This window comes from Dipodomys merriami, unplaced genomic scaffold, assembly GCF_024711535.1.
Source record: "Dipodomys merriami isolate MVZ:Mamm:240054 unplaced genomic scaffold, mDipMer1.0.p SCAF_494, whole genome shotgun sequence".
NCBI classification, from domain to species: Eukaryota; Metazoa; Chordata; class Mammalia; order Rodentia; family Heteromyidae; genus Dipodomys; species Dipodomys merriami.
The window spans coordinates 381453-453541 of record NW_027206062.1 but is presented as its reverse complement, the minus strand read 5'-3'; the positions used below and the strand labels follow the sequence as shown (position 1 = coordinate 453541).

At 38.3% G+C, this 72089-nt stretch overlaps 2 pseudogenes; both read left to right on the top strand.

Annotated features, from left to right (window-relative positions):
* Positions 1-32228: 32228 nt before the first annotated feature.
* Positions 32229-32329, top strand: LOC138809361 (U6 spliceosomal RNA; annotated as a pseudogene).
* A 4759-nt stretch (positions 32330-37088) lies between these two features.
* LOC138809351 (protein lin-28 homolog A pseudogene) lies at positions 37089-37719 on the top strand (annotated as a pseudogene).
* The last annotated feature ends 34370 nt before the right edge of the window (positions 37720-72089 follow it).

The following is a 72089-nucleotide window of genomic DNA, read 5'->3' as shown; positions in this document are numbered from 1 at the left end:
TGATTTTTGAGGGCTAATTTTATACCCTGCTACTTTGCCAAAGTTTTGAATCACCTTGAGTAATTCGGGAGTGGAGTCTATGGGATTGTCTAACTACAAGATCATGACATCTGCAAAGAGGGAGAGTTTTACTTCATCTTTCCCTATTTGGATCCCCTTTAGGTTTGCATCTTGTCTTATTCCTGTAGCTAGGCATTTTAATACTAGATTGAAGAGAAGTAAAGAGCTTGGAAATTCATGTCTCATTCCTGAGTTAAGAGGAAATGGCTTTTGTTTTTCAATATTAAGTATAATGCTGGCTGTAGGTTTATCATATTCAGCCTTTATTGTATTGAGGAATGTTCCATGGATTCCTAATTTTTCCAGAACCTTCATCATAAAGGGGCGTTGTATCTTCTCACATGCCTTTTTGCCATCTATTGAGATAACCATGTGGTTCTTATCCTTGCTCCTGTTGATGTGCGTATATTGAATCAGCTTTGCATCCCTGAAATGTATCCTGTTAGATGATGAATTGTTTGAATGAATTGTTGAAGTCAATTGGCCAAAATTTTGTTGAGAAGTTTTGTATCAATGTTCATCAAAGAAATGGGTCTATAGTTCTCTTTCTGTGATGAGTCCATGTCTGGTTTGGGGATGAGGGTTATTATGGCTTCATAGAATGAATTCGGTAGTGAACTTTCTCTTTTAATTTAATTGAAGAGTTGAAGTAGTATTGGTGTGAGCTGTGTTTTGAAGGCCTTATAGAATTCTGCTGTAAAGCCTTCTGGTCCTCGGCTTTTCTTAGATGGGAGGTGTGTTATTGCTGTTTCTATTTCAATGCTTGATATGGGCCTGTTAAGATGGTTTAACTCATCCTGGTTTAGTTTCGTCATGTCAATATTTGCTTGGAAAAGGTACATTTCTGCCAAGTTCTCAAACTTATTAGCATAAAGTTTTGAGAAGTATTCCCTTATAATGTTTTGAATCTTGGATGTTTCTGTGGTGATGTTTCCATTCTCATCTCTCAGTTTATTTATTTGGGTTTGTTCTCTTCTTTTTCTGATAAGATTTGCTAAGATTGTCCATTTTGTTAATTTTTTCGAAGTAACAACTCTTTGTTTTGTTGATTCTTTCTATATATTTTTGGATTATAATTCTTTTAATTCTGATTTAATTTTAATTACTTCTTACCATCTACTGGATTGAGGATTATCTTGCTGCTCTTTTTCAATGAGGCTCAGATGTCTTATCAAATAGTTGGTTTCAGACCTCTCTAATTTGTAGAGGTGGGAACTCAGAGCTATAAACTTCCCCCTGAGTACTGGCTTTGCTGTTTCCCAGAGGAGCGGGTAATTCCTTTGTTCATTTTTGTTGAATATCATGAACCTTTGAATTTCCTCCATGAGTTACAGGACATTCTTTGATGGCTTTTGGTGTTGAGATCTAATTTTATTCCCTTGTGGTCTGAGTGAATGCAAGGTATAACTTCAATGTTTCTGAATTTGGACAAGTTTGCTATGTGACCAATAATGTGGTCTATTTCAGAAAACATTCCATGTGCTGCTGACAAGAACATGTATTTTGATGCTAATGGCTGAAATATTCGGTAGATGTCTGTGAAATCTTGATGAGCTATGCAGTTGTTTAGATCTGTGCTTTCTCTGTTGAGATTTTGTCTAGTTGATCTATCTAGTGGGAAAAATGGTGTGTTAATGCCCCAACAATTAATGTCTTTGAATCTCTGTGGGATTTGAGGGAAAGTAGTGTTTATTGGATTAATGTGGGTCCTCCCTTATTTGGCTAATAGATATTTAGAATTGTAATATCCTCCTGAATGAGAGATCCCTTAATTAGTATGGAGCGACCTTCTTTACCTCTTCTCAAGAATTTTAATTTGAAGTCTATTTTATCTGATATTAGGATTGCAATTCCCGCCTGTTTACAGGGGCACTTTGCTTGGTAGATTTTGTTCTAGCCTTTCACATTGAAAATGTTTGTTTTTATGGGCAAGATGTGACTCCTGAAGGCAACAGATAGAAGGATCTTGCTTTTTAATCCAACTAGATAGTCTATGTCGCTTAATTGTAGAGTTAAGTCCATTAATGTTGAGAGATAGGACTGAGAGGTATTTGGGAGTTCCTGCCATGTTATCCACCTTCTTGGGGGCTGAGGTAACTGGGTTCTTCCTGAGGTAATTGGATTCTCAGTTTGTGGGCAATTTCTTGGCCTTTATTGGGGTCTTGTTGGTTTTCTATGTGTAGGACGCCTTTAAGAATGTTTTGTAGGGCTGGTTTGGTGGAGATATAGTGTTTCAAGTTTTCTTTCCTATGGAGGTTTTTATTTGACCTTCAGTTATGGAGAGGTTATCTGGGTACAGAATTCTTGGTTGATCGTTGTTTGTCTTTAAGGCATGGCATACATCATTCTAGGCTCTTTTTGCTACGATTGTCTCCGCTGAGAAATCTGAGGTCATTCTCATTGGTTTCCCTTTATAGGCGATTGATCTTTTCTCCTTGACAGCTTTAAGGATCTTTTCCTTGGTCTGAATTTGTCCTGTGTGGATTTTAATGTGACAGTGGGATGTCCTATTCTGGTCCGGTCTACTTGGAGTTCAAATAGCTTCTTGTATCCGAATAGGCCTATCTTTTTACATGTTTGGGAAGTTCTCTGCTATGATCCTGTTAAACAAATTTCATAGACCATTAACTTCTGTCTCTGGGTTCTCCTCTACAGTCATTATCCTCAGATCAGCACTTCTGATGGTGTCTTCCAAGTGTTGAATAGATCTATCATATTTCTTGGATTTGTCTTGGATGGATGTATTTTCTTTCTCCATAATATCTAGGCTGTCTTCAATCCCTGAGATTCGATATTCTGCATGGTGTAACCTACTGTCAAGACTTTATACTTTGTTTTTATTTCTTTTTCTTCTAGTTGGTAGGCTTTCATGGCTTCAAATTCTTTGTTGGAGCATTGTTTTATATCTTGTATGAACTTCGTTAATTCCTTAATTTGTTTTTCAGTGTTTATTCTCAAATCACTTAGTTGATTGTTTATTCCCATTCCTTCTGTTGGGTTCCATCCAGGATTCCCTTTGTGGTCTCCCTGACTTCTTTCAGTTCTCTGTTTATGGATTCCATGAATGCCTTTAGTGATCTTTCTGCATTCTAATCCAGCTCTCTCAATTCCTGTATTACCCTTTTCTTAGCTTCTTGACATTCATGCAGTTCCTGTAGTTATCATTGATTGATCTCAGTCTTCTCACAACATTCCTTTATTTCTCTTTGAGTGTTCTCAAGCTGCTCATGCAATTCCTGTATCAATCGTTGAGTAGCTTCCTCACGCTCATGATATTCTTGTATTAACCTTTGTTTTGCCTCCTCTCTCTCCCTATCACTCTCATTCAGGGTCCTTTGCAGGTTTTCAATATTTTCATTTACCATGTTTACCAGTAGTGTTTGTAGAGCTTTTTGAGAACTCTCCTCTAGATTATTCATTATCTTTTCTGTCCCCTGATTATCATGAGTGGGATTTGAGATACCCGGAGTAGCTGTTTTTCTTGTGTTTTTCCCAGTTGCTCTGATCATTTGAGATGAAAGTAACACCAGTTTTGTGCTAGCACAGTATTTTAAGGCAAGCATCAACGAAAGTCTGTAGTTGCAAAGTCAAAAATCAGCAAAAATCTAGTTCAACAGATATACCTATTCAACACCGAACAACTATGTATTAATGGGCTACGAACTGCAAAGAAGAATTTGGCAAACTGAAATTATTAAGTTAAGGAGAGATATGGGTAAAAATATGCATATAGGGATGTGGAAAGGCTGTGGGAGAGTTAACTTAACTCAATCCTAATCTCAAAGCGGTAAATAAGTTGGATAGAATGATAGTAGAGAGACAGAAAATAAGAAGGAAGAGAAAGAAAAAAGACAAGAAAAAATAGAAAAACAAAAATTAAAAATTAAGAAAAGCAACACTTAAAAATTATGCAAATTTTAAAACGTAATATTCAGAAAAGAACATGGATAGAATAAGAGAAGCAGATGGATATAAAAGACATGTGAAAAACTTAAAAATAAAAATGCTTAAAATATTATATAGGTATAAAGAGGTAGTACTGCTATTAAGGAATTTAAGTCTAATAGTTTTTAAATTAAGTAATAAATTTCTGGATTAAGCATGTACACAATGGGGGTAAGGTCTAATAATCAACTGTTGGCATAACAAATTATGTCATGCAAAGAAGAATGAAAGAGAAGAAAAATTAAAAAGAATGAGAAGGAAAGGAAAAAGTATCAAAGAGTCAGTAGAGCTAAACAAAAAATTTTTTAAAAGAAAAAAAGTACACACATATATACCCCTAAAATAAAAATTATAATAGGAAGAAAAAAAGTTAATAGAAAACAAAAAAATTAAAAGTTAAAAATTAAAAATTAAAAAAAAAATTTAGAAAAAATTTTTTTATAAAAGCTACAAAAAAAGAGTTCTTAGATGTTTTTGGGTGGGGGGATGGGAAGATCCTGTATCTCCCTGTGTCCTTAACCTGTCTCTTTTTGGAGTCTCTGGTCTGCTTGAGGTTTTTGATTTTCCTGTGGCTTGAATGGTTTCTTAAGTCAGTTTGAGCAGGCAGAAAAATCACAGCAGATGATTCTTGACCACAGGGGAAGCTCTGGGTAGGGTCCCACCCATCGAACCTCATTCTCCTCACAGGACAGTTGTGAGGAAAAAAGGGATTTATACAGAGGGATCTTTGGATCATGGCTAGGCACAGAGGGAGCAGCTTTCAGAGAAGGTTCTCGCAATTCTGTGAGCAAATGACAGGAAGATACCCGGAAAGGGCTCAGGTTGGCCCTGTTATTAATCGTGCAACAGATGTGGGATTATCAAACAAAACATGGCTCTCTTTCATCATTACCCTATCCCCATGAGGAAGAGGATTCTTCACTGTGTTGAGTTTTGCAGCTGGCGAAACCAAGGCACAGAGAAGCCAGGTGACCTACTTATGACTTCAGTTTCACAGGAAGCTCTGCCTGACTTCGCTACCATGCTCCCTAGGACAATGGGTGCTATTCAGTCCACTTCTTCTGTTAGGAAGTTCACTTGTTGTCAGTCTTGGGGCTGGAACTCTAGGCCTGGGCGCTGTTGCCGAGAGCCTCAGCAAAAGGCTAGTGCTCTACCACTTGAGTCCACAGCACTACTTCTGATTTTCTGGTGGTTCTTTGGAGATAAGAGTCTCACAGACGTTCCTGCCTGGGCTGGTTATGAACCGTGATCCTCATATCTCAGCCTCCTGTGTAGTTAGGATTAGAATTCTGAGTTACCACACCCAACTTAATTGTAATTCTGACTTTTTTTCTCTCTCTTTCCCAAGACCTGGTTGAATAGAAGCTAGAAGGGGCGGCCCAGCATCCCCATGTGGTTGGAACCCAAGGTGGCCCTCTCATTCTGGAGATGGGTTGTGGGTCTGTAGCTGTCTCGCTAGCTTGTTGAAACAGATTCATGAGATAAGCCCTTCTGTTCCCTGTCTAGACCTTGACAGTTATTCATTGTCCATCCAGCCTTAGTAGAATTATTGTATCGTATTGCTTTCTACATCATTTTCTAAAACCTTGTCAAAATTATGATATATAGCCAGGTGCTGGTGGCTCACGCCTGTAATCCTAGCTACTCAGGAGGCTGAGATCTGAGGATTGCGGTTCAAAGCCAGCCCGGGCAGGAGAGACTGTGAGACTCCTATCTCCAATAAACCACCAGAAAACTGGAAGTGGCGCTGTAGCTCAAGTGGTAGAGCACTCGCCTTGAGCTGAAGAGCTGAGGGACAGCGCCCAGGCCCAGAGTTCAAGCCCCACGACCAACCAAAAAAAAAAATTATGATATATAGTTACGGAATGAAAATGTAATGCCATCTTAAGAAAGTTATTTAGGGCTCTAGGAATTTGGCTTCATGGTACGGTGATTGCCTAGCAGCCATGAAACTGTGGGTTCATTCCTTCGTAACACATTAAAAAAGAAAAAACTGGAAGTGGTGCTGTGCCTCAAGCGGTAGAGTGCTAGCCTTGAGCTAGAAAAAAAGCTCAGGAAAATTCCCTATCCCTGAGTTTAAGCCCTTCGACTGGCAAAAAGAACAAAAACAAAACGAAACAAAAAACATTTAGTTAGTAAATGCAAAGTAAAGACCCCATACTTGGAATATATAATTGCTTCTTCCATACTGACACCTGACAACAGTCCCTAATTTATGTACTTTAGTTATGTTAGGATACAGTGTTAAAAAAGTTTTGTTCAATAAGTCACAGTTATTAATGCCAGGAATGTGCTTAGATGTCAGGTAAAGTTTAATTCTGGAAATTCAATGATTCCAGGATATGTGTCGTCACTGCTAATCACAAAGAGAAGGGTACGATAAGTGTGGTTTTGAAATCTTTTTGGTGAGTTATGGCACCAAAAAGGCAGAGGCTAATTAATAGTTATGAAAGAAAATAAAGAATAAATCCAGATAGAAGGAATAAATGATATTAATTAAGGCATACCAGAAACTGTTCTAGAAAACCATTTTTGGTTATTGTAGAACTTGTTGCCAACTAGGCTTTTCCTCTTTGCCTTTAGCATGCTAAATCTCTTAGGCTAGCTCTTAGTCTCTGTGTGATAAATGTGTGGCGAACGCCTTCTCGGCCAGTGAGAAAAAACGACCACCACACCAGGAGTCTTCTCAGATCACGCTTTATTGGAGAGCCTTTTAGTTGATGGGAGAGCTTGAGCGCGAGAGAGCGTGCACCCAAAACATGGCCGCTTATATAGGGAATAGGAACACGGGTCTTTCTATCATTGGTCTTCTGCCTTTCACCGTCACCAGGTGCCATGGGATTGGCTGGGGACTCTACGTGGCTCGCGCATGCGCAAAGCCCAGGACCTACCGTCCCGCCAAGCACCACCTGAAATGGAGTGGTTACCTCAAAGCTGCAAAGGAGTGGGCGCCATCTTGTAATGGCGTTTACCCTGGCTCTCTACAGTTCCCCCTATTTTGTTTTTTGGCAACAGGTAAGAGTAGAGGTTGGGCCTCTGTCTAAAACATTAGGACCTTGCACTGGCCTTCGCCTGAGGGGCGCCTTCCCCAGTGATGACCAGGCCCGTCCGATGCCTTTTTTGCAGAGGTGGGATCTTGGGCATCAACCCACTTGCAACCCAGCATGCTCTTCTTGAGGAGATGGTCCTCCTCAAGTGCAGTGCACTTGCCTTGAACCCTGTCCCAAATTGCAAGTTGCATACCTGTCCCGATGCAATGGGATACCCTAATCCCTCGGGGTGCTAAGGCTATGCAGGATGGTAAGGCTTAATTGCCTCTCAGGGCAGACAGCCAGATCTGGGGTGAGGATCCACTCTCCAAAGCGGCTAATGCTTGCAAGATAACAACCTTGTCCCTTCTGGTTTGGGCTCGAAGGCGACAGACCAACCATAGGCAGACCACGCATCTTCCCAGGCAGCAGGCTAAAAACATTCCGACTCCCACCCACTCTTTGAAAAAGGACACCGCAGAGGCCCAGTCAGTAAATTGTAACAGCCCACAGCATCATCAGTTTAGCTATCACAGGGATTGCTATTAGCACTGTTGCTAACAGCAGGAAGATCAGCAGCATCAGGAGACGAGTGGATGGCATCTTCAAGAGGGGTTTCTTCTGCATTCTCCACCAGCCTGGTCAGTCTCGTTGGCACCCAGTGAGTTACTTCTTGACTCTGTGGAAAAACACAAACAGCTCCCCTGGATCTCGTTATTACCGGATCCGGTCCATACCATTTATTATTAATAACATCCTTCCACATAACCATGTCTTTAGTATCCATGGGGTCTCTTGTCATATGCTGATCTGCGGCAGACTGATCGTTGTCATTTAGAATTAAAAAATTAAGGGTAAAGATCGCAAGAGAAAGTCTTTCCCTGGGGGATGCTGACTCAGCAATTCCCCCTTTTTGTTTTTGAAACATTTCTTTTATGCTTCTATTAGCTCTTTCCACTATACCTTGTCCTTGAGGATTGTAGGGCAGTCCGGTGGTGTGGGCAACCTGCATTTGTGTGCAAAAGGCGCGAAAACCATGGGAAGTATAAGCAGGGCCATTATCCGTCTTGAGTCTAAGGGGCTTTCCCCAAGCTGCCCAAGCTTTTAAGCAGTGTATTTTGATGTGAGACACCTTTTCTCCTGCCAAAGGTGTGGCATGAATGACACCAGAAAAGGTGTCCACAGACACATGTAAATATTTTAACTTACCAAATTCTGTCAGATGAGTAACATCCATTTCCCATAGGGCGTTTGGTCTCAACCCCCTGGGGTTTACCCCCACATGGGGAGGATGAAGAAAGGTAACACATGATTTACAGGCTTTAACAATATCTCTTGCCACATGCCTGGACAAATTATATCTTTTCCTAAGGGTATTAGCAGGTACATGATACAATCTATGAAAGTCTTTTGCCAATTCTACAGGATCAGCAGCGACCAGAGCCACAGCCTGAGTTGCCTGGTCCACCAAATCATTACACCTTGCCATCGGGCCCGGCAACATAGAGTGGGCGCGAATATGTCCAATATAGAAAGAGTGTTTTCTGTTTAAGATAAGGGACTGAATCTGTAACAAAACATTAGAAATTGTACTGGCCTGCTTAATTGAAGCAGCAACTTCAAGGGAAGCAACGGCATTTACAACATATAATGAATCAGAAAATAAATTAAAAGGTTGATCAAATCTTTTAAAAACTTCAAGCACAATTAAACATTCAACAGCCTGTGGGATATTCGGCCGAAAATTAAAGACTACCGGCTGTTTGTGTCCTTGAACAAAAAAGGCACCTTGTCCAGATTTTGATCCATCCGTAAAGATGGTCAGAGCATCAACCAAGGGCTCCTTTGAAGTGACAACAGGAAAATACACTAAATTTTTGTTAACTATGGCAAGCAGAGGATGCTTAGGATAATGATTATCAATTACATTTGGAAATGAGCAAACAAGAATTGCCCACATATCCACTGTGGCTGCTAAAATTTCAACTTGCTCACGGGTGTATGGAATAATTAATTTATCTGGAATTTTTGCAAAGTGCATCAAACAATACTTTATACCCAAAATTGCCTGCTTAGCCACTAATTCAGGAAAATATTGAACAGTTTTTGCTCCCACAGAATTGCCGTGGAGCCACCATAAGGGGCCATTTTGCCAAAGAACCCCCGTGGGATAATTTTTTGTTTTTAATATACATAAATCGATAGGTAATTTTAAATCAACCCGTGAAAGTTGAGCCCTAGACAAAGCTGCCTCAACCTTTTGTAGGGAATTTAGTGCTAAAGGTGTCAGGGATCTAGAGGAGGTGACTTCAGGGTCGCCCTCCAAAATGGCAAATAAAGGTAACAACTCTGACCGAGGGAGATTAAGAAACCCCCTTATCCAATTAATATCTCCTGCCAATTGCTGAAAATCATTAAGTGTTTTGAGATGACCAGTTCGAATGGAAAGTTTTTGTGGTTTAATCTCAGTAGGAGAAACAAAGGTTCCCAGAAATTGAACAACACTAGTCTGTTGCACTTTCTCAGGGGCAATAATCAGTCCGTTACCAGCTAAGGTCTCCCAAACACTTTATGAAGAGCCTCTACCGAGGGAGCAGCCAACAAGATATCATCCATATAATGGACAATCCGTACTTTTGGAAATTTTTTCCTAACAGGGAGTAATGCAGCCCCTATGAACAATTGACAAATTGTCGGGCTATTAGCCATCCCTTGGGGGAGAACTTTCCACTGATAGCGAACATCCGGGGTTTCATGATTAACAGAGGGCAAAGTAAAGGCAAAGCGCTCCCTATCCTTTTCATAAAGAGGTATGGAAAAAAAGCAATCCTTAATATCTAAAGCTAAAATAGGCCACTCTCGAGGTAACGCAGAGAGCCATGAAAGTCCCCTTTGGATGGGTCCCATAATTTGCATCTGGGCATTTACTGCTCTAAGATCATGTAATAATCTCCATTTTCTGGAGGCCTTTTTAATCACAAATTTGGGGTATTCCAAGATGACACTGAAAGCTCAACATGCCCCAGCTGCAGCTGTTCCTGGACAAGAGTTTGAGCTGCTTCCAATTTTTCTCGAGATAGGGGCCACTGAGGAACCCACACCGCCTTTTGTGTTAACCAAGGTATGGGTACCGCACCTTCAGTGGAAGCTTTGTTTTCAGAGGCCCCTAAGAAAAACCCAAACCCTTCCTGTCCTGTTTAGGAAGTGGCTCTATCGGTTCCTTGCATGCTTGGAGACGCCGACCAAGCCCCAAGGCTGGCACAAATCCTTGCTGTTTCATCATATTCTGACTGGCCTCAGAATAATCATTAGTTAAAGTTAGCTTTAGCTGTTGCTGCACATCTCTTCCCCAAAGATTGACAGGGACGTCTACCACAAATGGCTGCATTTTTCCAACTTGGCCTTCGTCTGTTCTCCAAGTCAATTCTTTTGCACTTAACTGTGGGGCATCGGCATAGCCCCGCCCTTGTAAGGTCTGGGAGGATTTCTGAGTTGGCCATTGCTTTGGCCACTCCCCTCTTTGGATGATGCTTCGATCTGCCCCTGTATCCACCAGTCCCTCAAATCTTTTCCCTTCCACTTGGAGAGTTAGCATGGGTCTTTGGTCTAAAGTTATGGACAGGCATGTAAGTTCGACTCCAGTGGAGCCTAGCCCTTTGTCTCCTCTCTCTTTCTCCTTAGCAGGGAAGTTGCCATGAAGAGAAGGCAAAAACAGGAGCTGTGCAATTCTATCCCCGGGAGAAATGGACACCACTCCATGGGGGACATGGCAGAGGACCTTGATAGTCCCCGTATAGTCAGGGTCAATCACTCCCGGGAAAATTATTAATCCTTTCATTGTGGAGGAGGAGCGTCCTAAAACTATTCCTACAGTGCCTTCATCTAGGGGTCCTGTCATGTCTGTCTCCACAATCTGGACACCCATCTGCTGTGTTAATACCCGTCCGGAGGTGGCACAGAGGTCCAACCCTACGGAGCCTGAGGTTGCTCTTTTTGGCTGGGGGGTTGTTGCGGGTGCTGTCCGGGAGCCAGAGTCTGAAATGCCCCGTAAATTTTCGGGCCCTGGGGACGAGGACCCTCCTTCCCGGTTTTTGGCTCTGGTTCTGAATCAGCGTTTGGAGTATTTTGGGGGATAAAATGTCCATTGATGTCTCTAACTGACCTGCACTCGTTGACCCAATGCTTTCCCTTTTTACAACGAGGACACACTCCTGGAGTCCTTGGCGGCCTGGGTACGTTTTGCGCAGGACCACCATTTTGTGGGCACTGTTGTCTAAAATGTCCCAACTGACCACACCGGAAACACCCTTTCCCTTTGCTATCTTTTGCGGGCCCGGCAGCCGACAAGACAGCAGCTGCCAGCCCCACATTGGTCAGGGGGCCACCTACTTCTCTGCAGGCTTTTAACCAAGCTTCTAGGCTTTGAGTTCTTACTGGGGTAATTGCCCTCTGACATTCCTTGGTGCTTTGTTCAAAAATGATTTGCTGTACAAATGGCATTGCTGTTTCCAGATTTCCTAACACCCGCTCGGCTGTCTCTAGCATACGGGCAACAAAATCAGAAAATGGCTCATTAGGGGCCTGCATGATTTTTGTTAGTTTGCCAGCCATCTCTCCCTTGTTTGGGAGGGCCCACCAGGACTTGTAAAAGATCTCGTTTACCTGGCAGTATACTTCAAAAGGATATCCTGTCTGGTCTACCGTGTAGGGTCCCTGCCCGAGAAGCATATCTACGGTCCAGTCCGGGTGCCCGTCACGGACATTTTGTCTGTATTGGGCTTGAGCCTTGTCTTGAACAATAGACCGGAAATCGAGGAACTGCCCATGATTGAGACAGGTACGGGCTACCTCAAACCAGTCCGTGGGCGTCATAGCATTGACAGTCAGTCTTTGGAGCAGGGCAGTGGTATAATTAGCCGTCACTCCATAAGTCTGGACTGCCTCAACTAAATCCTTAAGCTAGAAGTAGGAAACAGGCTCAAAATTTCTTTCATTATTAATTGGATTTTCAAAAACTGGAAAGGCGGCCACCAGCCATGACCAGGTGCTTCCTTTTATAAAGTGACTCCACCCCGCCGGCGGGCACGCCCGGGGGGCCGACGGGTGAGGGCCAGCTCCGTTTCCTCTTCCTGGCTGCTTCAGTACTCCCACCCCTAGGGGGCGCCACCCCCCCCCATATCTGTCTGCCTCATACTCTGCCGCAGCCTCTTCTAAGTCTTCACAATCAGCTGGATCGAGCTGCTCTCCCTCCTCCTCTAACATTTCTTCCTCTGAGTCACTCACAAGTTCACTGCATTCTTGGTCCCACCCTTCCACATGTAGGGCTGAGAGCCGGTTTGCTTTTAAAGAAGGGCATGGGGGTCTCCTTGAGACCCCCTCCTCCCTAAGACCCTTCTCCTTTTGTGAAGGCTGCAGTCCCTCCTGCTTTAATTCTTTAGGATCCTTTTATCTTTTTTCCCTTTTCCTTTTAGGCCTATTTTCCTCCCCATTACTGGATGCTGACTCTGATAGACTATCCTGATGCCGTGTTAGTACTTTGCATCCTTCCTGGATTAAATCAAACCCTCCCTCCTCGACGCAAGTGCGCACTATCAAAAAGACAAGCCACAAGGGAAGAAGCAATGCAAGCAACCAATAAATATCTAAATCTACAGTGAACAGCATACCTCTCCGCGTGTTGAGTTCTGGCTCCGGTTCGGCCTCTCGCATGGGTCCCGGGTTTCGGCACCACTTTGCGGCGAATGCCTTCTCGGCCAGCGAGAAAAAACGACCACCACACCAGGAGTCTTCTCAGATCACGCTTTATTGGAGAGCCTTTTAGTTGATGGGAGAGCTTGAGCGTGAGAGAGCGTGCACCCAAAACATGGCCGCTTATATAGGGAATAGGAACATGGGTCTTTCTATCATTGGTCTTCTGCCTTTCACCGTCACCAGGTGCCATGGGATTGGCTGGGGACTCTACGTGGCTCGTGCAGGTGCAAAGCCCAGGACCCACCGTCCCGCCAAGCACCGCCTGAAATGGAGTGGTTACTTCAAAGCTGCAAGGGAGTCGGTGCCATCTTGTAATGGCGTTTACCCTGGCTCCCTACATAAATGTATCTCCTTCTATGCTATTTTTCATACCTTATCTCTTTTGATTTCTAAAAATCTCATTCTTTCTCTATTTCTCTATGAACATTTCCTGATACTAAATACATCTATACAGATGGCAGAGGATGCTAATGTAAGGGTCCCAGAGCTCATCAGTCATTAATGTAACAAAATGGAAAAGGAGGATATATTTCTTGCTACTTCAATTTTTCTGAAATGCTGCAATGTCATCATTTGGTTAAAATTTCCATTCTTTTTCTACACAGTGTCATTCAGTGCACATAAATGCAAATATGAGCCAGGTGCTGGTGGTCTACACCTGTAATCCTAGCTACTAAGGAGGTTGTGACCAGAAGATTGTGGTTCAAAGCCAGCTTTGTCAGGAAAGTCCATGAGACCCTAACCTTCAATTAATCACCAGAAACCAGGAGTGGTGTTGTAGCTAATCACCCAGGATAAGAGTTCAAGCCCCACAAGAAAAAAAGTGGTGAAATATGACTTTCAGTTTCCCCCAAAGGAACGGCAAGATCAATAATCTTCCCAACCAAAAAAAAATAATTCCAAAATGATTCAGTGCACCTACTTTTGCTGAGTTATGTTATGGATTCTTTGCTGGATATATTCTCTAAAACAAATCGTTTAACTAGGGATACAGGTGGACCCATTGTAACAATGAGATGTACAAATCGTTATGTCGAAAAATGAACTTTACAACTTTGGTGGGGGGGGGGAGGACCAGATGGGGTAGGGGGGTATATGGGAAAGGATGGGAAGGGGAAACAAAAAGGAGGCAACAATGATTGATAAGAATTGTACTCATTATCTTGCCTATGTAATTGTAACTCCTCTGTACGGTATGCTCACAAAAAAAAGAAAGAAAATATGGTCAAATATTAGCTTTACAATAAGCTTCATCTAATATTTCTCATTTGAAAAGAGAAGACTGTACAGTTGATGACACTTGGCTTTCTTACTATCTTAGTTCAAAGCCAACCCAGGCAGCAGAGTCTGTCAAACTCCTATCTGTAATTACACAGCAAAAAATCAAGAAGTGGAGTGTTGGTTCAAGCAGTAGAGTACTAGATTTGGGGGCTGGTGGGCAGGAACAAAAACTGTTCAGGGACAGGGTCCAGCCTCAGGGTTCAAGCCCCAGAACCAACATAAACAACAAAAATGCAAACAAAGAAAAACAGGTATTTCATTGGGACCCTCCTTTAAGGACTACTGGTGTGAGAAATGGCTCCTTTTGCTGATCATACGCACTGGATGCTCTTTTGAAATCCTTATTGCTCTGGAGAACTCAGGACCAAAATAAAGGAATTGATAACTGACTCCTACAATAAGAGAATCATGTCAGGAGTGAAATATCCATGCATAAAACACTTTAAAACCTCCATGTCTTTGTTTCTTTGCAGTAGAATTTTTTTTGGGGGGTCCAGGCGTGGGCCTGAACTCTGGGCCTCGGCGCTTTACCTCAGGTCTTCAACTCAAGGCTAGTGCTCTACCACTTGAGCCACAGCACCACTTCTGGCTTATTTTTGCTTATGTGGTGCTGAGGAATCGAACCTAGGGCCTCAGGCATGCAAAGTAAGTTCTCTACCACTGAGCCACCTTCCCAGCCCCTGCAGTAGAACATATTTAAAACAACGTTATTTCCTTTTGTTCTATGCTGGCCATCAAATGGCACATTAGTTCTTTTTGTAATTCTCTCAACTAGAAGTTTACAGAAAAATTATATATGAGTAAAAACACACTAGACAAAGTCAAGGACAGAGTTTTCTTCAAGACCTCGGATTCTCTTCTTTTACAGTAAAAAGGAAAGCACAAGTTAACTTGAACTTTGTAAATCCTCTATGGTCAATACCTCTCCTTGGATCAGTTTCCACATCCAGTAACGGTTACTTCCGGGAACAATCTATGGTGCTGTTTGAGGTATAGTGAATAATTTCTGACTTCAACGAAATAACACAAGGACACCTTTGGACCTGAAGTAATACGAGTTTCAGAGACAACTTAGTAAAGAGAAAATATGAAATTTATATTGCTTATAAATACATTATCCATGAGTATATTGAGTTCAAACTTTGTAAATTGTCTGTAAATTAAGGCGAATTTTAAAGGGGAAGAAGTTTCTCAGATCATTTTTTTTGTGAGTGTATGTTCTGCGCATTATTTCCCAAGTGTACATGAATTTGTTAACTCATGTTAACTATAGCAATAATAAGAGAAAGAGAAATTCTGTGTTTAAGTATAAGGGTTCAATACACTATAGAAGACTCTACAAATAAGACAACGTTGAAACAATAAAGCCAAGTCCAGTATGTAGATTTATGAGAATGATATATAGAAAGCATTACTCCTACATGGAACAGGAAGTATGAGGCCACTCCCTTTCTAAATCATGCTTGCTAATGATACAACTTTGTAGAAAGTAGAATGGAAGAATAATTCGGTTTTCAATGCAAGTGAGATATAACAGTATAGACTTAATTGGGAAAAGAAAGTCCATCTTGTGAGAGCAGGGATTATACTAGCTATGAACTGGTGGATAAGATCACATTTTTTCTTTCCTTTACTTATATATTGTTTGTTGGTGGTGGTCTTGGAACTTGAACTCAGAGGCTGGGCACTGACCCTCTGCTATTCAGCTCAAGGCTAGCGCTCTACCACTTGAGCCTCAGTGCCGCTTCCAGTTTTCTTGCAGTAAATTGGAGAAAAGAGTCTCCGGGACTTTGCTACCTGGGCTGGATTTGAACTCCAATCCTCAGATCTCACCACCACCCAGCTTAGGATCACATTTTTGACAGTGTACACTCAGCATATGTAATGTGTATGTTCATCTATCTTTATATGAATTCTTGAGTTGAAAATCTGGGCTACAGCTTTGACTTTACACTCACAAAAATCTTTGTAGTTTAAAAGTAGATTCCACTGGATAAATGAAACCTAAGAATGTAAAGGAGTCTGGGAAGTTCAGGTTGCATCCAGCCTGGGCAGAACAGTCTTTGAGAAGCTATAATTAACCAGCCAAAAGATGGATTGGAAGTATGGCTCAAGTATTAGAATACCAGTCATGAACAAGATTGCTGAATTAGATTTTGACGCTTTTGCATACATACATACAATCATACACATATATACAGAGACACTTATATGTGCACACACAAATACAAATATGAAGCAACTCTCAGAATATGTAGAAAAGTTAGAAAACAATAGAAAATATGTCCTGAGTAAGACTAGAATCAAGTGATAATTTGTAAAATTAAAAAATCCTCAAGCGAACATTCTTCAAAAAAGTGTGAGAAAATTACATAGATAGGGATCGGGATAGTAAGAGATTCAAGTAATCAGTATTAAAGGGATTAGATCCATGGAATGAATCAGAGACCCCGCAGGTGCATTTGAAAATGTTCATATCCTGCGTCAAATGTTAGAACATCTTCGAAAAGAGGACATGAACATTCTGAGAAGTTTAGTGGATAATATAACTGGAGAAGTTCAGAATTGCTAGTCTGGGCCTGGGAAGGTGGCTCAGTGGTAGAGTGCTTGCGTTGCATACATGAAGCCCTGGGTTCCATTCCTCAGCACTACATAAGCCAAAAGAAAAAAGCCGGAAGTGGCTCTGTGGTTCAAGTGGTAGAGACCTAGACTTGAGCTGAAGAGCTGAGGGACAGCACCCAGTCCCAGAGTTCAGGCCCCATGACCGGTTCCAAAAATGAATAAATAAATAAATAAACAAATAAGTAAATAAATAAATATATATACATATAAATAAACCAAGAAACTACGGTGGGGCAATGTGATACAAACCTTCAATTCTAGCACTCAGACTGACAGGAGATTAGAGACTGGAATTACATAGTGATACCTTCCCTGGACCAGGTAGTATAATTTTCTATTATTAAAAGATACCAAACCAGAAAGGAATACGCAGTTGGAAGTTTGGGCTAATTTTGTCATTATGTTTTGAGAAGTCGTTTCCTATTGAAATGCAACTCATATATAATCCTCACTTCTGCTTTTAAATGCTCTCTTCATTACAGAACATTCCTAGATGCAAAATGGCTCATAATTCCCATGCAAAATTAGAAAAAGTAAGTAATCATCATTCTGTTAGATTCCAAGGAAAGGATGAAGGATTACAAAAGCTTAAGCCTTGAGGAATAGCAAAGTTCATATAATGTAGGAATTGATAGATCTTTCTAAATTAGAGTTCAGACTTCAAATAAATAATTTGGTGTTGTTTGTAATTTCATATTCTATAAGATACTACAAAATTCTTTTTAAATAGTGTGTTTAATTGACAAATTTACAAATGTTTCTTGCATTCAATTTGCCTAGCATATTATTTCAAGAGAGTTATAATTAGAACTCAGTTAATAGATAATTCCAACAGTTCCTGTATAAAATGATAATGTAAATAATGTAGACCGAGTTGCCAAGAAATGGATATTAATTTATAAATTTAGAAAAACAGCAATTTTTGAGGCTTTGGTATAACATGTTATGAAGAGAATAATTGTGTGACTTCTTTCTTCTACCTGTATGTAACACAGGAAGCAATTTCCTTAATTAAATGCCTCTGTATAAAATAAGAAAAATGCTGGGTTTGGAGTTTGTTTTTATTTTTGTTTTTGTTGTATTGGTTTGTCCTAGGGGTTGAACTCTGGGCCTGGACACTGTCTCTGAGCCTGTTAAGCTCAAGGCTTGTGCCCTACCACTTCAAGCTCAGTACCACTTGTGTCTGGCTTTTGCTGAGAAGTTTATTGGAGATAAGAATCTAGGGATCTTTCCTGCTGGGTGGGCTTTGAACTGTAATCTTCCGATCTTAGCATCCTGATTATCTATGATAGTTAAAAAGTATAAATATATATAATATTTTCAAGAATGCCAGTGGAGGAAAAATGATGCAACCCAGTTTATTGTGGTGTTCTTTCCAGAACACAGAGGGCATCCCATTAGCATAGGTGTAGTATTTTTTCCAATAGAAATAAGTTATTTGTGATGGGAATTAAGGGAATTTTGAGGTGCACCCTACAAGTTGGAAACTGTTGGTCTAGGATGACTTTATGGCATAAATTTTGGGATTGATGGTCATAGAAATAATAGCTTAATCTGATAAACAATTGCTTAATCTTGAAGAATTAATTATAACAAGCTTCATAGTTTTATCCTATACCAGAATGTGGCTATTTTTCTGTTCACTTCTCAATGTGTAACACCCCATTGCAAAATGCAACTATTGCAGAATTACATAACGTGCAAATAGGTACTATTTTGAATCTCTCAGGTATGGAGTGTTCAGAATTTGAAAGTGAGTAGTTATTAGTAGTTATTATTTTGAGGAACACACATATTCTGTCCTCTTACACAACTTATTTACTTTTAAAAGTTATGGGTTTCTATAGAATTAATCAGTTTTCAGTTTTAGTATGAGAAAGTACAAATTTATTATTTTATGAAAATATTGGCAATTATATTGTAAAAAAATTGTCAAGTTATATAACATTCAAGTTGATGGTCCTCTGATAAAGAAGGGGTAATTAATTCAAATTAGATGCCAAATAGTACGGATTTTTTAAAATGTTACTACATGAAGAATAATATTTACTATACCAAATACAGTGAAATTTTATTTCATGCAGCTTATTTTTAAAATTTAATTTTAATGTGAAAGTGATATGCAGTGGGTTAGCAATTATAAGGCAGTGAATACATAACTGTTCAAACTTGTTATCCCCTCTCTCATTTTTCTCACAGTTTTCCTTCAGCCCCAAACCCCTCACAAGTTGTAATGTACATTTCCAACATAATGTCTTATGAGTATTGCTATTGCATTGGTTTGTCTTTGTCCTTTGTCTCGCCAATTTGTTGTTCCTCTTCCCTTTACTAATTACGGTAAATGTATAAACAAGACACAGGGTACCAAAATCAAACACAATAGGAGATAACTCATAGGGGAAAAACCCAAGGAAAATAGAAATCACATAGTACATTAAAAACAACAACTGCAGAGAGTTCCGGGAAGATGGCGGAGGAGAAGCTGGAATCTGAACAAGCTCTCGCATAGAAAGGAGTTTTAGAGTTCCAGTGAACAGTCCTAAGCCAGAGAATCACACCAAGTGAGTCATCACAGTACAGAGAGTTAGACAAGAGAGGGGAAGCCAAGGAAACGCAGCAGCTGCCGCTCCGGCGGCGGGGCCGCGGCGGCGGCGACCACCGCCGTGGAGACATACCTGAGACACAGAGAGTCGGGGACGAAGGAGCCAGACGCAGTGGACGAGCGGATTCTACTCAACACCAACAAGAACCGACAAGGAGCGAACATCTTCATCCTGCTGTTTGCAGACCAGAGACGACCCAGGATCCAAGACTCGGCGTGAGTACAAGCCCAACATCCTCACTCCTCAGGGAGCAGAGGAGGGAAGGCCACCCCTCCCCCCCCAGCACCGGTGATCTCCATCTTGGATACCGACAAAGTTCGGAGGAGCTGCTAGCTCCAGCTCAGGCCTTGGAATAAAATGAGTCATTTAGCAGGTCACAAGAACTTAATGGCGAAGTGACCTGCCAGACTCAGCTCCATCCAGGGAAAAGTCACCCAGCTCAGGCGCCAGCCACCGGAGTGCCTTGCTTCACTGGGTAACCAGAACCAGAGGCTGCCCCTCCCTCTAGCAGCCTCGACAATCAATTGAAAAACAGAAACCCTGAGAATGGCTCCAGGCTGGGCGCTGTGAGCTTTATCACAAAATAGCCCCAGGGAAAAGCTACTGTTTATTGAAAGGTCTCAACTCTACCCAGAACCTAGCCTCATCACCACATCCCCCTCTTTTGTGACTCTCAAAGCAGACCAACCTCCCAGAAAACTAACCTGGGAGGGGGATCTCAAAATCTTGGGTAAAGCAGAGCATTTTTCTACCTCTTCCAACCAACCGACTTAAGAAACCAATCAAGCCACAGGACCTCAAGCTGACCAGAGACTCCAACAAGAGACTGGTTGCAGACAAAAGGGAGATACAGGATTCTTCCCACTCCTCCCCCCCCAAAAAAAAAAATCAAAAGACTTTTTTTCTTTTTTTTTCTTTTTTTCTTTTTCTTTTTTTTTCTTTTTTTCTTCTTCTTCTTCTTTTTTTTTTTTTTGCTTGTTTTTTGTTTTTTGTTACCTTATATATAAATATGTATATATAAATTTTTTTCCCTTCTAAAACTTTTATTAATCTTTAATTTTTGCCTCTTCTGAAAAAATAATTGTTTTCCAGTAACCTTTTTTTTTTCTCATCTTATAATTTTTATTTTAGGAATACGTAAATAAGAGTTTTCCTTTCTTTTCTTGTCTTCTTTCTCTTTTTCTTTCTTTCTTAATTATCTTTTTGTTTTTTATCTAGCTCTACTGAACTTCTGATCTTTTCTTCTCCCGTTCCCATCCTTAAAGCTTTTCACATCTCCTCTATGTCCCTCCCCTTCTCTGAACATATTCACATTCCTCTCTAAATAGACGGTCTTTTAACCTCTATAATAACATTAATTTTTACGTTTCTATTCTTTTTCTGGTCTCTATTTATTCCCCTTTCCGTCTCTTCTTTTTCTCTCTCTCTCTACTTGCATCCTACCCAACTCATTTCCTGCACTGTGATTAGGACATAGTTAACTCTCCCTGTGCCTCCCCACACCAATCTATTCCTATTTTTTACCCACATCTCTCCCTAATCCTAATAATTTCTGGTTTTCCAAATTCTTTTCTGCGGTTCGAAATCCTTTAACATATAGTCGTTTGATGTTGAATAGATGTATCTGTTGAACTAGATTGTATCTGTAGACTATTGACTGTACAAATGCAAACTTTGGTTGATGATTGCCTTAAGATAGTGTTCTAGCACAAAACTGGTGCAATCTTTATCTCAAATGGGCCGAGTAAGCCGGAAAAACACCAGAAAAATGGCAAATTCGGGTATCTCAATTCCCAACCTTGATAATCAGGGATTAGAACAGATAAAGAATAATCCAGAGGAGAGTTCCCAAATAGCTCTACAAACACTAATAGCAAACATGATGAATGAGAAGTTTGACAATGTACAAAGGACTCTGTATGAGCGTGATAGGGAGAGAGAGGAGGCATCCCAGAAGTTTATACAGGAATATCATAAGCGTGAGGAAGCTTCTCAAAAACTGATACAGGATTTGCGTGAACAACTTGAGAATACTCAAAGAGAAAGGGAGGAATGGCGTGAGCAGGCAGAGAACACTCAAAGAGAACTGCAGGAATCCCACAGAAGGGAGGAAACTAATCAAAGAGTAATTCACGAATTAAGAGACCAGGTAGAGAATACACAAAGATCACTAAAGACATTCATGGAATCCATTAACAAAGAGCTGAAGGAAGTCAGGGAGACCACAAAGGGAATGCTGAATGGAACCCAACAGAAGGAATGGGAGTCCAAAGAAACCATAACCAATCAACTAAGTGATTTGAGAACAAACACTGAACACCAAATTAAGGAAGTAAAGAAAATCATACAAGACCTAAAACAGAGCTTCAACAAAGAACTTGAAGCCATCAAAGCTGACCAATTAGAAGGAAAAGAGATAAAAAACAAAGTAGAGAGTCTTGACAAAAGGTTAGACCATGCAGAAGATCGAATCTCAGGGATTGAAGACAGCCTAGATATTATAGAGAAAGAACATACAACCATCCAAGACAAGTCCAAGAAATATGATAGGTCTATCCAACACCTGGAAGACACCATCAGAAGGCCCAATCTAAGGATAATGGGTGTAGAGGAGCACCTAGAAACAGAAGTTAATGGTCTAGGAAATTTGTTTAACAGGATCCTAGCAGAGAACTTCCCAAACATACAAAAAGATAGGCCTATTCAGATACAACAAGCTTTTAGAACCCCAAATAGACCAGACCAGAATAGGACATCCCACCGTCACATTATAATCCACCCAGGATCAACCCAGACCAAGGAAAAGATCCTTAAAGCTGTCAAGGAGAAAAGGTTAATCACCTATAAAGGGAAACCAATTAGAATTACCTCAGATTTCTCAGCAGAGACAATCAAAGCAAGAAGAGCCTGGAATGACGTATGCCATGCCCTAAAAACAAACAACTATCAACCAAGAATACTGTACCCAGCTAAACTCTCCTTCATAACTGAAGGCCAAATAAAAACCTTCCATAGCAAAGAAAAATTGAAACAATACATCTCCACCAAACCAGCCCTGCAAAAGATTCTTAAAGATGTCCTACACATAGAAAACCAACAAGAACGCAACAAAGGCCAAGAAACTGCACCCAAACTGAGAATCCAAGAACCTTAGGAAGAACCCAGTTTTCACAGCCCCCAAGAAGGTGGATAACATGGCAGGAACCCCCAAATACCTCTCAGTCTTATCTCTTAACGTTAACGGACTGAACTCTCCAATTAAGCGACATAGACTGTCTAGTTGGATTAAAAAACAAGACCCCTCTATCTGCTGCCTGCAGGAGTCACATCTTGCCCGTAAAAACAAACATATTTTCAAAGTTAAAGGCTGGAACAAAATCTACCAAGCAAACGGCCCTCATAAACAGGCGGGAGTTGCAATTCTAATATCAGATAAAATAGACTTCATACTAAAATTCGTGAGAAGAGATAAAGAAGGTCGCTACATACTAATTAAAGGATCTCTCCTTCAGGAGGATATTACAATTCTAAATATCTATTCGCCAAACAATGGAGCACCCAAATTTATCAAAGAAACACTACTTTCCCTCAAATCCCATATAGATCCAAAGACATTAATTGTTGGGGATTTTAACACACCACTCTCCCCACTAGATAGATCAACTCGGCAAAAAATCAACAGAGAAACCGCAGATCTAAACAGCTGCATAGATCAACTAGACTTAACAGACATTTACCGAACATTTCACCCAGCAGCAACAGAATACACGTTCTTCTCAGCAGCACATGGAACGTTTTCTAAAATAGACCACATTTTAGGCCACAAAGCAAACTTGTCTAAATTCAGAAACATTGAAGTTATACCTTGCATTCTCTCTGACCACAAGGGAATAAAATTAGATCTCAACACCAAAAGCCACCAAAGAAAGTCCGGTATCACATGGAGGATGAACAACACACTGCTGAATCATGAGTGGGTCATGGAAGAGATTAGAAAGGAAATTCAAGTGTTCATGCTATTCAACAAAAATGAACACACAAATTACCAGCTCCTCTGGGACACAGCAAAGGCAGTACTCAGAGGCAAGTTTATAGCTCTGAGCTCCTACATCAACAAATTGGAGAGATCGGAAACTAACAATTTAATGACACATCTAAACCTCCTTGAAAAAGAGCAGCAAGATAAACCCCAATCCAGTAGATGGAAAGAAATAATCAAAATTAAATCAGAATTAAATGAATTAGAATCCAAAAAAACTATAGAAAGAATCAACAAAACAAAGAGTTGGTTCTTCGAAAAACTTAACAAAATTGACAGACCCTTAGCAAACCTTATCAGAAAAAGGAGAGAACACACCCAAATTAATAAACTCAGAGATGAGAATGGAAACATCACCACGGAAACAACCAAGATTCAGAACATTATTAGGGGATACTTGTCAAAACTTTATGCTAATAAGTTTGAGAACTTGACAGAAATGGACCTTTTCCTAGCAAATATTGACATGCCAAAACTAAACCAAGATGAGTTAAACCAGCTTAACAGGCCCATATCAAGCATTGAAATAGAAACAGCAATAAGAGAACTCCCAGCTAAGAAAAGTCCAGGACCAGATGGTTTTAAAGCAGAATTTTACAAGGCCTTCAAAGCAGAGCTCACCACAATACTCCTCCAACTCTTCAATGAAATTGAAAGAGAAAGCTCACTACCAAACACATTCTATGAATCCATCATAACCCTCATCCCAAAACCAGGCAGGGACTCATCAAAGAAAGAGAACTATAGACCCATTTCTTTGATGAACATTGATGCAAAACTTCTCAACAAAATTTTGGCCAATCGACTTCAACAATTCATCCAAAAAATCATACACCATGATCAAACAGGATTCATTTCAGGGATGCAAAGCTGGTTCAATATACGCAAATCAATTAATATTATTCATCACATCAACAGGAGCAAGAATAAGAACCACATGGTTATCTCAATAGATGCAGAAAAAGCATTTGACAAGATCCAACACCCCTTTATGATGAAGGTTCTGGAAAAATTAGGAATCCATGGAACATTCCTCAATACAATAAAGGCTGTATATGACAAACCTACAGCCAGCATTATACTCAATGGTGAAAAACTAAAGCCATTTCCTCTTAACTCAAGAACAAGACAAGGATGCCCACTCTCTCCACTTCTCTTCAATCTAGTATTAGAATGCCTAGCTACAGCAATAAGACAAGATGCAGACATAAAGGGGATCCAAATAGGGAAAGAAGAAATAAAACTCTCCCTCTTTGCAGATGACATGATCTTGTATTTAAAGAATCCCATAGACTCCACTCCCAAATTACTCAAGCTGATTCAAAACTTTGGCAAAGTAGCAGGTTATAAAACTAACCCCCCAAAATCAATGGCTTTTCTATATGCCAACAATGAGAAAAGTGTGGCTGAAATTAGGAAAGCAACTCCATTTGTAATAGCCCCACAAAAAATAAAATACCTAGGAATTAACTTAACCAACGACGTGAAGGACCTCTATGATGAAAACTTTAAAATCTTGAAAAAGGAAATCAACACCCAACTTAAAAAATGGCAAAACCTCCCATGCTCCTGGATTGGCAAGATTAACATCGTGAAAATGGCAATACTTCCCAAGGCTATCTACAAATTCAACGCGATATCTATCAAAATTCCACCCTCATTCTTCAAGGAAATAGAGGAGGCAATCCAAAAATTCATATGGAACAATAAAAGACCCCGAATAGCAAAAACGCTCCTCAATGGAAAGAACACTGCTGGAGGAATATCAATACCAAATTTCAAACTCTACTATAAAGCCATAGTAATCAAAACAGCTTGGTATTGGCATAAGAACAGACCTCAGGACCAATGGAATAGAATTGAAAACCCAGAAATGAACCTACAGACCTATAGCCATCTAATCTTCGATAAGGAAGCTAAAACAATAGAATGGAAGAAAGACAGCCTCTTCAGTAAATGGTGCTGGCAAAATTGGTTAACTACATGTAGAAAACTAAAGCTAGATCCTTATATATCACCCTGTACCACAATCAACTCCAAATGGATCAAAGACCTTGAACTCAAAGCAGACACTCTGAAAACATTACAGGATGGAATAGGAGAAACCCTAGGTCTCCTTGGCTCAGGTCGAAATTTTCTGAATAAAGACCAGGAAGCACAACAAATCAAAGAAAGTTTGGACAAATGGGATTGCATAAGATTGCAGAGCTTCTGCAGGGCAAATGACATAGCTGGCAAGATCAATAGAAAGCCCACCGATTGGGAGAAGATCTTTACTAGCCATACAACGGACAAGGGTCTCATATCTAAAATATACTTGGAACTCAAAAAATTAAACTACCCAACAACAAATCCTCAAAGAATCAACTGCTCAATAAATAAGTGGGCGAAAGACTTAAAGAGAAGCTTCTCTGAAGAAGAAACAAGGATGACCAATAGACACATGAAGAAATGTTCAACATCCCTAGCCATAAAAGAAATGTAAATCAAAACAACATTGAGATATCACCTCACTCCAGTTAGAACAGCAAAAATCAAGAACTCTAACAACAACAGATGCTGGAGGGGATGTGGACAGAAAGGAACCTTACTTCATTGTTGGTGGGAATGTAAACTTGTTCAACCACTTTGGAAAGCATTCCAAAGTGGTTGAACAAGTTTACATTCCCACCAACAAGTATGGAGGTTCCTCAGAAGACTTCACATAGATCTCCCCTATGATCCAGCAATCCCACTTTTGGGCATTTACCCAAATGTTTACAAACAAGACCCCACTAAAGCTACCAGCACAACTATGTTTATTGCAGCATTATTTACCATAGCTAAGATATGGAACCAACCCAGATGCCCCTCAGTAGATGAATGGATCAAGAAAATGTGGTATATATACACAATGGAATTCTATGCCTCCATCAGAAAGAATGACATTTCCCCATTTGTTAGGAAATGGAAAGGTTTGGAAAAAATTATATTAAGTGAAGTAAGCCAGGCCCAAAGAAGCATAGGTCCCATGGTTTCCCTTATTTGCAATATCTAGTATAGGTATGAGTCAAGCGGAAAAGGTCAGATAATGTGATGCTAGGAAAATGAACCCTTAAATATGTATTTTAATGTTTTCGTTTCTTTCATGCATGTATTTCTAATGCATTTATAAGATTATTTCTTTGTTGCTTTGTATGTCCCTCCCCCACAGTGTAACCCCCGTTTTCACTATATTTGATGTCAGTATAACATGTGGAGTAGATGGGGACAAACAAGTCGTTTAAGGATTCAGGTGGACCTGTTGCAACAATGAGAAGTACAAAATGTCATGTCAAAACCAGCTTTACAATGCCGGTGTGGGGGGAGGAGGGGGGTATAATTGGGTGGGGGGAGGGGGGTAAAATTGGGTGGGGGGAGGGGGGAGGCGGGGAAGGGAAGTGAAGGGTAAACAAAGGAGGAGGCTGCAATGCTTGGTAAGAAATGTATCCATTATCCTGCCCATGTAATTGTAGCCCCTTTGTACAGTATGTTCTCAAATAAAATAAAATACAATTAAAAAAAAAAAAAAAAAAAAAAAAAGATTATTTCTTTGTTGCTTTGTATGTCCCTCCCCCACAGTGTAACCCCCGCTTTCACTATATTTGATGTCAGTATAACATGTGGAGGAGATGGGGACAAACAAGTCGTTTAAGGATTCAGGTGGACCTGTTGCAACAATGAGAAGTACAAAATGTCATGTCAAAACCAGCTTTACAATGTCGGTGTGTGTGTGGGGGGTTAATTGGGTGGGGGGAGGGGAGTAAAATTGGGTGGGGGGAGGGGGGAGGCGGGGAAGGGAAGTGAAGGGTAAACAAAGGAGGAGGCTGCAATGCTTGGTAAGAAATGTATGCATTATCCTGCCCATGTAATTGTAGCCCCCCTGTACAGTATGTTCTCAAATAAAATAAAATACAATTAAAAAAAAAAAAGAAAAGAAATGCAAATCAAAAAAAAAAAAAAAACCTTCAAAACAACAACTGCAAATAAATATCTCTGTCCATATCTTGGAGTTTATTTTGCTCAGCATCAGTTTATATGCTCATATATATGCATAATAAAGAAACTGGAAAATAATAGTTTCATGGATAATATATCATGAAAATAACATGTTAACTGTTTTTGATGGTAAAGGTGGAATTAGGATTGGTAAATTCGCGATTCTGATAAAGGAATTTCAAAAGAGTTTTAAAATTATGACAGGTAAATTTTAATTGTTCAAACTTTTTAACTTAGCCTATTAAAATTTAAAATTGCCTGGGAAAATAGTCTTTCATGCAAAAAAATCCATGGAGACTTAGCTGAGAGGGAGCAATGTGGGTAAGATGACTCATTTTTACACTAAACAAACAAGCCTCACAAACTGTGCTGTAAATCCTGTAGGTTAACATGCGAATTGTCCTTACCCAGGAAATACAGTCTTACTGTGAGAAACAAGGTTGTTGTGTAATTTAAACTAAACAGTAATTTTCTTAAAAAGATAATTTTGGTCAAAATATTTACGGAGAAAGTGCCCTTCAAAATGAAAGAACGTATTGAGTTTACACAGTGTCTTTGCACTTGAAGCACTGAAACACAGAACAAAAATCTGATTGGATACTTCACATTTCTAAGTAGCTCAAAAATATAATATCCTCATTAACATGAGATAGTGAAGACATCTCTTATTACATAAGCCAAAAAGTTTCGGGATCAGAAAAGAATTGAGCAAATTGCAAAGGTAAGAAAATGCGTTCTTAGAAGCCCTAGCTAAGGGTCCTGGCTTCAGCCGTGGAGGGGGCCAAAACTTTTTGATATAGATTGTCTTAATGTTTTTGCTACCTAAAGTGATTTTACAGAGCCTATTTGGCTCAGTATAATGCAGAAAAAAATGAATGAAGACATGAAAATAAATTCCACCTCCAAATAAAAGAGTTTTAAAAGAGAAACCTGAAGATGTAGCAGTGGCAGATGCAGTATAGTCCTTCACCTTCACTAGACTTGAAGCCAAGAAACTGATTAATTGGAAATCAGGCAAGAGCTAAGAAGGGACATATAAGTAGGACATAGAAGTATTGTCCTTTGTAACAGACAATGTAATCCAAGGAATGGGTGATTTAACTCTATTCTTCTCCATACATCTTGTTGAGCAAAAGCAAGACCAAGAGAAAAATAATCTATTGAAATGATTTTGCAAAGAATTATTTCACTGTTCATAATATGGTATCTAAGGAAAGTCTTAAGAGAGAAGATAAAAGTTGTAAGAGAGAAGATAAAAATGGATTATTCTTCAGTTTCCTCTAAGCATTTTGTTAGCAAAATATATCTTTGAGGTTAAAAGTGACTGAACCAAAAAGGGGTGGAGTACTTATTTTTGTGGGCACATTAGACACAAGAAGATTTCAAGGTAAAAGAAAAAAGAAAAAAAATATAGCTAAATATTTGTGATTACAGGTTCTTGGACTGGTTTTTTGGAGACAAAGATTTGCATTAGTGTTGGTCTTCATAAACATAGTTGTGACAACAAAGAAGGAAAGAAAAAATTCCAAATCTCTTGACTTTATTAAAAGTATGAAAATAGAGTAGTGAAGAGATTGAGAGAAAACAAAGAGAACTGCTTTCTCTCCAGTGGAGTAATAGGTTCTTGTTCTTGTTTCTTCCATTCTGTCTTCACAAGCTATCAAATGTGCCTCAGGACTGGAGTATCCAGTTCAGACAAAGAACATTCACAGAAGAAAATATTTGCAGTAGATATAGGTGATTTATAACCTCAGACAATCTATTTAAATCTGTTTAAAATTCTCCCCACACCCCAAACTGCCCTCTTTGCACAGCTTTGTTTGCTTTTCCAAAGACTGACCTTCATTAACTATTTAAAATTTTGAGAGGTCATATTCATACTGTCTAGAGATTGCTGTTTGGTTGTAATTTTTGTATGTTTTTGTTTGTTGTTGTGTGTTTTAACTGAATTTCAAAAGGTTGTGCAAGTGTGTTACAATTAAATATGTCCATCTAATTGTCTAATGCTCCTGGATCAGAGTCACTCCTTCTATCAATCTGAACCAACCCTTTCTCCAAGATTTATTTCAGATTTACCACTTCCTTTATTACATGTGTACATTGAGTATTCTAGCTGTACTTGTCCCTTGTTGTATTTTTCATTCATTCTATTTCTTTACTATTGTTCCTCTCTGTTCTCAATTTCCTGATAGTCATTCTGTTAAACTGCCTGTTAATACTTTGAAAGGTTTATATACATTCCATGGAGTTTCAATCCCACATATACATGAACTGATGTCAGTTTATATTTCCATAATTCATTCATCTGCAATAACAATTTGCAAGACTGAAGATGTGAATCACTTAGACATGATTTTATTCTCATTCATTTGGAAGATTAATCTTTAGGCAGCAAGAAAGTTTAAAAATTACTTAGAATGTATTCCTAACTACCAGTTTTTATAAATGGCTTTGTACAATGGTGTGTGATTATTTAATTTTACCTAGGATAATATTTTCTACTACCTATAAGTTTTGGAAAAAGAAGAAAACTAAAATTTACGAGTGTAGAGGAATATGATAGAAATAGAAGACATATTTTATATTTGTCACATCTCTGATCAGTACCCAAATGCAAGACTTAAAGTCATATTTCTTACTATATTAGACAGATAGGGAAAACATAAAACAACACTTGATAAAGCAACTATTAGTGACTTTTTAAAATGTACGTTCTTATGTGATGAAATTTACTTTATTAGCTAATACTTGGGTTTGGAATATGGGAGGCTGATCTATTTAACACATTTATGGAAGGCACCTACTAAACAACACAAATGGTGGGGGTACTATTTCTACACTTTAATGAATGAATTTGGTTGATATTAATGTTGAGTAAGTAAATCAACTCTATTTTAACTTGCTCCCTACACTTGAAAGCCTTTTAATGTCACTATCATCTACTTGTCAAGTGTTATTTTGGCAAATGTGATTTTAAATAGTTTATTTGAAAATGAATATACTTTCAGGAGATTAAGGGTAGGTTATCATTAGTTTGAGAATAACAACATTTTTATACTATACAACCTAGTTTTCTGAAGTACCGGTGTTTTGAAGCACTAAGGATCTTCTTAGTTAATGTTTTTCTAAATTATATTTGACCTCTAAATCAAGTATTCCTTGCCTTGGTAGACCAATTATGGATCTATCGTTCCAGAAACTATTTTTGGCCAACTTATGCTGCACTGAAATCTTTCATTAATCATTATGAGAGGGGTATTAAAAATAATCTTGTTCATTTGTGATTTTGTTCACTCATATGGGCTGGTCATTTGTAAATTGAAAATTTGAACTACAGTACTTTCTCTCATATTTTGTGATCTCATCTTTCATTTCATGTTGCCTTGCATTTCACAGTTGATTACTGCTAATTCCTGTAAGGAATTGGGGACCTGAAATATTATAGGACATGAGAAATTGAGATTAGTCTTCAATTACTTTCTGTTGGCATGTTGCATGAGCCTAAGTGAGAAGTCTTGCCCTTGTTATCTGATGTTGCAGATAACTTGAACCTGGTATCCTAGGGCCCGTGGGTCCTGCAGAAGAATAATAGCTTTTAGACATCATATCAGCAAAATTTGGGTATAATCAGTAAGAATGCTTCAGAAATATGGAGAAAAACACTTTGGGACCAGCAAGTTAAAACAATAAACAGAGTATCAGAGTAAAATCCCTTATACATTAGTGGAAAACAATACTGTTATTTTACCATATGAATTCAGAAGACCAAGAACACATGGAAGGTATCACAAGTTTATACCGAAGACATTGAATTGATACTTTTTATATTCTAATATATATTCTAAACCTAATTATTTATATTCCAATCTATTTATGAGTATAAATGTCAATATATTTGTCAAACTATCAATTCTAGTAAGATTCACTGTGTGAAATTTAAAATCAGCACATATAAATATAAAATATATAAGTATATATAATATAAAAAAGGCAACTCTGTTTTAAAGTATTATTCCATTATCTCTACCTCAGTTTTTGGTAGAGTTAGATTTAAAGCTTTACCATTTGTTGATTTACAGCCTAGAGGCAAGAGGAAACACTGTGATTAAAACATTACCAATTTAAGGCCTAATATCGAGGAGAAACTTATGGACTTCTCCAGGAGCTATAGAAATATTTGGTGATAGAAAGTCAGTAGTGTAAGTTCCTGCCTGGTTGGATGATAGACAGGCAAGGACAGTAAGTAATCATGCATATGAACAATTTTTTCACCTTCTTGGCTTTAGCTACTTTTGAAATGATAAGTATAATAAACAATTATATTTTGATAAAATGCCTTCCATTCTAAACAATTCTGTCTGAACTGTTCATCTCTCTATGATCTCTTGTAACTAAGGTTAGTTTTGTTCCAGTGGACAATCTTTGCTGTCACGGTAAGATATTCTGATTGGTCTGTTCCTACATGGAAGAAAGGTAAAGGGTCAGCTAGACATTTGTCCCAGCAAGACCTCATTTTGGAAATTTTAATTTGCACAAGTTAAGAAGTAGCTCTTAAGCAAGGCTTTCTTTGAATCCATTAGCTCCACAAAGCTAACTCAGTTGATAAATACTTGAAAAGCAATCACCTTTGGACATAGCTGTAAAGGCTTCAAAGTATGATAAAATTTAAAATGAAAAAGACAAAATAGTCATTGACAAAAAATTGCAAATATGAGCAATCGACCAAGAAATATGTTTTTTTCCATTATACACAGAATTTTAGAGAAATAAGATCAATAGAATTTTTAGGAACAATAAGGGTTCCTTGTTATAAATAGTCAACCATGGATATATGCCTGTATAAAGAGTGCATCATTAAGTACTTAAATTTAGATGATACTACATCTTTCAGCAGCAGGCCTACCCAAATTACAACAATACAGAGATTAACATGGCACTTGCCGAAGGATGATATGAAAATTTGTGAAGTATTCCATATTTTTCATTCTTCTGATGCAAGAAATGAAAAACAGTTAAAAACAGTTATTAAAAAGTTCATTACAAAAATAGAAGTGTAACAATACGTGTAATTCATAGAATTAAAGGTTAGTTTGACATCAGTATATTAAATCTTCACCTGAGAAAGGCCTTTACATAGCATAACCTTTACAAAACTTGAAATTAGTTAACATTGTCATTTTATCCCAAAGAAATAAAATAATACAAGGACCTAGGAAAAAAAGAATCTTAAACTTTTTCTATATGTAATGCAATCTGAAAGGACACATTTATTAATGAACATATACATTATATAACAATGTAGAATTCAAAGTATTATATCTAGGAGCGAATTAAATAGATTGTGGACATTATACAAACAGATATACTTTTTTCAGAAAAGCACCATGAACATCTTTAGTTTCTATACTATTTATTTCAAAAGATAAGTTAAAATTATTTCTGATTTGAAAAAATCACAAACTCTGCAGAAAACATTATAGATGTACACAAACAACTCTTGAATATATTTTGACATCAAAGTCAGGCAATTCACTTGGATGAATACATGGAATCCATGAATTTTTAAAGTAAGATATTGCTGTTGCTTTGTATTTTGAAAATAAAAATTGTAGGGAAACAAAGGATGGACTGGCATTTTTGAAATTTAAGAAACTCAACCAAACCATTACAACTTAGGAGAACAATTTGTACAGTCTTCCACAACTTCAAAGAGGTAGTAATACTTACTTATCCTTTTGGAAATATCAAATGCAGTTTTCGAGATCCAAAAGAAGAAATTTGCTTGGATCTTCCTCAATTGTTTTCTTGCAAATGATACCATTCCTCATTTTTTCATCTTACTTCCTGTCTTCGTCAGAATTGCTTAACCGGAGACTTTGAGTGCCTGTGGGAATGAGATGTCCATGTTTTTCTCCAATAGTTCACATTGATTGAACTGGTCAGAAAAATCTGGTGAATTTTCTGCATATATTTATTCACCATGATTTATTTTATCTTTTTTCCATTTTTACTACTCTAAATTATTCTAACTGGAGAGTAGGGAATTTATAGAGAGCAGAGGAATGATTTTCCTCAATATTCAAAGGTACAGACTGAAAATTAGTAACAGTGGTGTCTTCATGTGCAGCTTATTCTAGGAATGAGAAAATAGGAAACAATGGCTTCTATGTAAATGATTTGGGAAATACCATGTTATAGTGTAAGAGAACTCACTATTCAACTTATGGGCTTAAAGAACTTTCTAATAGCTTTCTAATGTTGGTATTCAACATTAGAAAAAATGTATAATGCAGTAGTAAAATAGAAGTCCTTTGTATGACTACCTAAATTCTTGTTTTATTAAAGACATTTGTTTTCATCTAAAAAATAGGCCTGTCTATTGTCTTCAGGTGATTTTGATGATTGAAGATGCTTAATGAGAAGTCAAAATGTATTAGTAGTCCTTTTCTATCAAATAAATTTCACTTTTTCTTCTTGGAGGATATAATGATCAAAGCAATAATTCAGAATCAGCAAGCAATCGTTCAGAATCATGCTTGCAGTGCAAGTGAATAACCAGTAAGTAATCCTCGATACCATTATCCACAAAGATTTGTCACAGATACAATCTGCCTGCCTTCTCTAGCTGCTTTCCTAGCCTGAACCTATTCCTTCATTGTACAGGAAAAGTGTGATTCAACTGATTTTAGTCAGATCTGTTAGTAGAATTATCAAGTATTTAGATTCTTTTTTTAAAAATTAGTTGTGGGGCCTGAACTCTGGGCCAGGGAACTGTCTTGAGCTCTTCAAATCAAGGCAAGCACTCTACCAATTGAGGCACAGCACCACTTCTGGATGGTTCTGTTTATGTGGTGCTGATTTGGGAAATGGCAGAGCAGAAAGTGAAATGATGCAACCAAAAATATAAAAACAAAATAAATTAGGATAATTATGGAGCAATCATATTGTCTATGAGAACCATGAAAGAGAGAGAGGAAAATAGATAGAGTTGTGCAATGACCTAGCTAGCCACAAAATCCATGCTTCTATTTTTTAAAAGATATGGAATTAGAATATATGTATTTACTTGAAATTAGTAAATACATTTTTAGTAGCCTACATAAAGAGTCAGAGCTTTGACCAAATTACAAACAAGAATCTTAAAACTTGTGCTGGGATGGTGGATCAGTGGTAGAGTGCTTGCCTTGCAGCTTACTACAGCAGAGACTATTTCCAAAAAGGCCACACATATGAATAATAGGGATGAGGATGAGTAAACCCCTCTTCATTGGGAAGCCTAGAGTGGAAAACTAGAAATTGTCCATGAGTTGGTAGCTCAAGGCAGATATTCATGCAATTACTGTGAATGGCTGGACACCCCTGTACAGTGCTTATATGTGGAACATATTGCAACAGCACACACACACACACACACACACACACACACACACACACACACACATCATCATCATCATCATCATCATCATCAGATTTCTTCTTATTTTTTGCGTATGGTCTTAAGAATAAATTTACATTACTAACATGAATTTCTGACAGGAAAATATCATCACTGTACATCTTGGTTGTATGCTCTCAGGTTTAAATTACTATCTAAGTATGTGCATTTGATAAGTATAGGAAAAAGTAGGAGCCACATCGGTGGCTCAGGTCTTTAATCCTACCTAATCAGAAAGATGAAATCGGATGATTGTGCTTTGAAACCAGACCAAGAAAAAAAAGTCCATTAGATTCTGATTTGAAAGTAACCACAAAAGCTTGAAATGGAGCTGTAGTATAAGCATTAAAATGCTAGCCTTGAGAAAACTAAAACGAAAAAATAACAAATTCTGGAACAGAGTCAGGCCCTGAGTTCAAGCTCTAGTATTAGCACAAAACGAATGAATGAATGAATGAATTAACTAAAAATAAATTAAGTGGTCACATGTGGAGAGGCAGATAAAATATAACAATCGTGGAGACTGGATTATGTATTATTTTGTAAAAATGCAAATTATCATTTTTCTTAATCATTAATATTTTATTTGAACTTTATTGTACAATAAACCCTGAGTTTGGCATGCATGTATGTGTGTGTGTACATGTGCGCACATGTGTGTGTATGTGTGTGTGTGTGCGGTTGCAATGTTGCTTGCCAATGTGGATAGAGTGAGGCTGAAAAGAGCTGTGTTGAAATGTTGTTATTTATCATGGTTCCATCCTGTCATTTCAGTGGAACCACCCTTCTGTACATTTTATTTGTCAAATAATAACATCCTCATAATCAAAGCATTTACACCATTAAGTTAGATAAAAGAGATCACTTTCGGTTCTTAGTATATGTTAGGCAAGAAGATACACATATAATTAGGTAGTGAGTTATTGCTGTAAGATGACTGTCAGTACAAAATATGTATTTGACATCCTAAATTGGATATACTTTTAAGATATACTCATAGAGTGATTTTGACCAACTCAACCAAACAGGTATTACTCTGGTTATTCCTGTGAAACTCAAGGTGGATAAACACTTTCCAGATTTCTGTTGAAAATAACTTTGTTTGTAAGATCATATCTATTCACACTAAGATAATAAACCCCATATTTTTTAGGTTTGAATATCCCATCATATTTACTGAAAATCAGTATTGTGGATATGTTTGTTAGATATACATTGCAAAAACAAACAAAAAGCATGTGTCACCTCCAGATTGTGGATGCATTTGAAGTTGTTTTGTACATACAAATGTTTCTTAATTAATTGTTCTTTTGTGGGAGTAACTATCACAACTTTAACAAATAAGGATTTTTGAATATCTTTTCCAATATAAATAAGATCCCAAAGAAAGTCTTGCAATTTCTGAAAACCCTTTGAATATTTTATGATCCTAACTACTCAGGAGACTGAGATCGGAGGATCACAGTTCAAAGCCAGGCCGTGAGACTCTTATCTCCAATTAACCACCAGGAAACCAGAAGTGGCACTCTGGCTCAAAGTAACAACACACTAGCCTTGAGCTGAAGAGCTTGGGGACAAAGCTAAGGCCCAGAGTTCAAGCCCCACAACCGAAAATGAATAAATAAATAAATAAATAAATAAATAAATAAATAAATAAATAAATAAATAAATAAAGCAGCCGGGTGCTGGTGGCTCACACCTGTAATCCTAGCTATTGAGGCTGAGATCTGAGGATCATGGTTTTCAGTTCATTGACTATACAGCTAAAAACATTTCTGAAATAAACATTGTTAAAATCTGAAAATGTAAATGGGTATATAGGCTTTTTATGCATCATTTTATGAAAAGCCAGTTTTTATGAAACTAAAAGATATAGAATAAAAGAATGGAAGTGAATTGGGTGAGCTAATTATTAGTATAACTTTGTTTTCTATTAGCATAGTCTTTTGAATTACATGATGAAGTTAAATTATGTCCTTTGTGACACTATGCTTGTTATTTTTAGAATCTTTGTAGTTATAAGAGTGAATTTGAAAAAAAAAAGAGTGAATTTGTAGTATAAATAGTCTTTGAAAATGATTAGGATTAATCTTGTGTTTTGTGTCCTATTCCCCTAAAAATGAGTTATTTTCAAGTGTTAATAGTTTATAATTGAATCTTCAGTATCATAAGAAATTTTGAAAAAATGGATTGTGCGGGGTAAGATGTAGCTGCCTCTTCTCCGAACCTCCCCTTTGCCTCCGCACTTCTCAGGGGCCAGCAGCAGCCCGACCAGGGGCACGGGAACGAGGGCTCAGCAAATGACCATGGGCTTGGTGTCCAACTAGCAGTTTGCAGGTGGCTGTGCCAAGGCAGTGGAGAAGGCGCCCGAGTAGGCGCCAGGGGATTCGGCTCAGGCGGCCGAGGAGCTGCAGCTGTTGCACAGGGCCGGCATCTGTAAGTGGTTCAACGTGATCATGGGGTTCGGCTTCCTATCCATGACCGCCTGCACCATGGTCGCGCTGGACCCCCTGGTGGACGTCTTTGTGCACCAGAGTAAGCTGCACATGGAGGGCTTCTGGAGCCTGAGGGTGGGAGAGGCTGTGGAGTTTACCTATAAGAAGTCTGCCAAAGGCGTAGAATCCATTGGATTCACTGGGCCCAGTGCGGTGTTCTCTTTGGTAGTGAGAGGCGGCCAAAGTTGAAGAACATGCAGAAGCGCAGATGCAAAGGAGACAGGTGCTACAGCTGTGGTGGTCTAGACCATCATGCCAAGGAATGCAAGCTGCCACCACAGCCCAAGAAGTGCCACTTCTGCCAAAGCATCAACCACATGGTGTCCTCCTGTCCACTGAAGGCTCAGCAGGTCCCCAGTTCCCAGGGAAAGCCTGCCTCCTTTAGGGAAGAAGAACAAGAAGAGATCACAGCCCTGCCCTGCTCCCCGAGGCCCAATATTGAGCCACCAGAGTAAGGGGGGCTACTCTTGCCAGCAGGAAGTTTCAAGGAGAAGGCATGAAACGGCAAAGTGGAGAAAATGGGGATATGGGATGGGTTGGTGAGTAGCTGGCACTGCCATATGTCTCAGGCCGGAATGTCCCAGCATCACCCCATCTTGTCTTTTGATGAGGGGAAGGGGTTATGCATAGGAACCCCATCATGATCTATCCCAATTCAAGTGAGGGGCTTTGGGGGAACCATTTTGAAACCTGCATACTTTATATGATAAGCTTCACCTGTCCTACATGCTTCCCCTCCCTCCGCCCCACCCCCCCCAGCCTCCAGCTTCTAAAAATGACCCAGATTGGCAAGTTGTTCCTTTAAAGAAGGATGTGTCTTATTTCTCTTGCCAGGGTGTGAAACAAATAAGCATCAGACCAGCAGATCCATGGGCCCAAATCCCCAAGGTGTAATACCTCGGGTAGGAGGGCCCGTCAGGAGCAAGGTAGGGTTGTTTTGTTTTGTTTTGTTTTTTGTCTCTCCACCACCTCCTCTCCTAAACATCTTGTTTCCTCATCACCCTATCTTGAGCCGTAGTGCTGGGAGAGCTTGTCCAGGCATTTGGTTGTGATGACAGGCAACATGGGTTACTAGGGAATGGCTGTAAACCTGCTGCTCTGTGCTTCTCCCCGCCCCGCCCCAATTCTGGGCCAATGTGATTGTAATTTATTTGTTCCCTTGGATAACTGCACCTTGGGTCCCCGCTTTCTTCAGGATGCCAAAACTGCACTATATGTGAGAATGATATATCTTGTGCATTTTAACTTTTTTTCTTATTATAAATATTCTGGTATTGTATTTTTATATATTTTAATCTTAAGGCCCTCCTTCCTGCACTGTGTTCTCAGGTACATGAGCAATCTCAGGGATAAGTAGGCAACAACTCCAGGTCAGCACAGCAGGAAGAATTTGTTGTTTTTATCACCATGGAGAACAACCATTTGTAGTGCCTAGCCTATTGAACTACTTCATTTTTGCCAATTAGAGCTGGTTTTTCTGCCATAAGGTCGTCTTGAAACCCCATCAACCCTTGGAAATGTTTCATGGGAGACTAAGTTTTTAATTGGGTTGCCCCATGACTTGTTCTCCTTCTGCTGGAAGAATGGAAATTAGTCTAAACAGGAAATGGTGGTGCAGACAAGGTAGAAGAGGCCCAAAGAGGAAGCCAAGGTTAGTAATGATTGTCTAATCCTATGGCTCTGGGACTTGTTTTCTTTCCATATACCACATCTATCCTTTACTAGGTTAGCCTGGGATTACTGTGCAAGTAACTGTATATGTATTTTTTTTCCTAAAAGGAATGGGAATTGATATGTTTGGATTTTAAGACCACAGATATGTGTCCACCTTGTACTAGCCATGCAGGGATGGCTCTATAAAAAGCAAGGACCAAAATCCTCAGTCTCGGCTTCCAGGGAAATCCATAAGTGAAGGTCTCTCTCTGGAGCCCGTGTCCTGCCCTGCTGCATAATTGTTCATAGTGTTGTGTTAGCTAAAGGAGAAAAAGGGAGTTTCGTTTACATTCTGTGAGATCACCGCAAACCTACCTCACTGTGTTGAAACAGGACAAATGCAATAGAATGCATTGGGTGATGTGTGTCTGATCCTAGTTTCTTGTCTCCCCACAAATGCTGGCCCCTCTAGTTAATTGTATTTGTCTAGGCTCTGTAGGACTTTACTGAGTTTCTGAGTTGATCATTTGCTAGGTGGCCTAGTTTGCGTAAATAATAATGTGTGGGTTTTTTCTCCATGTTATTTTTGAGGTTTTATTGTTTACAAACTTCTTTTAGAATTGAGAAAAATAGCCAAACCATCTTTGACAGAAGGTTATGCACTAGACAAAAGGATCTGAAGCTAAGTTGGGGGACCTTCTAAAGTGAGGATCTTGAACTAGTTTTTCTTTTGTTCCCTCTCTTCCTCTATTTCCCATTTTGGACTAGATCTTCGTTGGTAAAAATAATAATAATAAGTCCCTATCTTCTACCCTTTTCTCCCTCAAAAGAAAACCTACATGCCCATACACAGATGACTCTTGGAATGTCTCTTCAACTTTTATGTGACTTATGCAAAGATTCTGAAGATGCTAGGGCTCCAACCTCTCCACACCCCACACACACACCTTGTTCCCAACCTGAGTCCATGTTTTTTAAACATAATTCTCATCAAATATGACATTTGTGACCAAACTTGTTTGTTCTGTAATACTAGAGAAAATCAAGTGTGGCTTTCCTTGTAGAAAGTGGGGTCAGGAGACCAGGAAAGGGAATATTAATGTGTGTTCCAGTCACTCAGGAACTTGTACACAGGTGCAAGAAAAGTCATGTCAAAGTGGCCACAAGATTGTTTAATGGGAGACGGACAAATGTAACTCCATGTTTACTGCGAGAAACCAAAGTTTTGTGAGAAATCTTGAATTTATGGGGAGGGAGGGTGGGAAAGTGTGTACCTGTCTGTCCTTCCTCTGATCCCTGCAGACTAAAGCTCCCTTGGGCTTTTATGATACCAGTCCTGGGTGTTTTATTTCATGATTGATTTGTGCTGTACCCAAGTACTTCCTTTCCTCCTTTCTAACCATTTTTTTTAACACATCCTGACTCTTCCCTTCCCTTTCTTTTCCTGGGAAAATACAATGAATGAATAAATAAATAAATACTTAAAAAAAGAAATTTTGAAAAAATGTAGTAGTATTGTTGTCTTTTTTAGGGAGTGGAGTCTGGTAGTGGGGCCTGAACTCTGGGCCTGGTCGCTGTCCCTTAGCTCTTCAGCTCAAGGCGAGCACTCTTCCACTTGAGCCAAAGCGTCACTTCCAGCTTTTTTCTTTTTGCTTATCTGGTGCTGAGGAATCAAACCCAGTGCCTCATGCATGCACAGCAAGCGCTCTACCTCTGAGACACCTTCCAGCCCTTTATGTCTTTTTAAACCAATTGTATTCAGAAGTTGGAAAGGCTTTAATTCATGCTTAGGTCTTGTTGTCTATGATTTTTATCCTCTCATTCCTAACATTAATGATAGGTCAGTCTGTATTTTTGGGTACAAGAAAGGTAAAATATTTATCTGGGGTCAAAGGTGATTTTTATATCAGTCTTGGTTTAATAGCATTTTAAAGTATACCTTTCTCTCAAAATGTTGGGTATAAAAAGCAGTCAAAAAACTTCTAATAGTAAACAACCTAGGTGAGCTACACTGTGGAAATGATTGGTGTATAAGACCTGCAGTCTGTTTCCATCAGGAATTGGGGAGGTCATTCTTTCAGTAAGACAGTGTTAAACAGAGATAGGGTCCCCAGGCAGCGCAGTGTTGAGTGAAGGGATAGAATATTATTTCTGCTATTTTGACCTAGAAATCAAGAATGTTACACTTTAGCAGTTCCTTTCACAATGGAGGTATGTATGGATTATGAACTTTGAGTTTTCATATTACAATTATCTATTTTCTAAGAAAGATAAAGTGAAATATTATGAGTGTACACAATACTGGGAATTTTTCCTAGAATTTGTAGACAAAGGGATGGTATTTTGGTCATAAAATAGAATGAGGTTAATTGATACATTTGGAGATGGACCTCAGGCTAACACTTACCATGTGTGCAATGTTGTAGTAGTAATTACAACTCTGAAGACTTCAATATCATCATCTGAGAATTAAAAATGTAAGTAGTTCCACTTTATGCAATTATTGTGAGGATTAAATTAGATACCATAGGTAAAGTATTGGAAAAACAATCAATTAGCATTTGGCAAATTCTACCTGTTATTTTATCATGTGATGAATTCTAACATTTTTACTCTGGTTTTATATTGTCTCTTTATGATGTGCAATGTGATGTATTGATATTCATTGCATTGATCATTTTTCTGTCACTATAAGGAAAAAACCTGAAGAGAAAATTTCTGAGGAAGAAACTATTATATTGTTTCATGGCTTAAGAGAGCACAGTTTAAGATCAGATGTCTCCATTGTTTTTAATTATATTTTTATTATCTTAACTAGTTGTACAAGGGAATTTTCATTCAATAAATCATGTTTTTATGTATAATGGATATTTATATAACTTTTCCCTACCCTTCAAAACCTCACCACACTTTAATATTTTCTAGTTTCATACTATCTGCATTGAATATTATGTCTTCACTTTCTTCCTCCATAGCTCACTTTATTCCTTCCCTTTGACTTCCCCTCACATCTTCCAACAGATTGTTTCCTGGTATTCATTTTGTTGTATTAAAAGTTCAATTTTATAAAAAATATGACATCATTTAAATACTCCTCTGTAAATAGCATGATTTGGTTAATATTGCTGTGTAAACTTGTATAAAGTTCTAGCTTCCAAATATGAGACAGAACATGGGTCCTTTTGTGTCTGGCTCTGACTTATTTTACTTAACATATTTTTAGATCTATCCATTTCATTGTAAATAATGTAACAGTCTTCATAATGGATAGGTACAATCCACTTATGTATATATGACACAGTTTTGCCAACCATCTCTCTGCCAAAGGGCATCTGGGCTGTTTCCATAACTTGGCTATGGTGAATAGTGCAATAGTGAACATGGTTGTGAAAGTGATTTTACTGAAACCATTTGGAAGAATTCATCACTATCTTTCTGGGAGCAATCCCCTAACCTGTTTTCCAGAATAAGCACATCCTTCCCATCATCTCCATCGCAACGTTTTGCAAGTCCTCAAAAACACACTACCCCATATAGGTCTCAATAAGCTAAAACCACACTGTGCCCATATTCTTTCAATACATTTTTAATAATTGTACATATAATTTACTGAGAAACTTCTATGTACTTTCCTAATGTGGGAATGAGAGACATAACAACAGAATGAAATTAAGAAATATGCATCTTATTTAGCTATTATCATATTTAAAATCTTTTTCAGCTCTAACTTAGAGCCTCGCTTACTATTATTTTAATCTTTATTTGATTACTTCATCTATCGCCTAAATTATAACAGGTAAGTTAAATACAAAGTCAAAAAGTGTGGTTTGATTTTGACACTCATGTGTGAGGATGCACAATATGGGCCAATAGATGGATTGGAATTAATAGCAATTATCCATTTTGCTAAAGTAGAGATGGTTTTCCCAAACTGATTCTCACAATTAATATTGCATTCAACAAAAAGAAACGTGTAACAATTCCCTTTGTTTTGCTCCTATTAACTTTTGTTTCCATTTTATTTTATAATGAATGATGATTTCATAAGTCTCCTGTAGATGCAAAAATATGTAGAAATATTTCTATCTATGCATTAATCTATACATACACACATATATTACACAGGTTACAATGATAATGTATAACTTCTATAACTATACAATTTACTAAATTATTAAAAATATCGATGGCTCATGACTGGAATCCTGGTTACTCAGGAGGCTGAGATCTGACGATCGTGGTTTGAAGCCATCCTGGGCAGGAAAGTCCATGAGCCTCTTATCGCCAAAAAACCAACAGAAAATCAGAATTGGAACTGTGGTTCAAAGTATTAGAGTGGTAGCCTTGAGAGAAAAAGCTCAGGGACATCACCCAGGCTCTTAGTTCAAGAATTACAATCTACCCGAAAAAAATCTATTTAATTTACACCTGTGTAAGTAGAGTATTTCCATCACCCAAATGCATATCCATGCTCATTTGCAAAGTAACTCTCTTTTGTCTGAAGTACCATTAAACATTATCACTAAAGTAGAAAGCATTGGAACGTAGGTTCATTCTATCTCTCTCATGGATTTTTCTCCACTCAAATACTCAAGTGTTACAATTGTTCTAATTATTTAAAATCATAGTTTTTTTCTTTATTACCCCTAATATTAGAGTTTGAATTGAGTGTTTTGTGCCCCTTAAATGGGTGTTCTTACCACTTTGTCATGCCCCCAGCCCTGTTATCCTGATTATTTTTTAGCTAGAAACTAAATTCATACTTGTGTATGATCTTAGCCTCAGTCTACTTGATGTTATTCTTCCTGGAATTTAGAATAACAGGTGCATGGAATTGTGTAGGGGAAAATCAGTCAGGAGGTAAAATCTATATTGAATATTAATAGTTAAAGAGGAAAAAGAGATCCTAAATGGCAAACTAAAGACAAAGCAATATCAGAGTACTATATGCTCAATATTAAATAAGAAGGTTTAATTGAAAAATTGAGCTGAAATGTGCACATCAGGTAAAAGCAAGAAATCAGAGCCTACCACCAACAAAGAAACACCATAATGCATATCTCAGAAAAAGGAAAAAAGTTCCTGTCCTTGATATCAATGATACATATAATCCCTACACATGCACATGCACATGCACGCACACACACACACACACACACACACACACACACACACACACACACACACGAATGTATGCAACAGCTCAACCTTCTCCTATCCATTCAACATGAATCAAAGATTTTCCTATAATAGTTGAAACTTTAAAAGTTTCTAGTTTTGTAAATAATTGATGACAGATGCATAAGCAAATGTTTTCTGAATAACACTATGTTATGTAATTGAGAATTTATGATGGTTATATCTACTTAAAATATCTCTGAATCTCGAAAGAATTAAACAAGAGACAATTCGAATTTGGGACTATATTTCTACCAGCTATTCTGCAAAGGCTTAAAAAAAGTTATGAGATCCAATATTAAATACCAAATTAATATAATGAATACATGTGTAAGTGAAGTGAAAGACAGTGATCAGAGACCTATGCTGCCTCCAATTCTCAGCAGGCTGCACACTGTGACACCTTTGATTCTGCTGCGCCAGTTCATTTCCCTAGAGCACTGGCCCTGCTGGGGTTGGGGATGGGGGCTGGGTGGAGAGGGAGGAGGACACAGGGGAAGCAGAGCTTTGGTTGGGGCTGAGAGCAATGGGGAGAGGATGGTGGGGAGGCCCTGAAGGAGGCTGTGAAGGGAGGAAGAGGCAGTTGGCCAACAGCTCATGCAACAGCAGCCCTAAAGGCAGCTGGGTTTTGGAGAGTGTCTGTGAGGTGTGCAATTTGGGGTGGATTTGCTAGGGCCTATTTGCTTGGTGAGGAGAGGAAGAAGTCTCGAGTCCCACCCATACAGATAATGAAAAATGAGACAACCAGTGGCTGAAGAATTTCAAGAACAAAGTCAGGGACTTATAGGTAACCTCTAGGGCCAGTGAGGGCAGCAAGGATGGGCCTGTGGTTGTCATGCCTCTCTCGATGCCCTTGGAAGTGAGGGCCAGCTCTCCTGTGGGTTAGGCCTCGCTCTTGCCTTGAGGCCAGCACCAGGATTTGTCAGCACAGCCTCACCCTGCCCCAAGGAGCTGGCCTGTTGTGGGTGCTGGAACCTGGGCAGCTGCTGGAAGGCTATACATAGCAAGGCAGAGGAAGCATGGCTGGTAGGCTCTGCTCCAGCCCAGCCAAGCTCAGGAGCACTGGGGAAGTTACTGCACTGGATCAGGCTCAGGCACTGCTCCCCAGAGAAGTAAGGCCTCTGGAGATCTGTGCAGTGGCCGCCACATGTGGGTTGTGAACCTCCTTAGAATGGCTGAGGAGTCTCAATGGAGAGGTGCATTTGCTTCTGTGCCTCTCCCATCTTCTGGATTCCTGTTCTCCTCCTGCCTCCTGCCATGTGCAACTACAGGAGTCAACTTCTCCAAGCCACTGAGAGGCCATCCTGGAGATGCCCACAGGGCTTTCCAGGCTGTTTCACCATGCATGCAGGGCTCACAGGGTGCCATCCTCCAGGCAAAGCATACCCCCATTTCAGCTTGGCCACCCCTCCCTAGGGGATCACAAACTGCATTCTTACACAGAAAGCCAGAGGTACACAAGGCTGCCCTGCAGTATAAGGCATCCTTTCCTGCCTCCTGCTCAGGTGTGGAGCAGCTGTGGAGCTAACTACAACATAATGTTTGATTATCTAAAAAGAAGAGGAAAAAAGCATCATTGTCCCACATACAGCTTCCCCTGGGGTTCGCTGTTTACACTATTCTTTCGCTTAGATAAGGATTCCCAAAGACCACCACGGAGCCAGTTCTCATGTGAGCACATTAGAGTCCTTTATTTCAAGCTCGAGCCTGGACTCACAACTGTCACCATTGCAGTGGGTCAGAATTGAGAGCCCCGACCCTTCAGTTAACTGGGTAATCTTATAACAATCTTATTGGCTAGCGAGTGCAGGCTAAGCAATGAGCAATAATTTGTGGAGGAGAAGGGGAAAAAAAAACAAATCGTTAAATAGGGATACAGGTGGACCCATTGCAACAATGAGATGTACAACTTCTTATGGAGAAAAACGAATTTTACAACTTTGGTGGGGGAAGGGGGCGGAGAATTCGATGGGGGAACTATGGGAGGATGGGAAGTTACAGGAGTGGGAAACAAAGGAGGAGGCTACAATGCTTGATAAGAAATGTACTCAAGCTGGGCGCTGGTGGCTCACGCCTGTAATCCTAGCTACTCAGGAGGCTGAGATCTGAGGATCGCGGTTCAAAGCCAGCCCGGGCAGGAAAGACCGTGAGACTCCTATCTCCAATAAACCACCAGAAAACCGGAAGTGGCGCTGTAGCTCAAGTGGTAGAGCGCTCGCCTTGAGCTGAAGAGCTGAGGGACAGCGCCCAGGCCCAGAGTTCAAGCCCCACGGCCGGAAAAAAAAAAAAAAAAAAAAAAAAGAAATGTACTCATTATCTTGCCCATATAATTGTAACCACTCTGTACAGTATTTTCACAATAAAAAGTAAAAAAAAATTGAAAAATTTAAAAAAATCTGTAGCTTTATGTACATTCTTTCATTGGTGATGGCTATTGCTAGGGGAGTTATTTGCAGAACATTATTGTGACATTTCACAGTTTTTCCAGGAACCTGAGTTCTAACTTTCAGTAAAAGTCTACTTACAATGGGTACTTTCAGTAAAGGTCTTCACAATGGATACTTTCTGATTATTCGGAGTCTATGTCCAGAATGACTGTACTTTGTCAAAGACCTCTCACTAGGTGTGTGTGTGTGTGTGTGTGTGTGTGTGTGTGTGTGTGTGTGTGTGTGTGTGTGTGTGTGTGTGTGTGTTTTGTGTGTGTGTGTGTGTGTGTGTGTGTGTGTGTGTTGTGTGAGAGAGTCAGACACAGATGAGGTTTGGAGTAAAACACTCCTTCCCTTCAGCATTGAGTTTTGGTATATATTGTTTGTCCCACCTCCCCAATCTGGAGTTTTAAAGTTGTCATTCTAAATACTTTTATCCTTTGATCTTCTTGATATTCAGATTCCTAAGGTCTGCTTGTGAACTTCAACATTTGCTTCATGAAGGTGATGCCTTTCTTCTAACTTTTATGAAGCCTTTTCCTCTCTTTAAATCCAGTTTGTGCTGTATTAGTGGTTTTACTTAGCCCAGACTGTGAGGGCCCATGCTGTGACTGGTAATTCAGAGATTAGTTTAGGCCAATATGAGATACTATACTTTCAGAATATCAGTGAAAGAAGTTCAGCATCTTTATTAAAACAATTTCCTGATTGTAAATAAAACAAAAACATCCAGTGATATAAATGTACAATCTGTTGTTTTTAGTTAATTGTGCACCATTGTAATGAAAAAAATCTTTTTACTAACTAAAGTGAGTATTTGTAATGGGAAAAAATAAAATATAATAAATCTTAAAAACTGATCAAATACCAAAAAAAAGAAAGACACTGATCAGGAATGAAATACAAATGTAAATATTTAATAAATAAATGAAATATTTGAGATTCATATCCACATAGCAAACACGAAGGAAAATAAAGAGGAAAGTCACTGAGATCCTATCTTACACACCAGAATAGCTATTACCACTCAAATAAATAAACTGCTAGATAGGTTGAAATAAATCAGGAACTATATTTGATTTTGTGGCATTGTAAACTAGTGCAACCCATAGGGATATCTTAATGGAAGTTTACACAACACCAAAAAGACAGATATGTTGATGACCTTACTGCAACTGGATACATATTGAAGGAATATAAATCAACATGAACATCCATGTTCATGGCAGCAATATTCTATAGCAACCAAGCTGTGTAATCAACTTAGATGCACCAGAAAGAGAGAATGAAGAAAATGTGCTATTAATACCTACAAACATGTTCTGGTATATGAGAGGTGAATGTTTCTACTGTATAATTGCTAAATATTTTAAATATATAACTAATCTTAATTTCACTGGGTTTTGTGGCATTGTGTTTTTGCTTTAATGAGGAATGTCCATATTGATTTTCAGACCAGTTACAATAGGTTGAAGATATCCTATATTATGTGGATATTAGATCAAAATTTAAATATATCAATGAACACATAGAATACCATCATATGTAGTTTATAATTTGAAGCAATTTTAAGAAGGCAACAGTTGGGGGAAAGACGATGTTAGAAGCTTAACAAATACACAGACATGGAAAAATACAAAAAATGTGCAACTAATTACTGCTAATAGTAAAACATTTTCCTCAAGTTTTAACGATGAAACTATTAAAATAATACTTAATAACATTAAATAAATATGCCTTGGAAGATAATGTACCACTTATATACGTTTCCCCATAATTTGTTTTACTTTATAACAAATGGATTAAAAGAAAGTGTAATTACATGTCTGAAGATGCTAACACTTTCAAGTGTCATTGATTGAATCCAGCAAAGGAAAGTAACAGAGAATTAGAGAGTAAGGACAACCTGGGCTATGGATAAAGATACTCAGTAGAACTTAGTGAGGAAAGAATGTGTTCCATTTTCCTGACCAAATAGAGCTAGGACAGTTAACTTTTGACAGAACACATGTAATGTAGAATAGTGGAGTTACTAATTTAGGTAGTAATTTATTACGTTTATTCTCTAATCTTATGATGTGATTCCCAAATGATGTGAGTGATCCTAGATTTTCTGAGCCCTTTTTTCACCCAAAGTTTCTAATTACTCACCCTGCCAATCGTCCTTCTGCTACTCTCATTTCTCCTTGATTCTGAACTAAACTCCTGTAACCTCTTGGTTCATGAGAAAGAGCTGCAGAAATATGAGGATGGCTTTGAGTCTGAGCTAACATCCACTCCAGCTTGGGGATCTGGTGAAGGACTTGCACCTGGGCCTCGAATCAGATATTAATTGACCTCATTGGATATGAAGAAACTCACTCCCTCAGGCAGAATCTGTCCTTCCTTGACCTTCTCTGAACAGATTTGATACTAGGGCACAATTCAGAGAATGAGCTTTTCCATTGTCAGAAAGAACAGGTTGAAAACTAAAAGTGGCCTCAGTTCCCAAAGGGCCATTCAGAAGCAAAGAGATCACACTTTCCTCCTCATCAGAGATCTTCTGGTAGGAATATAGTCTTAGCAAAGTCTAAGATGGAGATAAACTGAGTCTGGGCCTACGGAGGAAACAAAAGAATGCCCTATCTTTGACTACAAGGGAGTTGTGTAGTGAGACATGACAACTTCCTTCATATAAGTAAATTAACTAGATAAGTTATCTCACTGCCACTTTGCAGGAGGTCAATTTCTCCAAAGGAGAAGTTGTTAAATGTTGTGACTGCCAGTTTGCTCTCTAGGCTGTTGTCTCTCTTACCCCTTCTCATGTCAGGAATACATTGCTTCTTTCAGGCACTCAACTACTTATCCTGACTCCTAGGCAGGAATACTGCTGGCTATTCTTCGGCTAACCTCTTGTATTAAAGGTAGAATTGGCCCAGGCTCTGCTTATGCCTAGAAGTAGATGCAAGAGTTGAATATAAGCTCAGATTTGTACAGAACAACAATCATATTGAAAAAAAATTAAATGAAATTAATAGTTGAGTAATTTAGGGTTTATTGCCACAAGATTTAGGTAATAATTAGAAATACATCTAGAATCATGTATTAGGAAGAGAGCAGTGAAGTAGGTTCAGGATATGATGGAAAAGACACCATGGCCATAACAGGAGATGAGAGTATGAAGGAACTATTGACATAGGTCCATTAACTATCTTAGGAGTGACCTTGGATAGGAGGCTTTTAGAATAATAATTAAAAGACAGGGACTTGCTGGGCAATGGTGTCTCACACCTGTAATCCTAGCTAACTAGGAGGCTGGGATCTGAGTATTATGATTCAAAGCAAGCCCAGGCAGAAAAAGCCAGAAGTGGTGCTGTGGCTCAAGTGGTAGAACAAGAGCCTTGAGCTCAGGGACAATGCCTAGGCCCTGAGTGCAAGCTTTAGGATCAGCAAAACAACAACAAGAAAACAATAATGATATATCTATTCTTTACTAATCAAGGATGCAAAGTAAATGCCAAATATCTCTTCTCAAAAACTTCCAAACTTGGGCTGGGAATGTGGTTCAGTGTTAGAGTGTTTGCCTTGCATGCATGAGGCCTTGGGTTCCATTCTTCAGCAGTACATAAGCAGAAAAAGCCAGAAGTGCTGCTATGGCTCGAGTGGTAGAGCACTAGCCTTGAATTGAATAGGTGAGGGACAGTGCACAGGCCCAGAGTTCAGGCCCCCTGTCTGGCCTAAATAAAAACAAAAAAAAAAAATAAAACAAAAGAAAAAGTTATCTTTTCTCGTAATTGAACAGAGGCTCCTTTTACAGAGATTCTCCTTATCTAGCTCAAGGTCATCAGAACTTCAGCAAACTTATCCTGTAGAGATGTAATGCACCTAATTCTACTGAACCTAATCATGGCTAGGAAAGTATGGTCATCGATACGTTGTGGTATTTTTCCTTATAAATATATAATACTGTCAGTTATTACATACAATATATGTTATAATATAGAATAGATTATACATTATATAATATATCAAATATATTATAACATGTATTATATATTAACAGACTTCCTAGTTTTAGAGTTAAGAGCAATCAACCTATTGAAAGAAAAATGTTTGAATCTCTGACTTATTTCTCTACCACAGAACAATACCAGGTTTCATTCTTATTACCCAAAGAGCAACATAGGAAAGCGATGCCCATGGATGTGGTTCTCTGGATTTGGAAACTGTGATCATATATATATGATATGTATATATGTCATATATATATGAAATATCGTTTAATAATAGTGAATATGTAAAACTATAGCAACAGATAAGTAAGTGAACACCTATGTGCACACAATCTCAGTCACTTTCATGTATAAGAATTTCTTTTCTATGCTCCTTATTCACCTACACAGAGATTATATTAGTTGCCCTTGTATTGTCTTGGAAGTTCTTTATCGGGATACTGTAGCTTCACATCCTTTGTTCCCTATGTAGTCAGATGTTATGTATTCAATAACAAAACTGTTACAAGCAAAAGTAACCACCCTGACACACAGAGGAACCTGGATTTCAGAAATGCCACAAATAAGTGGAAGGTACAGCAGTACTTTTCAAAATTGAATATATTACATATTTATTAGAAAGCTGAGTGCTGCAATAGACAATAAATAAAAATATAAAAATTACATATGACATCAAATTATGAAGTTCCAGGGCATTTCCCTACTCTTGAGAACTAGAGTAATCCATATTAAAAATAAATAAATGAAAAGACGAATGTTTTATACCAAATTTCAAAACATACGATATGTTATACAAAGGAAATGCAATAAGCATGCATTTTTAATCTAGTAACATCATATGGTATGAAGAATCTGATGAACTGATTCATAGAAATCAACACAATGCAGATAAAACACCCGATATCTCAAGTGTCAACTTAGCAGAATACTTTCAATCTATGGTGTCTATTTTACATATTATCCAGCCCTATCCTTCCCACAATGGCAGAAGGCTCTTCCTAAGAAAGTCCAGAGACCCGTCTACTGTGAGTACTCAATGTAGACCTGTTCCCATTCTCTTTTATTTGGGCATGTGATAGTCTGACTATCTGTTAACTTGCCAAAGGCTTCCAGTAATGATATTTTAGCTCTCAGAAAAAAAGGGAAATTGAAGACAGAGGGAAAATCTACCAGATCACTGAAAGATTTCTATCATTGTGCTAAACCTGTAGCTTTCTACTAACACTTGAATAAACTGCAGTAATTGCCACTCCAACGACATGTCCCAAAAGTGGCTTTCCAAATATTGGTCTATTTTCACTTTGGTAAATCAAGACACACTGTACACACTATTTTGGCCCCGTTTTACTTAAACTTTTAGCTATGGTTGGCCCAAGGGATAGTTGACCTTACCAATTTCGTAAATTTTTGGTCATCACACAATCACTTCATAGTCCTTAAACAATAAAACTACCTACCAATATAAGTTTGCATTACATACTTATTACTGTTTTTCTTCATTTGTCATGTTTTACATATTTGTGTATCCCAGGGATTAGCTCTGTATTATTCCTTCTCATGGTTGTTACCACTGAGTACAGTAATTATTTCTCTATTTTTCTCCAGCTCTGTTTTCTTTAATTCAAGTCCTTAATAGCATCCTCTCTACTGCGAACTACTAGCTACTGATTTTAGCAAACTCAAAAGATACCAAAGTGAGCTTTGATCTCTATCTACAAACCAATCCTTCATTACTATTTGATTAAGTGATAACTCTTCCAGCTCTCTTGTCAAAATAACTTGGAGATATTTCAGACTTCCATACATTTTGACACTTCATATTTAATCTATGACCAGGTTTCTACCAATTAACTCACTGTATATTTTAGTAACCATATATATATATATATATATATATATATATATATATATATATATATATATATATATGGTATATGAGTGCTAGTACTATGAATTAAACTTGGGAACTAGGTTCTTTTATTTTTCTTTTTATGGGGGGGGGTGGTGTCCGGTCATGGGGCCTCAACTCTGGGCATGGGTGCTGTTCTTCAGCTCTTCAGCTCAAGACTAGTACTCTACCACTTGAGCCACAGCACCACTTCCAACTATTTTTTTCTTTTTGCTTATGTGTTGCTGAGGAATTGAACCCAGGACTTCATGCATTCAAGGCAAGCGCTCTACCACTGAGCCACCTTTCATCTCCTTACTTTACTTTTTTGCTCAGGCTTTATTTGGTATAAAGATAACCTACAATGTCATTACCCACACCTTTTTCATTTAAAAGATATGTATATATATATATATATATATCTATATATATATATATATGAAGCAATGTTATTGCCATTATAACCATAATTAGGAAGATAATATGGGTTCATCTGCTCCATACATTTTGAAAGGTAATGAATGTGAAACTTACAGAATATCCTCAGATATGCCTGGTGGAAACCTGGATTTGAATTATGGGTCTACATTTGATCAGTATTAGGTACTTGGGAAATTTGTTTGGCCTTGTTGCCTAATTCTGTTTTTAATAAAACACTTAATTCATTTCCTAACTGGAAGAACTATCATGAGCACTAAAATTACCCTAATGCAGGTGCAGTGCTTGGAATGGGGTCTGCACATTGTATAGTACGTCCCAAAGAAGTCAGCTTCCATCAACATAGTCACAGCATCCTACCTGAAATCCTTAAGAAATGTATACCCAACTGATGTTAATATCTGTGAAAATTTGTCTTTCCAAAAAAAAGGTATTTTCTTCATATGAAACAATTAAAGTAATTTTGGGCTGTCCTGTGCCTTTTACTGTGAAGGAGTTTTGCCTAAATTTTATTCTTACCCTATTAGTGGTAGCAATAGCATTCTTTAGTGCTACACTTCATGTTTCTAGCTCTGTGTTCCATTTGGAATACTATTGTAACTTAGTTTATCATCTTTGTTATCAGAATAAATAAACTACAACTGCTGAAGTTTTAAATAAAGAGACAATTTTAGGTGTGCATTACATTTTATGTGCTTCATACTTTCCTGAAATTATTCCTTTTAGGTTATATATCACTAACATACTAATTTTTTTAAGATTTCTTATATGATTTATAGATTTATTATATGATTCTTATATGATTTCTTAGAGATCCATAAATAAAACATCTCAGAACAGGAAAAGAGTAGGTAAGAAATCATAAAAACATTATTATGGTGTCTTAATGGCTAAGTATAAAGAACATGTAACAAAACAGTTGGAAGATTCATTTGCTCTTTTTGCTATTCTCTCACCCTTCATTGTAGAAACCTTCTCACTATGAAGTGCCAAGTGGTCGGGAACTTTCAAGCCTCATCTCAGTGACAGAAGTGATAGGATTAGGAGATGACTTGCTTTTAAGAAGTTCACAATATAGCAATACCAGTACATATAAAGAAACTTTTGTGAGTGATGTGTATTGACTTCCTCAATTGCCAAAATTAAATTCATATGTCAAAACATCAAATTACTTACATTATAATATATGCAATTCAACTGGCATCACTAACACATCTACAAATCAAATGCAAACTAAAAGCTCTATATCAAAAACCAACATCTAAGGCAATGTTGGAAATAAAAGATTATACACAATAAATCTAATGGAGTGAGATCTTTACACTGGCAATAAACAATGATGGCTGAATTTTTAACCAAGCTTGGAAAGTTCAGGTGTCCACTAACTATGTGATTAGAGTTGCAGAGTTGACCTTGGTATCAAGATTGGAGGTAAATTTCAAAGGCAGCTAAGGTTGCTGCTGTATTGTAGCTCAATACAGTGTGACCCTGCCTGACAATGGTAAAGCACAGAGTAGAAGCTAAGCCAGTAAAATGTATAGGAAGGATTTTCCACTGAGAATAATTGCAGGGGGTGATCATCACTTTTGCGTTGAAAATATACAGCCCATCATTCTACTTTAAACTCTAGAGTATTTTGATCTGAAGACAATTATAACAAACCAATGTGCTGTGATTGCTGAAAAGCTTAGGTGTGTATTACTGTAATATATGTAAACTCTTCTCTTTAGAGGTATGGAATGGCCTGACCCTCACACTTCATTCTGTGTTGTTTTCATGGAGAAATGTTCATAATTATGTAATTCACACTCATCTAAGTCTGAATCAGGCACCTGAGATAAGACATTAAGATCATCACTCCAGTGACGAGGTTTGTGACCTATGAAATGAATAACATTATTTCATAATGTATATGCATTTCTGAAAATTTATGCAATACCAAATACCAAATGTACAAAAGGGACAATTGTCCATCGCTTATATTATCAGAAGTTAAGATACTCCTGAATTATACTTTCTTGCTAGAGGATCACAGGGTGACTGCTTATATTGGTATCTTTTCAGGTGCTCGTATATATTTGTGAATTTTCTTTGAGGAAGTGTTTTTCCATAGTTTGTTTTGAGGTGTTCAAAATATCAGTACTGTCACTAACCACAACCATGGAACAACAAAGATGACGGGATACCTTGGCAAAGAACTGAAAAATCACAGGAAGTGATAGGAAAGAAGACACCAGAGGAACCAAAGCCTCATTGCCAGGTTCCAGAACCCCAAATCCCGCTTAACATGCTTTATATTCATTCTACTACAGGGGTCGGGGAGTGAGCAGCTACAGGTACGTCCACAAACTAAGGTATCATTCTAGCTTGTGGTTACAACTATTAACCGAGGTATTGTTTGTATACATAGTGATAATTGAATCCCTTATTGTTAGGGAGCAGGAGGGAGCAATTGTCATTACAACCATAGCACAGACATCCATCTTGTCTCCAAAGTCTTAAACTTGTAGTGTCCAACAGCTCTAACTTAAATACTTTTGAGGTAATAACCCATACCCCTGTCTTCCCTTAACTGTTTGATCTTTCCAGAGCACAGCTCTCAGCCTTTTGATTGCTGTTTGAGATGGCTTCCCAATATAGCCCTTTCCAGGTATAACCGTTTGACTCTAGAATCCCTCACAAGTACTGTTACAGATGGGTTATTTTGAGAAGGATATTTTTTTCTAGGGAAGGTTCACTTTTTTAAAATTTTATTTTATTTAAATGTACTGTAGAGTGGTTACAGTTAGATGAGTAAGGTACATTCCTTGTTGAATATTCTTACTCACTACATTGTTGTTCTCCTATCTTTTCCCATCCCCAACCCCTACCCCCCCACCCCAAAGTTGTAAAGTTCATTACCAGTATAGTGTCTTGTGAATATCATTGTTGCAATGGGTCACTTCTTTCATCATTATGTTATTTCCCTTTCCTTCTCCAAATCAAATAATGTATATACAAGATGGAAGGTACCAGAATCAAGATAGATTTCCAGGGATAAATCAAAGACAAATGAAATAAAATAAGATCTAGATATACCACCTTACCGACATCAAAGTTGATATCTGCAAAAAAATGATTTGTTGTTTCCATGTCTTGGAGTTCATTTCGATTATAATTTTGTATGGTCAAATGCACATAGCTCTGGAGCCAGCAATCCCATTCATGGGCATTTGTCGAAATTATCTCTAGGTTGCTAATGGATGAAGAATGGAATTAAATATATTAGAGGAAAACAAATCAACATGCGGGTATTATGATTTTATAATTCTAATATGAAAGAACTGAAGCTCTGAAGAAGAAAGTTTAGCCTGTAATTTCAATGTAAGGCATCAGTTGTAATGACTCTGAAGTCTTTTCCTCCAAGATATTCAAGAGTACAATACTCATTCTCTAAAGAGTAAATAAGTAATTATTTTAATTAGCTTTGCTTAATATTAATTTACTTGTAGAAAATAAGTTAAAATATCTTCTCTCGGGCTGGGAAGGTGGCTCAGTGGTAGTGTTTGCTTTGCATGCAAGAGGCCCTGGGTTCGATTATTAAGTAAAAAGAATTCTTAAGCCAAAAGGAAAAAGCCGGAAGTGGCGCTGTGGCTCAAGTGGTAGAGCTCTAAACTTGAGCTAACAAGCTGAGGGACAGCGCCCATGCCCAGAGTTCAGGCCCCACGACCGGAATCCAAAAAATAAAACACTGAAAATACCAGGACAAGTATGTTTTTTGCAGCATTATTATCATATCTAAGATATGGAACCAATCCAGATGCCCCTCAATAGATGAATGGATCAGGAAAATGTCATATATATACACAATGGAATTTCATGCTTCTATCAAAAAGAATGACACAGCCCCTCTCTTAAGAAAATGGAAAGATTTGGAAAAAAAATAATTATGTGAAGGAAGCCAGACTCAAAGAAACATAGGCTCTATGGTTTTCCTCATTTTTATTAATTAATATATGCTTAGTATAGTCTTGGCAGATAGGTTCATTTTTTTACACTCTTAATATTCGCTTTTTTCTCTCCATCTTCCTCTCCCATTCCGTGTGTGTGTGTGTGTGTGTGTGTGTGTGTGTGTGTGTGTGTGTGTGTGTGTGTGTGTGCGTGCGTGCAGTAATTAAACTTGACTCGGAGCCTCAAAATCCTGCTTGATTTTTTCACACATGACTGACTGAAGCTGTACTATTTTAACCAAGGTTTCACTCTGTGTGTGATTGAACAATTGAACATAAATATCTCGTGGACTGCTACCCCAGCCATCTGTGAACCATGATCTTGCTATATCAGCCTCATGAGATGAGATACTGGCATCTAGCTCTATTGCCAAGTGTCATTTGCTTTGTTTTGTTGTTTTTGTACAAAATCTGTATGGAAAACAAATCATTTATATTCAGGACTATTCACATAAAAAGTTTGTTGTTTAAAGATTACCTTAATAATGTAATCCTTTTGCATCCAATTATGTGATTTGATTTTTTGAACTCTGTTTTTGCAGTCAAGTCACTTATATATAATTTGAATCTTCTTGTCGTGGTTTTATAGGGTGTTAGGTGTTTAAAAACAGAATTTATCAAGGTTTAACTCTGCACTACTGAAGCAAGACCTTTATAATTATTCAATGTCCTGTAAATCATAAGTTTATCACTTCTTGATGCACCATATGAGCACAAATAGTTTCCTATAATATCTCCTCATATTTTAGACCTCAATGCCATGCACAATTCTGCCAAATATGCAAGGCCATTCTTTGTAACTCTCAATTGATTTTCACTGTTCTTCTCTCTACTCTCCAGTGCTAAGTCCTGTGATGGTCATGTTAATTTTCTCCCCTGTTAGATTCATCATTGCATCTTGGGAACTACTGTTATGCACTATTGTACTTCTGTCCATTCTCCTTGTGCTTCGACTTGTACCCCTCTCACCTAGAAGGGCTAAAAATTGGGGATATTTGCTTTACTCTTTATCTCAGACATCTATCTTTACTTTCTCGAAATACATTCACTGAATTCCTTCTGTAAAGTCTAATGCCTTGAAAATTATTACTGCATTTTCATGGCTTTGTTATTTGGCATAAGGGAAGAACATAGATCATTACTGTAACTTAGGTAAAAGATTATTGCAATCATGCTTCAATAGATGTTGTTCATTGGATAATGTTTACTTCAAGGTCTGCCTGCCTGCTTCCTTTTCACTGTTTTGTTTATTTTTCAATGTAGTCTTTTCTTCTGGAAAATGTTTATGGGCCTAGAGAAGATCAATTCCTACTGTAATTAGTCATTAATTTTATTCCAACCTCATTTCACGGATCCTTCTGAGTTTCTTCAGGGCCTGTTTAGTGCTTCACATTTTTAGATAAGTTTTAACATCGATGCATCCAATGATGAAGACACATTCTTGAAGTCACCATTTTGATGACTGAAAAGAAACCATGCTGCAATATCACTATATGGCAATTTTCTGGCTTTAAATTCTTTTAGATTAAAATTGATGCTGGACAACAAATTCTGTGTATAATTTTATATTTTCCTAATTATTGTAGTATACTTCCCAATATTGTATAAAGTTAAAACACTATCACTTACTTAGTTTTAGGATTTCTACATCGGTCAGAGTAAAAGTTCTATTCATTCACAATTTTAAGATAATAGAGTTTCCATTATGACCAAGTGAGATATTTTAAATTTTTTATTTGTAGTCCTTAAAGGTTGTGCTGGGGAATCAAGTCCAGTGCTTCATGTGTCTTAGTCTACTGTGGGCCTCTGAGCCTGATTTGACCTGTGGTTTTATTTTCACTCAACTGGAATAAAGAAAAATTTCACTAGAAAGAAGTTATTACTTGCTTGCTTTCTCCAATATCTCTTGCATACATAAAAGTAATATAATTCTACACTGACTGAAAATGGTGTTCCTATCAGAGTAATTGTTTATTTTTTGTAGCCCCACTCTTCACTAAGTCTTGCCCCTTTCCTATCCTCCCCTTCCCATAAAACTTTACTGGACCCACTGGAAACCCACTTCCAGTCAGCCTCGTCTAAAAAAGTCCAACCTTAACGAACCTACCCCCTGGTAGTCCTGCTATAAACTTTCAAGTCCCTGACTGCAACCAGAATCCTTCCTGAAAGCCCTCCTCTGCTACAGGGAAAGCCTTCTTCCACTCAACCCCTTCCTGGAATCCCTTCTCTGCACCAATAGAAACCAGGCCACATCCATATCTCCTCCTATGATCTGCCTTGCTTCACCAAGAACCCCTCCTACATTGGGCTCCTCCCTCTAATCCTAACTTCATCGATCAGATACCCCGTCCCTAACTATTATATTCCCTCATAGTCCCATTGCTCCCATATTCTATTACCTCCAAGTTCTTCCCTTTCCTTTCATACCCCACTCCAAACCAGACTTCTCCCTCGACCCCTCCTGGTTTCATCAGAAACTCCATCCATACTAGTCTACTTCTAAGTGGCCTAACGTCTCAAACCCATCCCTGAACCTACCTCTTCCCACAAAGCCCTTCATGCTACACTAAAAGACCTCTATCTCTCTATTACTGCCCTTGTAGCCCCGCCTTGGTTGACCAGAAGCTTCTCACAGAGCCCATCTCCTGCCTGGAAAGCCAGCACTGCTCCACCACAGGCCTCTCTACCTCCCATATCTACTCTCTCAATGGCTGCATTGTTCCCGAGATGAATCCTCTCCTTATTGGATCCTCCCAGAGATCCACACCCTACTCAACCAGATACCCTGCCCATAATTACCCTACACCTTTGTAGACCTTCCACTCCTTCTCAAAGTCCCTCTTCCAATTAACCCCATGGCTCCAAGCCTGACCTGCTCTAGAAAACCCCCACTAGATAACCCCCACCACACTATCCCATCTCTCGACTCCCACGTTGCGCCACTGGAAAACACTGCATCAGCTGGCCTCCCATTGAAAGTCTCACCAGGCTCAATTATAAATCCCTGTCCCTTCATAGTCCCTTTTTGAAGGTTGCCTTTCCCTACTGGAAACCATGTCCAAAGTCTAATGCCCTGCCTTGCAACACTGAAATCCCCACCCAGCCTTACTGCTCTTTTCGAAGTGGTGACTTGCTACACCAGAAACCCTGTCTTAACTAGTCTAGTCCACTGGATCCTATCCCTGCTCTCACAAAGCTCTGGTCCTGAAAATTTCCTCCATACATTGTTACTACATTCTGCTCTGCCAGAAACCCCACCTCCACCCTAACAGACTTCCCAAAGGCCTGCCATTCTCCACCAGAAACCCCGCCCCTTACTACTCTGCCCTCTCACAGACCCTGAAAAGCCTCTCCCTCATAGCTCTGCATTCCTGCACCAGAATCCCCACCTTCTGTCAGTCTCTTGCCTTCATTCTCTTCCCTGCCTTATGGGAAACCTCACCCTACATATCCCACAAGGGCTCACAGTGCTACTCCACAACTCCTCCTCTAAGTAACCTCCTCTTTTGTAGCCTTGTTCTTCCTTTTCAAAGCTCTGCCCCAAACAGCCTCTTCCTCAGTGACCCCACCATCTTCCACTGAAAAACCATCCACCTGCCAGTCTCCATCCTAAATTCCCACCTACTCCACAAGAGACCCTGCTCCTAACAAGTCTAGTCTTTCCTGTCCCATCCCTGCTGTCTAAAAGCTCTACACAGTCTGGCCTTCACCCTCAAAGCCCTGCCCTGCTCCACCACAGAGGCTGTGCCAATATCAATTCCTCCCTTGAACCAGACAGGGCTCCACAAGAAACCCCACACCACCTCATCCTTGAAGTTCCCACCTAGGAACTTTTATTAAAATGTGATTTTATGATAGTCACAGAATTCATACTAATCAATATGATAAGAAAGCAGTATTGTCAAAAGACATCAAAAATTAGATAGTTATTAGATGCCTTAGTCTAGGTTGGAGTTCACATGTTGTGAAAAAGTGTGAAGATGATTCCTCTAACTGGAAAGCATTCTTTGAAGTATCAGTAAGGTTTCATGAGTGATCATTTTATTTCTAGAAAGTTCATGCCCATTTGTGTCCATTAACTTGGGGGGGGGGGCCGGTAGTGGGGCCTGAACTCTGGGCCTGGGTGCTGTCCCTCAGCTCTTCAGCTCAAGGCTAGCACTCTACCCCTTGAGCCACAGCACCACTTCCGGCTTTTTTCTTTTGCTTATGTGGTGCTGAGGAATCAAACCCAGGGCCTCATGCATGCAAGGCAAGCGCTCTACCACTGAGCCACCTTCCCAGCCCAGTTATTTTAAATCCTCTAGTTTGGTTGAGGAAAGATTATTGAGATGTAAAAAGATGACTTTCAGCTCATCTCTCCAGTGAATAAATTTAGACTTGCTTACATTACTATGTACCAGAGTTTTTAGTAACAGAAATTCTCTACCAGAATCCACTTTGAATTTCCTCCTTCCACTAAAGTGCCCTTTGGAAAAGATTGAAGTGAGATTATACAGGTAGAATGCCATAAATAAAAACATATTTGAGATCTTAACAAAATCATGATGTGCTTTAAATTTTCTAATAAAAGGAACTTAAGCATATTTAACTGCAGACTTTTTGAAGACTAGAAAACAAAAACATGAGAAATGCCCTCTTATACCATGGTTCTGAAAACAAAACAAAACCAAGGAAAGACAACATAAACAGACAGAAACTTGTACATGTGACATAGAATGTAAAAATACACTGAATCAGGTAAAAATAATTTTGGTCACCATGCCTGGTTGTTCAATATATTTCATTGTATATATTGTTCTTTGTTAAACTGTAACTTAATATAGGTCTCAGCAGGGATCTGCCAAGGTAGTTGTGTAATTAGTCAATTTCATCATTGCAAGATCATCAGGATGATAAACTCCCACACACCTTAACATACCTGCAACAGCACTAGACACACACTCCTATTAGTCCAACAGTGTAAGGCAGACCTGTATTTTACCCAAGCTTTTTAGTGGTATGCTATGGTTTTTTCAGGCTTCATACAAAATGACTCTGCCCAGAATTAAATGAAGGCATTTATAGCTAAAATGATTTAGGGTCATTGTTAACATGTAACACATGCTGAGGTTTTTATTTATACTTTTCTTTTCCCCTTTCTTTCTTTTCTTTTCTTTCTTTTCTTTCTTTCTTTTTTCTTTCTTTCTTTCTATCTTTCTTCCTTCATTTCTTTCTTTCTTTCTTTCTTTCTTCCCTTTTACTTTCCTCTTTTAGGAAATGAGTATACTTGTTTGCTGAACAAGTATTGTACCATTAGAATAATCTTTTTTTGATTTACTTACTTTGCTCATGAGTTATCCCTTTTGCTTAGGGCCGAACATAGGCTAAGTTCCTCACCTCTGTCTTCCAAGTAGCGGGGATCAGAAATGCATTCCAACTTTCAAACCTTTAGGATGATATGAAACTCTTATTACTTTCCTTGCACACTGGTTCTGATCTGTGAACCTCTCAAATTCTAACTCTTCAATTAGTGATGTGAGTTCCAGTAGCCTGCCCTCAGTATAGATCGTCTAAATGAATTATTGAAGGCAATTTCACTTTAATCTCTTTTTTGCCATTCCAGGAGCTGTTATAGTTTTATTTCTAGACAAATTTTGTGTCTATACGCACATTAGCTTTAAAATATTACTTTTTCCCCTTTTTTTCCTTTTTAATTTTCTTGGTCAAGGGGCTTGAATTCTGGGTCTGGGCACTGTCCTTGGACTCTTCAGATCAAGGCTAGCAGGTTACAACTTGAGCCACAGTGCCACTTCTGGTTTGCTGGTGGTTAATTGGAAGTAAGTGTGTCATGTATTTCCTGCCAGGTATAGCTTTGAAATACTATCCTCAAATCCCAGCCCCTGAGTAGATAAGATTACAGGCATGAGCCACTGGAACCCAGCTAAAAATGTTACTTAAGTTCTGTGATTTAAGTTGAGGGAGTAACATGAGTGTTTAGAAAGGTTACTTTCAAGTTACCTCTCTAAATAATTTCAGAGTTTCATTTTCATATTTATTGCAGTTATTAATAACAGAAACTCCCAAAGTAACAGAATAATCCTTCATTTTCTCCTTCCCATAGTTACTATTGGAAGAGAATGAGTGCGATCCAAGATAATATGTACTTGAAATTATAAAAAAAATTATTTTGATGATACATAAAGAGCCAGATAACACAATGTGTTTTTTCATTTTGTAAAGAAAGGAATGTCATGAAAGTATATTTATTGGCAGGCTTTTCACCTGAAAAACAAAGAAAAAACAATATCATAAAAAAGCTGAAGGGGATCAGCAAACATGTAATGTGATATAGCATTGGAGACTTTAAGACATGAAGTGGTTCAGGTAAAGTAATATTTTGGAAAAGTTATCTGATCACTAAATTTATTCATTATACATTTTTCATTTTTATTTATATGTCACTTAATATATAAATACATACATGTGTGTGCAATACATATATGTATGTATGTATGTATGTATAGGTAATTTCATCATGTCAAGTTCATGGTGTTCAATAAACCTTAACAACCCAACAGCAGCACTGCACATGCAAACTGAATTGTTCACCATTGTAAGCTAGACCCGTGTTTTACCAAAGCTTTATATATAGGGTGTCATTTTTGCATTTAGTCTTGCCACAAAATGTGTGTGCTCCTAGAAATGATGGTATTTATAACTACAATAATTTAGTGTAAATATTTACACTGAACACATGCTCAGTATGAGTTGTTCTTTTTTTTTCTTTTCTTATTTTATCTTTAGGAAGTTGATTTGAGTTTTGATGTTGTGTTTGCCAGATAAGTATTCCAACACTGGAGTCACTCCACCAATCCTTTCTTGTTTAAGTTACTTTACTCATAGAGTAGCAATTTTTACAACCAGCCCAAAAAACAGGGATCATGATTGCATTCCAATATCCCTACCTAGTAGGTTATATGGGTGATACTTTCCTTCCTAGACTGATTTAGAACTGTGATCCTCTCAAATTCTACCACTTTATTTAATTGTATGAGCTCCAGTTCTCCCTACTTCTAGAAGATAGGACAGACATAAATGATTACAGGTAATTTGAGTGAATCATTGGCTAATATAGGTGATTTGATATTAAAGTGTAGGTTAAGTTTGAAAGTATAAACACAGTAGTCAGATATTTTGCTAAGTAATTTTGTTTCACATTAATAACACATCTTGACCAGAATTAAGGACTTACTTTTGCTGTCTGTCAACTTGTATGTCATTTGGTAAAGTAAAATTCATGTCTTCCATGTGGTATAAAGAACTTTGAATGGTCTGATGTGCTGGTTCACATCTATAATCATGGTTAGCAATCAGAAATAAATAGATCACAATTTGAACATAGCCTAACCAAAAATTTAAGAGTCCCAATCTCAACAAACTAGTGGATCATGTTGAATTATGCCATTAATCTCAGAACCACAAAAGGCTAAGTCTCTGCCTACTACTTGTGTCACTTGGGTAACTGAGACTTTTGGAGGCAGTCACCTCTACTGATGCAGAAACTGGGCTGAGATTTAGCAAGAGGAGGGAGGAGTTTGCCCCACCTTCCTAGGGTGGACCTCACAGAATGCAGTGAGCATGCTTGCTTTCCTCCTCTAAATGGCTTAAGATGCCATGCTGCTGAGTATTCATTATTTGATTCCAGTGACCTGTGGTAGAGGTGTAAGGAAACATTAACTAAATTTCACATATGCCAATTAAGCTGCTTTCCCAGCCTATGAATTCAACTCAGTAAGTGTTCATTATCTGAGAGTTGAGAATACTGAGGTAGGGGAGAGTGGGAGGGTGAGTGAAAGAGGGGAGAGAGAGACAGAGAGAGAGCTGGGCACTGGTGGCTCACACCTGTAATCCTAGCTACTCAGAAGGCTGAGATATGAGGATTGCGGTTCAAAGCCAGCCTGGGCAGGAAAGTCCGTGAAACCCTTATCTCCAATAAACCACTCAATAACAAGAAGTGGTGCTGTGGCTCAAGAAGTAGAGTGCTCGCCTTGAGCTCAAGAGCTGAGGGACAGTGCTCAAGCCCAGAGTTCAAACCCCATGACCAACCAAAAAAATAAAAGTGAGAGAGGGGAAGGGAGAAAAGAAAGGAAGGAAAGAAGGAAGGAAGGAAGGAATGAGAAAGGAAGAAAGAAAGTAAGAAAGAAAGAACAAAAGAAAGAAAGAACGAAAGAAAGTAAGAAAGAAAGAAAGAAAGAAAGAAAGAAAGAAAGAAAGAAAGAAAGAAAGAAAGAAAGAAAGAAAGAAAGGAAGGAAGGAAGGAAGGAAGGAAGGAAGAAAGAAAGAAAGAAAGAAAGAAAGAAAGGAAGGAAGAAAGAAAGAAAGAAAGAAAGAAAGAAAGAAAGAAAGAAAGAAAGGAAGGAAGGAAGCAAGGAAGGAAGGAATGAGAAAGGAAGAAAGAAAGAAAGAATGAAAAAAGGAAAGAAAGAAAGAAAGAAAGAAAGAAAGAAAGAAAGAAAGAAAATGATTGAGAATGAATTGTTTTGAGTCAAGAGTCATATGTCAGAAATATTACCTGTATTTGGTGTTAGGTCTGCCCCAGGTCATGCAGACCCTATGCAATCACCTTCCCACTTCTTGGCTAAGTTTCAATCCTTCATGTGTTGTCTAGTATCTGGCACACCTGGAGGCAGCCACCTCCCCATCCTGTTAAGTCACAACCTGGTCAGCCTCTGGTCACACTTTCCATCTGACCAGAGGTGAGTCCCAGAACTTGAAGTCACATCCAGATCCAGTGTGACCAGAGTTTCCCTCAAACGGCCACACCTCATCTGGTCCTTCACATAGGTACTTCCTTGCCTGAGGTTAGGTCGCCCCATTTTTTTTTTTTTACATAGCTTTCCACCATGTATGGCATGGGCAGCAGTTCAGTAAATAAACTACTTTACCTGACTGAATACCATGTGGTGTTCTCTTCATTGGCTACCTAATGAAACTCACCTAATTAATATACTTTACACTTAAGAGTTTCTAGTTATGAATCCATGGGTATTTTTGTGACACATGTGAGATCAGTATCTATAAAACATATTTACTAACTCATCATTTAACAGTATAGTTCTGCCTAGAATCTTTAATAGCAGCTTAATTAACCATAAAGTCCATTTTGTTTGCTTTGCTTTGCTTTGTTTTGCTTAAAGTAATAGAAGAGTTGGTAAGAAAATCTATGTGAAGCCTCAGGGTCTGTGTTGGAGGGGCAGAATGATGCAGGCTCTGGCCTCAGGATTATCTGAGGACTGTGTTTGTGTATGTGGAAAGCTCTTGGCATGCCAGGCTAGAGAGGGAACATGTTCTCTGTCCCTATCTCAAAGCTCATGTCAGACTCCTGGGAGCTGAGGAAGTAGCTCTTCTGCTTACTTAAGCATAGACGAACAGCTAGTCAAGCATTTTCCTGAGTACGGGGAAGTGGTTTGACTTTGCTCAAAATAGTTCAGATAAAAATATACAAAGACATTGTCTCATAGTTTAAGCAAAATTGTATCTGTTGAAATTCTTTGTGTGAATATCTCCTGACTAAATCTTGGCAAAGATAATACTTGCTTGTTTTAAATACCCACTAACAATTGCTGTTTGCACTCTGCATCCCCTGTGTCCTGGCGATTTTTGACCCTTTCCCAGGGACCCCAATGCCTTAGACATTGACAACTGGCACCCAAACAGGGACATGGCAGTGTTGAATTCAGGAAGGAATATTCAGGTAAGTACTTTTAATTACAGGGTGATGGAACAAGTTAAGTCTACTCCGTACTTACAAATGCTAAAACATTTACTTGCTGCTTATGGTGTAACTATTTCTTCTGTTGACATAGAAATGTGTATTAATGTAGTTAGGGAATGGAATCCTTGGTTCCCCGTTGAAGGGACGTTAGATGTTGATAATTGGAAATGAGTAAATATAATGTAGAACGAGCTGTTAGAGAAGGGCAAAGGATTCCTGTTAGATTTTGGTCCATTTGGGCTATTTTACATACCCTTTTTAAAGCTTTAAATGAGAAAAGAGGCCACCCCTTCTATTGTAGATTTACAATTGGACTCTGAGGTTAAGGACCCAATAGATAAGGATGCATCACAGTTAACGGAGAAAAAACAAGAAGTAAAGAAGCCTGAAAAGGAACAACCTGAAAGCGTAAATAGAATGTCTGAGCAAATGGAATTGATTTTATCAAGATTACAACGTATGGAGTTAGAAATTAGGAGAGTGAAAGAGAATCTGAGAAAGTGAAAGTAAAACAGCCTTCTGCTCCTCGGCTTGCCCAAACAATTTTTACCGTGTCACTCCCTCACAAAACAGAAGGCTCAGAAAGTGTGTTTGATGATGAAATTCATATTTTTTCTTATCCTGTAATTTCACCACCCCCTATGAATGGTTTAGCTCAACCAGCCAGATATGAGGATGTTGCTGTCAATGATATTGGTAAACTTAAGAAGGCAGTGATGTTGTATGGTCCTCAGTCTCATTATGTTAAGGAATTGCTTAATGGGCTTGCCCGACATCACAATAATTTTGCTCTCGAGGATTGGAAGATGCTTTGTAGAGCCTAATTAAGGATCCTGAATACCTGCAATGGCAAATGTGGTTTACTGAGTTATGTCCAGAAAGGACTAGACAAAGTGCACAGAGCAATATTCCATGCCTGTTGGTCATAACCTTTCCCATGTTGAGTTGAACAGAACAATATGCAGTTGCTCATATGCAAGTGCACTCTCCTGAAGAGATCCATGAGTAGTTACGAGACATACGTATTGAGGCATGGGAGAGGATTCGGCTGGTAGGAGAGCATTATGGCTCCTGGACTAAAGTAATTAAAAAACCTAATAAACCCTATGTTGAATTTTTATCATGACTGAAACTGACCTTGGAAAGTACTGTTGTGGGAGAGGCTGCACAGCAACAACTGCTGGGCATGTTGGCTTATGAGAATCTTAATGAGGACTGTAGACGGACCCTATTGCCTATTAAAGAATCTGGGGATGTAAATACATATTTAAGGGCATGTAAAGACATTACATCTGAATCCCTGCTTATTCAGTTGTTTGCTGAAACTAGGCCCACTACTTGGCATGCTTTACAAACCAAACCCTCTAATCTAAAATGTTTTGGATGTGGTCAAATGGGACATATAAAGAGGAATTGTAAAAAGGCTACTGATATTAACAAGAGAGGAACAGGAATTTGCCCTAAATGTAAAATGGAAAGCACTGGGCAAGAGTGTGTAGTTCAAAAATAGACAATAAAGGAATTACTATAAAAATGCTTACCTTATGCAGGGAAACTCTCCGTCTGGCCAGCCCCGGGTCCCAGGATTAATAACCCAGGGCAGCCAACCATTTTTCTTCCTCGTCCCTGCCACAGCCCACAGCGCCGCAATGGACATGCCGATTCATTCATCTTCTGAGAGGCATGGTTTAAAACATGCTTGCATGTAAGTATCAATTATGGTCATTCAAAAATGAGAGATGTCACCTCCCCAGACATACTAAAATCATGATTTCTAAGTAAGATAGGATTTTATGGTGGTACAAGTGTTGAAATATCTGGATGAGTCTAATGTGTATCTTGCACTTAATTAGGCAGGAAGATATCCAAAATCATATGGAATAAAAATGCTAGTGAGAAGATATTCCCTTGAGAAAGATATAGGAGGCTGCCAGAAGTATGGAGAAATCAGATAATTTTGAAGGATTTAGAAATGCAAGCTCAAGTATGTCTCTTTAAGTGGAAGGGCAAAAGAAGGGGAAGAGAAAAAAGCAGATCATTGTCCCAACTTAGAGTACAATATAACTTCCAAGTTAAAGGAGACCAATATAATATGTCCCACTTAATTTAGATACATGCAAAATATTTACTTGGCTTTTTCCCACTTTAATGCTCCAAAATAAATGAAGACTTATAAGAAACTTTATGTGATTGTTGTTACTTCAACCTGAGCACTAATTGTGATGAGTCATCTTTTTCTCAGTATGCTCTTGGAAAATACTCCCTAAATTAATGATGTTGTGACTGATTAGAGAGTCAGCGTAACAGGTTTCTACTTGTATGATAATCCCAGAATAGTTTAATGCAGTTTTTTTCTCAAGGTATCCAAGTATATTGTCTGATGCTGTATTTTGAACACACCCTCACATCTGAGCACATTATTTGAAATTGTACATCAGCATTTCCTTGGCACATTCTACTTTGTATCTTTGTCTTTTTGCCTGTTCCTTTTGATTTCACAGTTTCTCTATTTCCATTTCTTCTGTACAAACTGCTAAGAACATTGTTCAACTACCACTTTTTGTTTGCAAACACCCAGTCTATGTATGAAGGTACTTTGTCCATGTTAACAATAGGGTAGTTCTCACTCTCTGAGGAGAAAAGTTCCACAGTATAAATCTATGCTCATGTTAGAGGGTGTAGAATTTAAGGCATTTTGAGACAAACAGTGATATCTGAATTGAAAGGCTCCTTAGGGATACTTTTTTTGGAGTTCATTAGTTTACCCAGGAGAAATATAAATATCCACACACTTTTGAGCTAATTAGTAAGTAACTGAATTAATACTAGATCCTAGATGTTGTGTTATTACAAGTCACCATTGTATTATTGTTACATCAGAATCCTTCCCTAAATGTATATGTGTATCAGAAAATGAAAGAAAGGCGTTAAAACAAAATGTCTTATCTTTTCAGGCATTTACTCCTTGTGGGGAGGGTAATGACTGAACTCTTCCATTCAATAAAAACTTGGAGTTTATAAGAGCATTTCCTACATATAAGAACTTGTGGCAGGTTCATTGAGAGGGTTATTTCAGCATGGAGATATCCCTAACAAGAATTATATTTAAATAGAGTATATGACCGTTATGATATATCAATGGCTATTGAGGCATTTTCTATTCTAAAGAAGAATCAATTTGTGGAGTCTTCAGTAACATCAGTAAAACTGTATGTTCAACCTTTACTCTTGGTGTTACTTGTCCTAGGTTTATCATGAATAGCCTGAGAAGATAAAACCAAACATATCTAACGATATTTCAATAAAATTCCAAACTGATGTAGATACATGGATCACTCATTGGAACTGTAGGGCAAATTAGGCTTGTCTGTGCTATAGTTCAATCCATAATCTCCTGGTTAAACAGTCTTCAAAAATATTTACAAAATATATCTAAGTAAAGGTCATGACAGTTACATCTGTATAATACTTCTAAGGTCGGGATAAAAGCATTTGTTCCCAACATTTAAAATCCACAGGATCTGTTGAATTCATAGATCTAGAATTTTATGGCTTCATATTCATATCTTAAAATTTCATCAATATGACTTACATCTCTACCAGTTCACCAAAACACTGTTCTTATTGAAATTGTCTATCATGCTAGGAAGTTGGCTCAGTGGTAGAGTGCTTGTCTTGCATGCTTGAGGCCCTGGGTTCGATTCCTCAGTACCACAGAAGCAAAAAAGAAAAAAACCCAGAAGTGGTGCTGTGACTGAAGTGGTAGAACGCTAGCCTTGAACTGAAGAGCTGAGGAACAGTGCCCAGGCCCAGAGTTCAGGTCCCATGACCGGACCCCCTACCCCTAAAAAACAAAAAACAAAAAAAAAAAAAAACTTGTCTATGTCCTTTTAGTTTTCAAATCCAAATAGCATATGTCCTTCAATGTCTCTGTAACAGTTTTGACCTTTTCAACCTGCAATTTTTTTCCTTTCTTCACTTCTGTAAATCTGTTTTTATTACTTTCTTGTTTCCTTATCTTTCTTCCTATCTTGTCCACACTGATGCTCACATTGCTACACTTATATCATAACTTCACTTTTCCTCTTCCCTTTAATAATGCCCCCAATTTTATCATTCTTTTTCATATTCATGGTCATGGATATTTTGATGATGTCTAAACAGATCTATTTTTGCATCTGTTTAATATAAACTTTAAAACTCTCAGAGGGTTTTTTTCCCCTAAATCCATCATTTTCACCTGTAATCCTTATCACCAAGAATATCACTAACACATTTGCCTGGCCATAGATGTAGAACCCTTTAGATTTCTTCTTACCCTTCTACTCATTACCCATTATATAAGATGAACGATCAAGATTTTCTCAGTTTCTGTTACTAATTTGATTTCTTTTTTTTTTGTTTTTGTTGGTCGTGGGGCTGAAACTCTGGGCCTGTGTACTGTCCCTGTGCTTTTCAGCTCATGGTGAGCACTCTACCTCTTGAGCTACAGCACCAATTTTGGGTTTTCTAGTGGTTTTCATTGGAGATCAGAGTCTCATGGACTTTTCTGCCCAGGCTGGCTTTGAACCATGATCCTCATATCTCAGCCTCCTGAGTAGATAGGGTTACAAGCATGAGCCACTGGCGCACAGTACTAATATGATTTCTATGTATCCGTTTTTATGCCCCTGACACAAGTCTGTTTCATGTACTCATCACTGGTCACCTAGTCTTAAACAACTTTTACAAAGTATGTTTTTCCCCATAGTCTTTTGATATTGGTCTGCTCATCAACAAATTACTGCTCCTTGTAAGTATGCAGAGGGAAGAGATAAGACACAAATTCTAGTATCATTATTTACTCAGTACATTGACTGTTGGCCTTACATTTGCTTACTCCTAGAGCAAGAAAAAAGAAAAGTGAAGAGTCCTTACATTTTCCACCTTAGCTTACAAATAAGGAAAGAGTCAAATTCAGTTTGTTGGTATAAATCACAAATTGTTTCATGCAGAAATAAAAATAAATTTTACCTCCTGGCTCTAAGGGCTGTGTCCTTTTAAGGCAACTACAGATATGTAAATGGTATTATGTAAATTGGGTCATGTGTCTACAGTTGCATTGAAGAACATACTCAACGTATCAGTGGAAAACATTCGTTATTGAATAGTATCTATATGAGAAATTTACTTGAACTAATCACACTAGGTTGAAAACTAATCTAAGTCCATCAAAATTTTCTTATTGCTTTATGTGTTGCCAAGTATTCCTCATAAATTTATACATAGATTTTCTTCAGTGAGGTGGATAGAAACTAAAACTGAACAAGGATTTCTGCCTAATGAGTAAAGCATGCTTGAGGTATGTGTTGTTACCTTCTAAGGATATATAATTAAGCCACTGGCTATTTGGGTGGTGAAAAGCTTTCTCGTAAGTTCCCAAGGCTAGAAAAAACAAGATCATTTGATAACAAAGCACTCAGCTTATTATATTTTATCTATGTGGGATAATAAA